Consider the following 72089-nt stretch of genomic DNA (forward strand, 5'->3'; position numbering starts at 1 on the left):
ATCTAATCTAGTTATCTAGCTTTTCTGCATTTAATTCTCCATCATAAATTGGCAAATGAAACTTTACATATAATTTAATCAAAGAAGGTTTCTTCTTTTTCTTATCAGGGCTAGTTTTATGTGAAGAAGATGATGATGATGACGAAGGTGATGATGGAGTATATGGTGGAGAAGGCCTCTATTCTTTTCCTTCGCCTTCTGGATGAGAAACTAGAAGAGGTTCCTTTGCTCCTTTATCTGGTTGAGATGCTGAAGTGCTTTCACCTTGGCCTTTCTTAAATTCTCGATACATCTCTTCCACCATGGCCTAAAGTGCCTTAAAACCTTCCATACATTGAAATTCTGCTCCCAAGGGAGTTTCTTCTCCCATTTTCCTCCAAGGATAGACTCTTCCAATTTCTGGATTGGCCTCAACAAGTTCTCCTTTTCCCAGTTGGAGATTTGACCTAGTTAGCATTCAAAAAAAAATCCAGCACAAGCTTGTCTAACCTTAAAAAACCAAAAACCAAAAGCTCTGATACCACTTGATCTGTAAATGAGATCTTAGACTAATATTAAGGTATTACAGACTCGTGCAGGATTTGCCTATATTACTTAGTGCAACGGATAAAAAATATTGTGAATAATATAGACAATGAGCAATTAGAGAAACATAACATACACACACATAACACATCAAATAATCAAGGACTTCACCCTAAACTCTTGGGCTATGTCTCCTAGTCTAGCTTTCAGTGGTGACCTCTCTATTATGTCCTCAAGAACATAGTTTTTACAAATGTGAGCTCAAATTGAGTCTCAACACAACAGCAACAAACAACAGGGTTTTTCTTGAATCCCTCAAGTCTTTCTGAGTACACAGACTCTCCCTCTCACTCTTTGTCTCTGTTTTCTCTTTGTCTCAGCACTGCTTGCCCCTGTCTCTATCATTCAATGGATTTTAAGCCAATCGACGCTTGTTTGTTCATTTTCCCTTTCAGGCACTCTGGCTCCCGGCCTTTGTCCGCTCAAATCTCCTCTGAGCGTTAACCAATCATGGTGTAATGCTTTGGGTATGGTGGGACCATCAGTGCGTTGAAATCCCAAAAATATTGTTTCTTTGTTTACATAGAGAAATACATAGAAATGCTAAAAAATTCATCAAAACGTCCTTTATCGGTCTTGAAATGTTATCAAATCCTCCTTATAATCCTATCGGGTCTACCTTTGATCGCTATCACAAGTCGCAAGTGCCCATGAGCCATGGCTTCTTTTGTATTTGGGTTTATAATGGAAAACCCCAAATACATAGAAAAACCCGACAAATGCATTATATGGGAACTCTAATAATATATAGCTACATTTATAAACCCCATTGGCTATGGCTTTATCACATGTCACATGTCCTCCCCGACCTTCGATCGTTGATTTCTTCAATTGGCCTTATTGGCTATCAGTGCATCGCTATCGCATGGTCACAAGTTGCATGTTGTTTCGACCCCTCTCCTTTGTATTTCTGCGATGCGATATTGCGATGTGATATATCGCAATCATATATTGCATGGTCTTCGAGCTGTTGGTAAGTCCTCCCTTGTGTTTTAGAGATGCGATATTGTGAGTGAATTTGGACTGTTGATTTGCACACTTGATTGATGGTCCTCGTTCACTCGCGCTGATTGCTGTCACGATTTTCATATGGTTGCCTCCGATAGACTCCGCCTGCTACCTCCGATTGCGATATGCCGATTAGATCTGGACCGTTGATTGGCCAAATCAGACGACTCCTGTGCATTGTTGTTTTAGCCTCCGATAGGCTCTGTTTTCACCATTTTTGCGTGTTTTTCCTGTCTGATAGTTTTTTTTGCGATTCTTGAAGGTTTATCCTTAGCAATAGTTCTTAAGTATTGAAGACTTAGAGGGTTTTTAGGATCCATTTTGGATCAAAAAAATACAAGGATGTCGAAAGGAATAGCCTATGGTTCATACACATGCATTGTACAAATTTATTCCCATATTAAAGTAGTGACTGGAAGGTTAGCCAATTTGGACCAATTATTGTTGTTGTCGTTGTTAATGTTATTATAGGTCTTCTTTTGAAAATAGTTTTTTCTATTTAATAAAAGAACCACATGTAATTATCTGGTGGACTTTTTTTATAGGTTATGCTTTTAATATTAAATATACCTAACACTTTAGCACATATAATTACATACACTATTTCATTATAAAATAAGAAGGAATGCTATAAGGAATTATAGGAATTTGGTCAAACAATTGAGAGTGATGCATAACTCTAAGTTTGAGTTGGGTCCAAAAGTTTAGAGATCATTGATAATATGAAGCAAGATAGAAATATATTATTAGTGAGTATATTTATAGGATGGATTATATCAAATTATAAACAATTGGAATCCAAGGTATGTCATGACCAAGAAAAATGTCATCTTTAGCTTTGTTTAGAGTTTTTGTTCTTGAAACTAATATAATACTAATCAAACATACCTCACGTCATCATGTGATTTCCTATTCCAAGCTAGGTAAATTTAATTTAGTTATACCATGCGAAAGATACCAAGATGTGGCGTAGAAAATATATTTATATCCATATGAAAATCACAAATACACTATTGAGACCAAATACCATGACAAAGCACTTGTGGAGAATTCATCTAAATGTTTTCTTCTAAATAATCTAGTGATATACACAAATTTCACGATAATTAAAGGCTAAGAAAATAGCTGAGTGAAGTATTGGAATTATTAAGATGGTTTTTTCATTCATTATTATTAGAGAGATCATACAAATAATTTATTAAATGCATTGATATACTATACAATGTTTTCATTTATTTTCTTTCTTTGTAAGCATAGTGAAATATGAGCCACAAGGGGATATCTAGTATTATGTGCTATTTTAGAAATATAAATTATTATATGAAATGCATAACTTACAATATGTTGTTTCTTTCATAAAACATTAACTAGAAAATCACTTATGAGTATGGATAACCATCCACATGTCTCTCATTTACCAATTACAAATATATCATTTAAAAACCAAATTATTGGACAGTGGATTAAAGAAAATAGAAATACCGGATGCATCCCTACCATTAAATCTTTCAACGCTAATCATATTTCATGAACAACAATGTTTGTAGGCATCATGAGTCAAAATATATCACTGTGGGGACTCCATGAATATATCTCAAGGAAAAATTTTATTTTGGGCAAATATTGGGATTTATGTATGGTGTGTAATATTCAAATGTTATTATGTATGATTTTGGGTAGTTTTATTTTATGGTATTGTTCTTAAGGAGGGAACTTCTAGGCTTTGTTTAAACATGCCATTTCTTCTTTTATTACTTTTGTATAAAATGTCATATACTTGTTGTAACGTGATTATGTTTGCTTTCTAGGCCCACATATGTTGCATTCATTATTTTATGCAAAAACAAACAATCACATGTCATATTTCACAACTTCAACTAATTTCTATGATTATAAAATATCTTCTTGTAAACTAGTTTGCCAATGCATATAATTCTACACATAACGTGTCACTCACGTCAATTATCAAAGTCACAATGTAATGGTAACTCTTACTATCATAAAGGTTAATTGAGTATAAGGTAAGTATACATATGTGTTGGACCTCGTCCTTTAGTCAATCTATATGAAAACCTATTATCAAATTCTTTGTGGTTTTCCTTTTCCCATATGTGTGTGTGCGCGGACACACATACATGCACCATATTTCTTCCAAATGTGTGCGTACGTGTGTATCTTAAAAACAATATGATCCTTGGTTGGGTTGAAAAAGATGTTGTATGCAATAATGATCTTTCTAATGGTGGCATGTTGTCACAAGAATTGAATAAAACCAATATAGCATGGGTGGCCCATAGAATAGTTTTTGTCCCCCACAAGTAGTTTCCACGCTCAACGTGTCCCCATGATATTTGAACCACTAACATGATTGTGACTAAAACCCACACAAACCAACCAAAGTACACCTCATGGATTTTTCTCTCCAAATAATAATAATGGAGCACTCTCCAACCGAGTATGGTAGAGATATTTTAATGTAATTTTTAAATTTTGACTAATTCAAATTAGTTAAAAATAAATAAATTAGATTACATTAACTTAAATTAAATTAAATTAAAAGATTGATGTAATGCAATATGAATATTTTATCTCGTCAAAATAATATAAAAGAAATAATAAAAATAACAATAACAAAATAAAAATACCCTATAAAAATAAAATACTAATCAAAAAATTCCCCGTGGTATTGACCCATGGTATTGACTCGTTATGCGTGTGGAATATGGCCTATTTAAAAGAAAAATTAAACCAACCTAGATCCATCTTAAGTTCGGATCTACCAAGCCTTGATAGGGATCAAATCTCGCAAATATTTTTTTATAGTGAAATTTTTTTTTGATCCATCTCGATTCTTAGTAGATCTAGAATTAATATGGATTTAGGCTAGTAGATCTAGAGTTATGGGTCTAGACTACTTATAATTTTAACTGTAAGATCTTAATCTTAACTCCAGACACGATCCTTTTTGGTGCATTCTGATTTAAGATGTGTCTATATTGGTTTAAGGGAAGATTGTTTTTCTTAAGATGTTAGGTCCCTATACTACTAGTGTAACCCCTTATTGTTATTAATGCAACCCCCTTATTATATTGTTGTGCCCATATAGTCCCCATGTTGTTATTATTGTACCCCATAGAAGCCCACTATTGTTATTGTTGTGCCCTACAATATTACTATTATGTAGGCTCGCATTGTATTGGGACCACTTAGACTCCTATATATAGAAAGCAGGTCATGTCATTTGTATCATCCAAGAATTATTCATTTGTGTAATATAAAAGAGGTTGCCCCATCGAAGAGGCTTATTTTGAAGGCATTGATCTCTATTTTCTATCTTTTTGTGAGCTGGTTTCATAACATTTGGTATCAGAGCTTTGGATTCTAGGGTTTCGCTGCTCCAAATAGGTCATCGTGGCATTTTCTCTATAGCTTTTTCGCTACGAAGTTTCAGAAGCTAAAAAAAATCCGTTGAGACGAAATCAGCATAAACCTCAGGTCCTAATTTCAAACCTTGTATCGCTACATTTTAGGAGATTTAATCTGAGGAAGTTAGGGTTTTTGTAGACTCCTGAATTACATTCTAAACAGGTCACCTTTGGAAAATCATCATAATTTTCCTTCTAAGCATCAGATTGAAGTTTCGTAAAAAGTTACAGAAAGAGGATGGCCTATGGTTTTCTGTTTATTAGTTTGAGGTCCAAAGGTCAAAACAATGACATCTGGCACTTTGTACAAGTTCTCTCTCCTGAAAAGGTATATAATAAGGTCATCTTGGGAGATTGTGCATAACTCTTTCTTCGAGAATCCAATTTTGATCAAACTGGTGGCATTTGAAAGAGGACACAAAAGGCTACTGCAAATCGCAATTTCAAAACTTGGAGATCTGAAATTACAGAGTTACAGTTATTTCAAGGTTGAGCTCCTAAAATCAAGAAAAGGCAATATGAGGAAGTTTGATGGAAAGGATCCGGTAAATTGGATACTACAGACGGAGCAATATTTTGATCTACATGAGATACAACTGTTATAAAAGGTACATATTGCATCTTTATATTTAGAACCAAATCATTTTGTATGGTATAGAGGGCTTTGTTCTCATAAACCACTTGTCACCTGGTCAATTCTCATGCAGGAAATGATAGCACATTATGAGGATACAAAGAGCAAAACCTTCTTTAGCCAATTGATAAATCTCAAACAAAAGGGTTCAATGGCAGAGCACATTGAGGACTTCCAAAAGTTGAATATAAGGGTAAATAATATTCCAGAGAAGCAAAGGATTGATGTCTTCATACGGGCTTTAAATGATAACATTCAACATGAGGTTCATCTTTGGGAACTTGATTCATTGGAGAAGGCATTCAGGTTGGCAAGAAAAATTGAAAGAGGAATTATCGAAACAAGGAATCCCACCACTCACAACTATAAATATGGAAGTGTTTTTCTCCTAAGCTTCCACAACCTACAACGTTTACACCACAACAATTGGGAGAAGAAAGAGAAAAAGGGCTTTGTTACATTTGTGATAGAAAATACATTAAAGGTCATAAGTGTGCTGAGAAGAAATTATTTTACATAGAATGTGAAGAGGCAGAAGAAAAGGATCAAGAAACATCAAAAGAAGAGGATATACACCAGGAACCAACCCCAGAGAAAGAAGAAATGAATCCGACCATATCTTGTAAAGCATTGGCAAGAATTACCACTCAAAGTCTCAAGATAAAATGACATATCCATAAGAAAAAGGTTCAAGAAGTGAAAGATCACATTGAGAAAGAAGAAATGAATCCAACCATATCTTGTAATGCATTGGCCAGAATTACCACTCCTCAAACTATCAAGATAGAAGGACATATCAAGAAGAAAAAGTAATAGTGTTGATTGATTTAGGCATTACCCATAATTTTATTCATTGTAAGATAGCCAAGAAATTGAATTGCTTCATATATCTAGCACCAGAGTGTCAAGTGATGGTTGCAAGTGGAGGAACCATAAATTGCTCTAGAAAGTGCCATAATATCAAGCTTTCCATGGGAGAATATGTATTGAATAGCCCAATGCTTTACATTCTAATGGCCGATGCTGATGTTGTACTAGGATTCCAATGGCTACAATCCTTGGGTACAATAGCTTTTAATTTTCAAGAAATTTTCATGAAATTTTCTTTAGAAGGAAAGGAAGTTGAATTAAGGGGTATCACAGGGAAACCAAGAAAGATAATTAGCTCTAATGGACTGACAAAGCTTCTAAAGAAAGAAAAATGAGGCGTAATTGCACAATTATGTTTGGTAGAGGTTTCCACATCGAAATAATATATTTCTCTAGATCTCCAAAAAGTCTTGGACAATCACTCCAAGGTACTTGAGACTCCCAGAGGCCTCCCACCTATTCGTGATCATGATCAGTCTATTTTTTTCATTCCAGGAAGTGTTCCTCCAAACACCAGGACTTATAGATATCCATATGCCCAATAGAGTGAAATTGAACGTATGGTTGCCGAAATTCTAGAGCTTGGTATAATTATCCAACCAAATTTGATAAATGAAGCAAGGGATGAATGGAAGAATGAAAAAGTAGGGTGAGAACTCATTCAAAAGTTACAGAAGATCCCAGTTCAAACAATATTTCTAGAACTTGGAAAGGAAGGAAATATCATATTGGAACCTGAAGTAGTCATAGAACCGAGAAATCGAGAGCTACAAAATCGATCAATTTTAGAGTATCTCATCAAGTGGAAGAACTTACCCGCTGAAGATTCCACATGGAAGGGTGATAATTTTATACAGAAGCATCTAGAACTACTCAAGCATTGAGGACAACACTTTTTCAAGGAGAGGGGCATGTTAGGTCCCTATACTACTAGTGTAACCCCTTATTGTTATTAGTGCAAACCCCTTATTATATTGTTGTGCCCATATAGTCCCCATGGTGTTATTATTGTACCCCATAGAAGCCCACAATTGTTATTGCTGTGCCCCTACAATATTATTGTTATGTAGGCTCTGATTGTATTGGGACCACTTAGGCTCCTATATATAGAAACAAGGTCATGTCATTTGTATCATCCAAGAATTATTCATTTGTGTAATGTGAAGGAACCTGCCCCCTTTAAGAGGCTTATTTTGAAGGCATTGATCTCTTTTTTCTATCTTTTTGTGAGCTAGTTTCATAACATAAGAAGGCTTGGAAGAGATTCTTTGACATTCTACAATTTGCGGAGGAAAGATAAAAGAAGCAAGAGATTATCATAAAAGTTTAACTACATAGAAGTTATATTCTTTGATATATTTTGGCAAATAAAGATTATCATTTCTTTATGGTACTATAGTCTTAGGTAATCCACAAGTTAATATCATATTAGGTGAGATAATTGGTAAAATAATATTTTCTATTTTAAAAATATTTCTATAATATAAGTTTTTCTAAATTTAGATTAATATTGAATAACAAGTTGTATTATTAAATTTTCTTCCCCTCGTGTCTTTTAATATTTAATTGATATATTTCATTAATTTTTTTTAATGTCAAAATCGCAAGATAGATAGTTATACACGGTTATTACCATAGTTATAAGACGAAAAATCATATAACACAGGTTTGTTTAAACCTACATTTTAAACCATTGGATTTGGACTAGTTTGGATGTATAAAAGTTATTTCTTTGATATGTTTTAGTATATAATGATTATCCTTTTTAATGGAATTATAGTCTTATCATGCTGTTTATTTTTTTCCCACATATATTATATATTTTCAATATTTAATAATAAAATTTCTTAATTTTACGCTTTCAGTGTTTGCCCTTTCGGAGGATACCTTCTGTGATATTTATAGTATTTTTCGTTTCCATGATTTGCTTTCGTGAATGTTCTCATTGCAAGCAAGAATAAGGAAAAGAGGAAGCAGAAATGGAAAGAGAGGAAGGCCAATACTGTAAAAAAGGCCGAACCTTCATGCACTCATTGCAAGGAGGATGGACACGATGATGAACATTGTTGGTCTTTGCATCCAGAGCTGAAACCCAAGAAGTTCGATGGCAAGAAGAAGAAGATTGTTGCTACTATAGAAAAATATTTAGGGTCAGACTCAGGTGATGAAACAACAGTTGCAGCCACAGGTATAAAAGGTAAAAATTCTTAATCATCTACTAGTAATTTTGCACAAACTATTGATAATGAAGAAAATGAGAGAAGAAGACATGAGATTTTTCATATTAGAGTTATTTCCAAGCATCAAAAGATTGATACTTTGTTTGATAGTGGCTCACAAGTAAATTTAATTTCTGAAGCAATTGTAAAGAAATTGGGACTGCTAACCACATCTCACAAGAAGCCATATCCATTAGGTTGGGTACGTGATAAAGCAAAACTACAAGTGACTAGACAATGTAAACTTAGGTTTTCTTTTGGGTCAGCATTTGTGGATGAGGTTGAGCTAGATATTATTCCCTTCGATATATGTGGAATTTTTTTAGGAATTCCTTACTTGTTTGATAGAAAACCCATATTCTATAGAGCTGAAAATAAGTATCAACTAATATGGAATCGAATATATTGTAAGAGCTCATAAACTCAAGAATAATTATACTCTCACAAACTCAAGGAAGATGAAAAGAATTGTAAATTCATGCAAGGAATTTTTACTGATGGTTGTAAAGGAAAAGAAACCTGATAAGACCAATGTATTTGAAGGTTGTGATGCTAAACAACAAGCTAATTTAGAAAGAGTTGTTTCAGAATATGATATCTTATTTCAAGAACCTAAAGGTCTGCCACCAAAAAGGGAAATTGTACATGATATTAATTTGCAGCAAGATGCTCCATTGCCTAACATCGGAATGTACAGGTTATCCGCTTTAGAGAATGAAAAAATCAAGAAGCAGGTACATGAGTTGCTCGAGAAGGGGTTCATAAGACCAAGCACATCACCATGTGGATCTTAATCGTGTTGGTGAGAAAGAAGAATGGTTCATGGAGGATGTACATTGATTACCAAGCACTGAATAAAATAACGATCAAGAATCATTATCCCCTTCCTCGCATAGATGATCTATTGGATCAGCTGAAAGAGGCTGTTTACTTTTCCAAGTTGGACCTACGTAGTGGTTACCATCAGGTCAGAGTAGCAGAGCAAGATGCATGGAAGACTCCTTTCAAAACAAAGCAAGGGCTATATGAATGGCTAGTTTGCCTTTTGGCTGAACTAATGCTCCTGTCACTTTCATGAGAGTAATGAATAATGTACTCGGGGATTTTATTAATGATTTTGTAATTGTATATTTTGATGAAATTCTTGTATTTAGTAAAACATGGGAAGAACATTTGAAGCATGTGAAGCAGACTCTAGATGTTTTGAAATATGAAAATCTCTATGTTAAATTATCAAAATGTGAATTTGGTAAAACAACTTTGAATTATTTGGGTCATATTGTAGGGGGTGGTGAACTGAAGATAGATTTCTCTAAGGTTGTAGTCATTCTAAAATGGCCTAAACCCAAGTCTACTATTGAAGTTAGAAGCTTCCTAGGGGCAGCACAATATTGGAGAAAGTTTATTGCTAACTATCCCTTAATTGCAGCTCCTTTACATGCATTGACAGGATTGAACAAGGTGTTTCAGTGGGGAGGCAAATAGCAGAAAGCCTTCGACACTTTGAAAGAAAAGTTTAGTACAACACCAGTACTAGCATTTCCAAATGTTCAACAACCATTTGGGATCGAAACAGATGCCAGTGATTATGCCATGGGAGCAGTGTTGACGCAACATGGTAAACCCATATGCTACCATTCTGAGACTTTTAATTCTACAGTAGTTAATTATCCTACATATGATAAAGAAATGTATGCATTAGTCCAGAGTGTGAGAAAGTGGAAACATTACTTAATGGGCAAAGATACAGTTATACATACTGATCATCAACCACTTCAATATTTACACTCACAAACTAAATTGCAGCAATCAAGACACTATAGGTGAATGGGTTTCCTACAACAATTTCATTTAGTCATCGGATATAAAAAGGGCATACAGTAAAGTTGCATATATGTTGTCCAGACCAATTATAAATGCATCTACTATACTTAAGCATAACTCAGTAATGCATGAAAGCTACATTGAACAATATGCTCAAGATATAGACTTTAAAGATGTATATGCAGCTTTAAGTAATGTCAAAAAGGTAGAAGAAGTGGATTACTATATTAAGGACAAACTCTTGTATCATTTGGGAAAGCTATGAATTCCACAAACAAAGAGAATTAATATAATTAGGGAAGCACATGCTTCTGATATCAGATCATTTTGGTGTAAGCAAGACAATTATACAACCACAAAGATATTGCTATTGGCCAAGAATGCATGAAACAATTTCTATATAAGGGGTGTACCATGTGTGCTAAAAGTAAGCCCAGTGATAGAAAACTAGGCTTGTACACTCCACTATCGGTACATTCTCGTCCTTGGAAAGTGTTTCCATGGACTTTGTTGGAAGATTGCCAAAATATAGAAAAGGTCATGACTATTTGTATGTTATTGTGGATAGGTTCAGTAAAATGTGTATTTTAATACCTTGTAATAAGCAGATTACAGCTGAACAAACAATGAAATTGTTCTTTCAATATGTTTGGGTGCATTTTGGGTTACTCACTTCCATAGTATCTGATCGAGACTCCCAATTTGTTGGGAAGTTTTGGTCAAGTCTGTGGGAATTAATGGACAGCAGACTGAAGAAAAGAATAGCCTTTCATCCATAGACAGATGGCCAAACAGAGGTAGTCAACTGCATAGTGATCCAGCTGCTCAGGGGTTACTCCAGCAAGCATCCCAAGCTTTGGGATGAACATTTATGTTATGTGCAACATGCTTACAACTGTGCTAAACATTCTTCTACACAAAGATATCCTTTTGAGACTTATTTTGGTTTTATACCAAGGTCTCCCTTGGATTTTGTCTTTGAAAAAGACATAGCAGTTGCTGGACATGGTGATGTGGATAAAGCAACTAGATTCATTGATCAGATCCAAGAGATTCACCAGGCAGTGCAGGAATAGCTAGAAACGAGCCAAGCCAAATACAAGGCAAGGCATGATAAACACCGGGTGGAGCACAACTTCTAAGTTGGCGATCAAGTCTGGCTGTATATTAGCAAGGACAGAATGCAAGGTGAAGGAAAGAAGCTGAAACCAATAAGGTATGGGCCTTTCAAGGAACTTGAGAAAATTGGTGAGAATGATATCCGCCTTGATCTACCAGCATGCATGCACATGTACTTAGTAGTAAATGTAGAAACTTTAAGACCGTTTGAACCTTCATTAATTGAAGATCCTAAAGAGAAAAGTCAATTGCCTTCCATTGATGATTTGTTACCTGAATACCTCAATGAGCTGCAGGAAGATACAGTTCTGGACAGGAAGGTGAGGACAACACGTAGAGGAGATGTTGAGTACCTAAGGATTGGACTCAAAGGTTCAAAACCCAACAGTGCAAAATGGATAGAGATTAGGAAAGTGAGGCAACAATATCCTCACTTGATTGATGCTTGAAATCCAAATTTTGGTGGTCCAGAAGCCTTTTTCAGTTGGAAGGCGTGAAAATGGATCCAAGAATGCCTCTAAGTCTTCATAAAACTGTTAAAAATCACGCCAAAGCCAAAAATCCTTTAAAAGGAATGAAAACATCATAAGAGGAACACCCTTAGCCGGGCAGAAAAAAACTATCGGATAGCCCAAAACCCGTGAAATTGTGAAAAAAATAGATTAATTGCAAGCGGAATAGGTGATGCATAGTAGTCGTCCAACCTGGGTGATCAACGGTCTAGATCGGATCAGGAAATCACAATCGGTGGAGAATATTGGCGGGGATCGGTGCTTTATATATATAAATGGTGCCGATGCGATGTTACAAACCCAAAATGGTTTATCAACAATATTAAACAATATTTCAAGTCTGAAATGTGGGGACTTACAACGTTTTAGTGTAATTTCGTATTAAACGAAATACACAGAGGCAGAGCCCTTATGATATGCAATGTCTGATCTATGAATGGACCCAATAGAGAAATGAAACATATTTAAGGACATTTGAAGTCCAATATATGAGTTTTTAGCGGATTTCTTCGTTTCAATTGTATTTCCTTGTGTTTTAACAGAGCGCGGCTGTCTTAAGAATTTCAGAGACCTTTGTACTCTAGCGTTATGGATAGGTGGCCACCTCCCCTCCATATGTTAAACAATGATTGAAAAATGTTGGCAGGGGGATTCTAAGCGTTTAGAGGTCGGGAAGACTGAGAGCCAAGGATGTGAAACAAACAGGCAATGTGGTTGGCTTTAAAAGCCACAGACATAGAGCATAATGGGGGAGAGCAGTATTTAGGCAAATGCCGAGACAGAGTTAGGACAGAGAGCATTACGGGAGTCTGTGTACTCATAGGGAACTTGAGAGGTTCAAGTAAACTCTTATTGTTGTATTTTTTTGTGTGTGACGCTCAAATTCAGCTCACTATTGTAAGCAAAACTCTTCCTAAAGACATAATTGAGAGGCCACCACTGAAGGCTGGACTAGGAGATGTAGCCCAGGAGTATTGGGTGAACTCCTTATTAAATTTGTTGTGTCATGTATTACCTATTATGTTTGTTTACTGCTTCATAGTATGTGCATTTAGAAATATTATCGATCCATTGCATATAATGACATAGACTAATCCATGCACATAAGTCTGTAATACCTTATTAATTGTCTTAGATCTCATTTACAAATCATTAGGTTTCTCTACAATCTATGATTGATCATTAATTTGAGTGGGAGAAAATTTAGAAATCGCTGCAGAAAATCCATCTATGAATTTTCCTCTTTCAAGATATTCTTGTTTATTAGCTTGTTGTTTGTTACTTGTGGAAACCATTGCTTGCTAGTTGTTACTAATTGATTTTGCAGCTTGTTGATCTTTTGTTTTACCAGGAGTATCTTGATTTGAAGTAGTTGAATTTCTTTTATTAATATTTGATTGATTGATAGCATAATTTTTAAGATTCACATTATTTGTTTCATTGAAATTTACTTCTTGCTGAAATTGTTGATTGGAAGCATTTGCATTCTTTATTTGTGAAGGATCAACACTGTCATTTTGATCCAATGACTCTTCAACCAATGTCATATCTTTTGTTTCCATACAATTGTTAGAAATACAAGAGAAACCAAATTTTTAAACCATCCTATTAGTTGAAATTGAGGAGGAAAATATTTGGATGGAAATTGTAAAAAAAACAAATTGAAATCAAATTAGAAAATTGTCCAAAGTCTCACCTTCCAATCTACACAATGCTTGTAACTGATCACAAAAATTTTCACAATTAAATTCTTGAAAAGCATGAAGGAATTTTTTTGAAAATTCATCCCATCTATGTGTAGAGGTAGTTGATAAATATGATAGCCACCAGCTTTAAACTTTACCTATCAAAGTAAGAGTGGATATTCTACAAGTGACATGTTTGTCAATATCAAAATTATTTCTATTTAGAATAAATTGAAGCATATGATCAAAGGTAAAAGTATTACTGTTGAACATAGCTTTAGACATAATATTGACTATGATTATTAGAGTGGTGGTTGGTGGAAGTATGGTAAAACAACTCCAAGGAGTTTGTTTGGAAGGAGCCATTATAAATATTTCAAAAAAGCTTAAAATGATAGTTTATTGTATGCTCTCCTTCTAGCACCAAAAATGTTGATGTCCGAAAATGACCTAATCAACATTTGGGAAGACCACCTGGTCAAAGCCCCAACTAAGCTCTTATCTGTTTTATTTGGTGGTTCTGACTGGTTCTATTGGGTCTAGTTACTCCATCACTCTCCTCACTGACTTGTGATTTTACTAATTAACTATCAACAAGGAGATGGATATTGTAATTACTCTCTTGATGCTAGCTGGAAAGAAAGCAATCCTCAATTTGATGAGGGATCAATGTAGCCACACCTTAGGTTTATACTATATGAGGAGACTTATAAGATGCTTTTTCAAATAAAATGAAAATTAATCAAGATTGCAACAAGGAAAAGGAAATCTAATTTAACATATCTCTATTGGAACAAGATAAAGATCTTTCCAAAATGAATAGCAAACTAACTTATAAGAAATGGATATTTTAACATGTTGTTTTAATGATGAATACATGAATGTAAAAGAAGTTATAACAACTAATATAGTAAGCACCTTGTTGGAAACCAGGACAATACTGAGAGGATGAGTGAATCATTATTGTAGAATTTTTTCAATTTGCAAACCTTCTTTTACCTTGTGAAAAAATATTGGGATGCCATTAAATACTCTAATAATTAATTTAAATATGCATAAGAGGAATCGATATCAACAATCTCAATGGAACACACAAAGAACAAGTGAACTCTCAAAAATTCTTTTCAATTACTTCATAAGGAAATCTACGACATGTTGTTACAATTATCTGGTGACAACGAGCAGGTAGTTACAACTCCCTCATTTATCAGCTACAACTGAAAGGAGATACAACCCAAAATATTTACCAACACCCACTAGAAGGAGAAACAACCCCTAATCTATAAGCTAAAACTTGCTAGACACACAATGGTTCATATTTCATTGATTTTAACACTAGATGCATGAATGCCTTCTTTGTATTCTAAAAATAAGTATACTTCAATCACCACTCAAAAATTACCTACAAGAGCCTCAAATAACAATACCTTATCGCACTAGAAGCTTTGTCTCAAAAACATTATCTATATTCTACTTGATCATGCCTTCTTTTAAATTTTTCCATTTGCTAATTTTGGCTTCTTGAATTTCTTGAATTTCTACATGGAACATTATTTTTTCCTTTGTCTTGTTCAATTTTGTATTCTAAGAATATTTTTCATGTTACCTTTAGTTCCTCTACGAGTACCAACATTTTCTATGAGTTTTTCTGCTAATTTTAGTCAATTCTAGATGTTTGAAGATTTAGCTGAGGTTTACTAAAGTTGGCGACCTTCTAAATTTGGCTAAACTGCAAAAACGCCACTTAACAGGAATTCTTGCTAAAACTTTTGCTTAACACATAGTACTACCTAGAACAACTTCCAAAAATAGCTTATGACTCATCAAATTTGTTATCCGGATCACATTGCCAAATCATCCTTCCATGCAAGGCATTTGGTTATGACCCAAAGCCTTTTTAACATGTTGCAATTGCTAAACACAATTCACTCCCAAATACAAACTTCGGAGGCCTATTTTATTTTATTAAACAAAACTACCAAATTTCACTGAATTGGCCCTTAGCTCCTTTTGGTTTGGTGTTGAAGGCTTTCCTTCATGTGACCTAGTCCCATGACCGTCGCCTAAGTACTTAGGTGCTAAGCTCTTCAGGGTCTTGTTAGGGGCTTTATTTCCCTTTATTATTTATTTGCACCCTTGGTCTCATTTCCACGCGAAATGACCAAACACTAACCTTAATGTGCTAATCCCCTTCTTCCTGACTCTTTTGGAAATTCCAATTATAAAACAGTTAAGAGATCCCGACCTTCCAGAGTTTTTCCCTTTCGGGTCTTCTTCCCACTCTCCTATGCTAATTCAGTATTGGATTATGTGATTTTGGGATTCTTAGGTTCTCAGTTTACTATTCCTCTCCCTTTTTCAAATATATTATGGGATTCTCGGGCTCTGGGGTTCCGGGGTTCCATGATTCTTCTCATCTTTTGTCCTTTCTATTCCCAACTTTGATTGCCTCTATCTTTTAATCCATGAGGCCATTTGTAGACTTCTATATATCGTTGGAATCTATTTCAAAGAACTTTCTAGATGATTGGGTATGTTGTGTCCTTTGATTCATTTGCCACCTAAAGGATGGCTTCAATCTCTCTTCTATTCTTTAGCATCTTGACACTTATTTTTATGCTTGGAACTTATTCCATTGAAACATCTCTCTGACAATTTTGTTACTTGTTGTCACTTGTTGACATCAATGAATACCATGTTTCCAAATCATAAACAAATCCTTTATGTATTTCTCCCCCCTAAGATGCACTTCTCTTGTCCTTAATGGTTTCTATTGTTGTGGTACTATTTTCGATATCTATTTTGTGATTGACCTATTGTGATTATCATATATCACACCCTTTTGATATATAAGTTGTTGTTAGTTGGACCTCTTTTGAATCCACACTTGGGCATGTAGTTGTCTAGCTTGGAATACCAAGCTGTAGGGGCTTGCTTGAGACCATACAAATCCTTCTAAGTATGAAAAATTAATATGGTTTCTCTGTTAGGTGACAACCTTCTGGCTGCTCTATGTAGACCTCCTCCTGTAGCTCTCAATTGAGAAAAGCATATTTGACATCCATTTGGTATATTTTAAATTCCTTAAAGTAGGAAAATGCCAAAAACATTCTTATTTCTTCTAACCTTGTAACAATAGCAAAAGTTTCATCAAAATCTAAGCCTTCTGTTTTAACATAGCCTTTGTACACCAACCTAACCTTATTTCTTACCACTTCCCCACGATCATTTAATTTATTCCTGAAAACCCACTTTGTGCCAATGAAATTCTTGTTAGCAAGTCTTGGAACAAGTTCCCAAGTTTGATTTTATTCTATTTGATTAAATTTTTTATTCATTTCCCTTAACCGATGTTGATCATGATTGGATTGAACAACATATTTTGGTTCCTCCATGGGCCACAAGGCAACACATGCCTATGTGAGGAAATCTAGTAGCTTCCTTCTTATCGGCACTCTAGAATTTAATTCACTAATGGTTTGATCCGTTGGGTGATGTTTTTGTACACACCTTGGGGGATCTTTAGCTTTAGGACTAGAGGGTTATTCATCACACTTTTTTGTAGAAGCCTCACTGTGTTATTCAATATTGATTAGTTCATCAATGTTGGTTTTTGTTGGTTGTTCAACACATTCATCCACCTTGAAATCAATATACTCAATGATCCTCTTGGTATTTTTAATATGGAATTTATATCATTTTCTTTTGTGTGAATATCCTACAAAAATACCTTCACTTGCTCTTGCATCAAACTTTCCATGTTTCTCATCATTTTTCTTGATGTAGCATATGCTACCAAAAACATTGAAGTGTTTGAGTGTTGTAGGTCATCCATGCCACAACCCATAAGGAGTTTTCTCATTGTTTGGTCTAAAATGAGATCCTTTAAGGATAACCACTATTGTATGGATAACTTCTACCCAAAAACTCTGTTGAACATTCCTTTTAGTCATCATTTCTCTAGCTAACTACTACACTGATATGTTTTCTCTTTCTGCAATACCATTTCGCTGGAGATTCTCTACTATGGTAAACTTCCTTTTGATGCCATTCCTTTTACATAATTCATAAAATTCTTTTGAAGTCAACTCACCTCCATTTACTAACCTTATGGTTTTGATTTTGTAATTAGTTTCATTCTCATCAATAGCTTTGACATATTTAAATTTCTCAAAGGCTTCAGATTTCTCTTTGAGGAAGGAAACCCACATCATCCTACTGAAAAAATCAATTATTAGCATAAAGTATAACTTACCTATGGATTACTTTGTTTTGGATGGTCAACACAAATCCATGTGTACTAGCTACAATGGTTTTGATGATGATTTATCCTTTGCTTTGAATGGAACATGAGCTTGTTTTCCTAGTTGGAAAAATTTGTAGATAATATTCTTTGGTTTCGAAATCTTGGGGAAATATTTAGTAACATTCTTATTTCGCAACTTGACTAACTAATCAAAGTTTAGATGTCCAAGACTTGTGTGCCACAACCAACTCTCATCTTTCTTTGATAAGAAACAACTTTATGTCTTCTCTATGAGCACATAAACATTATTGCATGTTCTCACAGCCTCAACAATGATCTCACATGTGCTTGTGAACTTGATTTAACAAATTTTGGATATGAAAATTACATCATACCTTGATGACACATATAAGATACACTAAGCAGGTTATGCTTCAACCCATTAACATATCAAACATTTTTTGCCTTACCTTTTCCATCTGATAGACTAACTATTGCTTTTAAAATTATCTTACTTGAAGAAATGTTGCCAAAATTCACATTACATTTGCAAACTAGTTTCCAAGTTAGTAACTTTCTTCTATCTCCTGCATGTGCTTGAAACATCCATCGTCCACATACCAATGGCTCCCACCATTCTGAGCATACAAACCAATATTACATTTCTATGATTTCTCCTTTTCTTTTCATACCTTGGGTATTTCTTCAATTTGTTTAATTATTGGATCTATATTATTTTCTTTAAGCCTACAATTGATTGTTATATGCCCAAAATTTTGGCATTTAATATATTTCACCTGATATTTCAGGGGAGGAAAATAATTATTGTACCTGGGTCTGTTGAAGCCTTCTTCTAGATATGATTTATTTGTAAGAGATATTAACTTTGCAATTTTCTAGTTTGTGGCCATAGTTGTTTCATGTGAAACAATTCCCTTGGAAGACATCGTTGTTCGTGGAAGGTTACCTTACACACTTAGCTGAATTCTAGGTAGATCGATTTGCATGGACAACATGCTCCTTTTGTTTTTGTTGATGATGCTTCTTGGGTTGTACATTTTCCTCTCGTTCATGCATGGGCCCTTCTTTAAGTCAGGAAACAAAGGTAATTTTCCCTTTCCTCTTGAGTTATAATATTGCATTGGACTTAGCTACAAATCCTAGACCAGTTCGATTTGAGGATACTCGATGTGATTCCAATATCTCATTTAAATATTTAGTCCATTTTCCAAATTTTTGCTTGAAACTCAGCTTTGTTTTAGCATTCTCTAGTTCCCTTCTCAACAATTCTATTTCACATGAACATCAAAATATTTTATTTATGCCAAAGAGTGTGAGTGAAATATTTTTACATCTCCTTTCGAGTGAGTACCATTAGAGTGGGATAACTAATGTTTTAGCAGTGTTTGATAGATAATTCCTTTCAGTGGACAAAAGAAAACTCTCTAGATATAGTGTCTTGATATAGAAACAACATAAACAAAAGAACTTATGCCTTCCTTAGATAAATTATAACATGGAGGAAATACATACTTGGAATCCAACGCAAGTTCTCCTCTTCTCCTTTCTTGTGTGTTTCAGCGCCAAATCTAAATGCTATAAATGAACCTGCAAAACAACTAAAACAAGCAAAAGCACTAGAACATACAAATAACATGTACTAACATCTCTAAACAATTATTCAAGAAGGAATTGTAATGCATATGCAAAAATGAGACATAAGTATAGGGAAAAAAACACTTGTGTATTAATGAATGTAGTAGAAATTACAACCCTTTACATATCTTGATCTGGTAGACGTCTCCCAACTATCTTGTCCTTCCTTTATCATAAAGAAAACCTTCAATCAAAACTCAAGTGCATGGATGTATAATGGATCCTTAGGCACAAAGCAATAGCATGAGGGCATAACTTAGAGTCTCCAAAAACCAACCCAAAATTCATGGGAGGTAGTAAATTTATAGGGTAAATGAGGTGGTTTAGGATTTACCAATCTAGGACCTAGATCCAGATATGAGGGAGGATAATCTCTAGGGACAAGAGATAAAACCTCAAGTATAGGAGTTCAAGATCTTGATCTAATAATAAATAGTTAAAACTACTCAAGAAGCTTATGGAAAGAGAGTATTCAAATTATTTTTAATTTTTACCGAATTCTAGAGGCCATCACACTTGCAGCAAAGGAAATATGTATTGGTCAATGTAGTTGTTGTGTGTACAAGCTACAATAATGTAGGTTGTACACACAACAACTGCACTATTGCTAAAAGGGAAAGTGTGATGGGCTGAAAAATTAAGGTTTTGAGTTGTTTAACCCAGAATTCTCGGAATTTTTGGAGAGAGGATGTTCTAGGCTTTGCAGAGGATGGAAGTAAAGTGTTAAAGGATGATGATTGATCTAGTTTCCAAGCCATTTGATTCGATGTGACAAAATCACCTATAATATATTACCCCCTAAGTACAAAGTCAGAAGTGGTGGTTGAGGACGAAAGAGATTTACCTTGTGACAAGTCTGGATCAAGAATAAATTGGATGAGATCATCATATGTTACAATACATTATCATAATGATATCATTGTTGAGGTAGGCATACTCATACTCAACATAGAATCCAAATTACATGTACATGTATATTAATCATAATTACATCCACAAATGACATATGGTGGACCCATTCTTGGATAGTTTTATGAATGATCATAGCTATCATACTTTGTAATCTTGTATGAGTCCTTAAATCATAGGCCTGATGGATGAAACTAGATCTAGGGTCTTCTGCCTCGTCACTCGATAGTACAAATCTAATAATGTGAATAAATGTGTTGGAGTTGAACATGGTAGACACCATTTGAATACCGAAAAATTATGTAATCCGTTAACAAATGCAAGAGGAACCACCGATAATGATAATGGTTATCAAGGTACTATATTACAATATATGTCGTTCCAATAAATGAGTTGAAGTTGAACACCACACAAAATCTTCTGGTATAACGTCAATGATGAGAACCTATCACCGAAAGCGAGGAAACTTGCCATTGAGGTATGAGAGCTCCAAGGAACTAAAGGGATTTTCTAGGTCAACTTCCTAAATAATGTGCTGACGTTGACAGGAAGCGACCCGCCTCAGGATGGCCTTGATGAATCCCCCATCAATGACATGAAACAAGTATCAAGATTTGAGAAACAATGTGATGTTACAGAGCTGGTTTAGGAGAGGTAGACATGAAGTAAGGCTTAAGGATATTGTAGCATATGTATACTGAGGGTGGAATTTCTCTTGAACATATTGGCGATATTGATATGGATTTGGCAGCATTGCACTACAAAGAAAAGACCTTCTAGCAGAGGTTTTTGCGGAATCCCCCATAAAAATAGGTTAGAATTCTGTTTGTAGCAGAGGTCACTAGAGGAGGTGGGAGGGTGGATGTTTTAGTGGATTTATTTTGAACGATGTGTCTACAATATACAAATTCACCAGTGCTTTACTATGCATACAAGCACCGGTGTTGAATATGACATGGTGCACTGTGGAAAAAATATTTAAAAAAAATTAAAAAAAAAAACACATTTTGGTAAATAACACCATGCACTGGTGCTTGAATAATTGATGGCATCTATTCCCTTCATGTCAATTTTAAAAATAATGAGTGTTCAATTCAATTGAAATACCATTTGTGTGCCTTTAATGTTTAAAATTCCAAGATAAGAACCATGATCCATATTCACCATTAAAATCCTATAACAATTACAACTAGTTCTTCAGTCATTGGTAAAAGATATAACTTATTCCCTCCACCTAGTACCACAATATTTTCCATACCCAAACTAAGTGAGAGAAGAAGAGAATCAACAATTTATGTCTATAAGCATTCAACATGAAATATTATCATCAAACTAGTAGTTTTCATGTGAAGAAGAATATCCACGTTAAATAGTCATTACAACATTATGAAACTATCTTCACATTAGCATGGTTCAATATGATATAAATGTTTGTTAATATGAATGATTGTACTAGTGCATAAATACTATTTATTTTTTAGCAAACCTTCATTTCAAAATTTTGAAAAACCTTACAACATACTATTCATTTCCTTTGGAAAATATGTTTGACATATAAAAGAGAACACCAAGTTGATACTTTGATCATACTAATAATGAATAAAATAGGAAGAAGATAAAACCATTAATATCCATTTAAATAAGACAAGATGGTCCTAAAAATATAAGGACATCGAAAGGAATAGGCTATGGTTATAACACATGCATTGTACAAATTTATTCCCAGGTTAAAGTAGTGACTAGAAGGTCAACCAATTTGGACCAATTATTTTTGTCGTTCTTGTTAATGTTATTATAGGCCTCCTTTTGAAAAATAGTTTTTTTTATTTAATAAAAGAACCACGTGTAATTGTATCATGGATTTTGAATTGTGAGTTGCAATGTAGACAATGAGCGCTGATTGAAGAACTAGATGAATTTTGGAGGCGTCTGAGGGTATGGCAATTTAGGGTTTCTACAGAACCTGCAATGGAAGACCTGAGTAGACTTCTACAATACTGTCATACCACCAGCATTACGAAAGGTAGCACACGACAAGAAGCAGAGCGTGCAACATGAATACCCCCCAGGGGGAGGACATTGTGCCTCCCCCCAACGCAAATGATTCTCCTTAAAGGAATGAGGAAGGAACGAGTTCAGCAGATCAAAATGGAGACAGAGAGAAGAAAGATCCACAAGATGCCAAGGTGAATGACAGAGAGAACCCCTAGGTCACCTCAAACACCTGCAGACCGGTCACTGCCGAACGCCAAAAAATAAAGCTCCCAAGTCATCAGATCAAATCTCAGATCTAGTACATGAGAGATCATGCATTGATAGGCAAATTCATAGGTATGTGGCCAACAGAGAAAGCACTGCATGGCTGGATAGCAGTGAAGTGGAAGCCGAAAGGACACATAATGCTGCAGCTAGGACCCAAAGGGTTCTTCACGGCCATCTTTAACTACTTGGAGGACCGAAACAGAGTACTAGATGGCGGCCCCTATTTTTTCAACACAGCTGGCCTATATTTGAGGGGATGGGTGGAGCGCTTCAATCCAGACAAAGAAGATCTCAGCTGGGCACGAGTTTGGATCCGTCTCTACTCACTCCCATTGGAATACTGGGACGAAGAGACATTACACACCATAGGAAATGGTCTCGGTGAATTTGTCAAAATGGCAGAGGAAACAAAGCTCCGAAGATATACCTCCTTCACCCGCATTTGTGTTTATATGCACCTTAGCAAGGCACTTCCGGATGCGGTAAGTATTTTTCATGACGATGTTGAATGGATTCAGTCAATTGATTATGAACATGTGCCGTTCAGATGCAGGAGATGCCATGAACTGGGTCACCTATTTTGGGATTTTCCTCTAAACCAGAAACCCTCGAATACCAATGCCTCTAAGGAGCCGAATCTGACTGGCTTCACTAAAGTTGCCAATCGTAGGGAAAACCACAAGAATCTTGCTACAATCCCTAAGAAGCCTCAAGCTAGTTCATCAAAACCCTCTATGAGCAACAGTTTTGAAGTGCTAGCCCGATAAGAAATACACAACCCTGAGCCCCTTGTCCCATCTGAGAAGGATCCCATGATGAACAAACAACCTGCACATTCTGATCCCAAAAAAATCCCAAATGAACCATTACCCACAGATCCTTCCTCCATGGCTATGGGCACAGTCCCAACCTGGTACTCGCAAGGAATGGAGGTAGACAACTCGCAGCTTGACCTTTCCAGGGCAACAGAAACAACAGAAGACATAAGTGACACACAGCATATGGAAGAAGAACCAGAAAGCATAGAAATTGGAGATTTGGACATTCTTGGCCTAGAGTAGGCATGCAAAACAAAAAATTATGATAAAATCCCAGAGCGACAGTTGGAGAATCTGGAAGTAATTCTCTCCAGAGCTCAAAGGAAAAAATCCCTAGGTATTCAAACTGGAGGTCTGTGGGATGGGAAAAGAATAATCAAATATAACAAAAAGAGAGGGAGGAAAATGGATCTTCAACACACCATCCACATAGGGGAAATGCTAGTGGAGTCAGGCAGGTACTCCAAGCTCACACTGTATTACAACTCTCTCTCCAACCTTCCATCATGAAGCTAATCTCATGGAACATCAGGGGCTCAATAGCCCTAGGAATGCAGACTGATTAAGAACATGATAAAGCAAGAGAAACCCAAAGTTTTCTTTATGTAGGAAACTAAATGCAGCTCCATCTCTCTAGATCGAATTGTTGCAAAAGTTTGGCCAGGTAGTTTAGCAGCAGCAGTAGATGCTTCTGGCGCCTCAGGAGGCTTGGAAATCATCTGGGATGCACACTCCATCAAGCTCAACAACATTCATGCAAACAAGCATTTCCTTCAAGCTACTTTCCACATTATAGGCACCAGTATACATGGTCACATAACCAATGTATATTTTCCCCAGGAAGCTATGCATAAGGTAGAACTTCTGAATACCCTTTCCTCAATCAACACTAATAGGTCTCATCCACTCTGGATCACTGGGGGCGACTTCAACATGATAACCAAAATGGAAGAAAAGCGAGGAGGAAGGAATAAGCTGGACAAGGAAAGTAACAATCTAAAAGATTACATTCAAAGCAATTGGCTTATTGACATGCCATTCAACAATGGCCTTTTTACCTGGAATAACAAAAGAGCTGGTTCGCACCAAATTGCGTCTCGCCTGGACAGATTCCTAATCTCTGACAATGCAATCCACTTAGGGGGAGACCTTTCAGCTTCAATCCTGCCGCTGATAGGCTCAGACCATTGGCCAATTTCTCTCCAATGGTCTCGACCAGGCAATGCTACCCGCAGGTTGTTTCGCTTCGAGGATTTTTGGATGACACATCCAGATTTTGTTAATCTGGTAAATTCGGAATGGATCAACTTCCCTTCGCCAAATGGTACAAGCATGTTCAAATTTCAACAAAAGCTTAAATACCTCAAGAGTAAAATAAAACAATGGAACCATTCTTCGTTTGGTAACATTTTCCAGGCTCAGACTGCTCTAGATCAAGATATGAAATAGTTGCAGCAACGGATCATCACAGAGGGAAGATCAGAGGAACTTTCAGAACAGGAAAAGTCTCTTGAAACTCAGATCTCAGAGAGGGCCAAACAAGAAGAAACACTCTGGAGGAAAAAATCAAGAATCAGGTGGCTAAAGGAAGGGGAAAAAAATACAATTTTTTTTCACCATTCCACTATTCAACGCCGAATGAATAACAATATTACTCACATCCAAAATGAGCAAGGGGTAAAAGTGGAAAAACATGAAGAAATCGAGATTGAACTTCTCAACTACTTTAAGCAAGCTCATCAAGAACCACAGGTGGACAGAATGCAAGCTATAGGAAAAATCACAGAGAACATCCCCAAACTTGTCACAGAAGAGCACAACCAGCTCTTACTCAGACCGGTCGACTTATAGGAAGTGGAAAATGCAATTCATCAACTGAAAGAAGGCAAGGTGCTGGGGCCAGATGGATTTACCTCCAACTTTTTCCATAATTTCTGGGAGCTAATTAAATTGGAAGTCTGGCAGATTGTAGAGGAATCAAGAACCATGAGGTGGATGCTTCCAGCTATGAATGCCACATTCATAGCCCTTATCCCAAAGGAAGCTCATTCTAACACCCCTGACAAATTTCGGCCCATTGCCCTGTGCAATGTTATCTACAAGATAGTTTCCAAAATCATAGCTTCAAGACTCAAATCGCTGCTACCACTTCTCATTTCACCGGAGCAGTCAGGATATGTAGAAGGCAGGTAGATTACGGATGACATAATCCTCACTCACGAAATCATCCACTCCCTGAAGCACTCCAAGAAATCAGGTATGCTACTTAAAATCGACCTCTCAAAATCCTTTGATAGTTTAAGTTGGATGTATATTCAAAAGACCCTATCTGCCTTTGGTTTCTCCCCAACTTGGATTCGTTGGGTCATGAGTCTCATCTCTTCCTCTTTTTTCTCAATTTTGATCAATGGTATCCCCTCATGTCCTTTCTAGCCTTCCTGGGGTATTCAACAGGGGGACCATCTTTCCCCCTTCCTCTTTGTGTTAATGGCAGAAGGTCTTGGCCGCAGTATTAAAGCCACTATGTCTTCTCAGAAACTAAGAGGTCTGTCATTTCCTGACACTCCAGCCTTCACTCATTAGCAATTTGTGGACGATAATATGCTTTTTGGTCACCCTTCAGTCCAGGAAGCTCGACAATTCAATTCACTATTGACAAACTTTTTGGAGGCCTCTGGCGCAAAGATAAACAAGGCCAAATCTCAAATCTTCTTTTTTCATACCCCTGCTGTCACCCAAGCTTCTATAGCTTGTATTCTTGGATTCTCAATTGTTGTTCTCCCTTCCAAGTATCTTGGCGCTCCTATGACTGACTCAGCGCTGAAACACTCCTCTTGGAGAATGCTATTAGAAAAATTGGAGGCTAGATTATCTTGCTGGACTCATAGGGCTCTCAATATGGTTGGTCGCCTTGTCTTAATCAAGGCGGTTCTGCAATCCATGCCGCTCTATCTCTTCTTGATCCTAGCAGCACCCAAATGGGTACTCAAAGAGATCAATTGCCTACATAGATCCTTCCAGTGGGGCAACTCAGATCAAAAATGCAAATGGACCCTCGTCAAATGGGACACAGTTTGCCTACCAAAGCTTGCTGGTGGAATGGGTCTGCGTGATCCTTATCATAGCAATATGGTTATGGGCGCCCGCATCTGGTGGAAATGGCTTACTATGCCATCCACCCCTTGGGCATCCCTATGGACTGCAAAGTATGCCAACAGTCGACCCACCGAAGAATTAATCTGAATTTCAGAAGTCAACCCAGGTTCTCTAATCTGGAATGCAGCCAAGCAACACAAGCTCTTAATTCAGCAGCATAGCTTCTGGGAAGTGAAGGATGGCAATACAGCAAGGTTCTGGGACGACTCTTGGCAGCAGCAACCCAAACTAAAGGACTTGATCTTACCTCATCAAATCCCGGAACAGGAAATGCAAACCTATAATACTGTCAAGCACTTTTGGCTTCCTTCCACATTGCAAGGGCACAGGCAATGGTGTAGCACGGACCACATAATAAGACAGGGAACGGACTCAACTCAACAGATTCTCAGTACTGAATTAGCAAAGAGAAGAATACAATACTCAGAGGAAAAAGATATTCTTAGATGGGGCTATGAAGAAAAAGGATCCTTCACAACTAGGGAGGCCTATCACATCATCATGAAGGAACACATTATCAAGGACCCTCTCTGGAATAAAACATGGGACCCCAAGATTTGGCCGAAAGTCTCGACCTTTCTTTGGTTTTTATGTCACAATAAAATCCTTACTTGGGACAACCTCAAGAAGAGGATCTTTCAAGGCCCCTCCATCTGTCCCAACTGCAAGAAAGAAGAGGAAACCACTCAGCATCTTATGAACTCTTGTCCATTAGCGCACAAGCTCCGAGAAAAGGTCAGCTTTAGATGCCAAAAGGATGGAAGAACACAAGGAGATATAGTTTCCATTGTTTGCAACTGGGCAAGGAACCCATTCAAAAGCAAGCTGTTAAACTCCTTATGGAAGCTTATATCGGGTTTTCTCATGTGGACACTTTGGAAGGAGAGAAACCGGTGAATCTTCAAGGACCAATCTATGCCCTTGGAATCTCTATGGAATATAGTATGTCAAAATATCAGGGAAACAATACTTCTTCAAACATGGTCTAAGGAAGACTTTCCCTCTCTCCCGTTGGAACGAACCATCTAGATAAATTAGAATCTGCAATGGAACCAAGAAATGATAATAAACGAAAAAAATCAAGCAAGAAGCAGGACACCAGATAAGTGGATTCCTCCTCCCTGTCACATGTTCCAGCTAAACTTTGATGGAGCCTCGAAAGGAAATCCAGGAAAGTCTGGATTTGGAGGAATATTCAGAGATCATAAGGGAACTCCTATTCTAACCTACTTAGGCTCAACTGGATGGGACACCAACAACTTGGTAGAGTTAGAAGGGTTATGGCAGGGACTCATTATAGCCCAAAAACAGGGTATATTCCCGCTTGTTATAGAGGGAGATTCGCAAATTCTCATAAATATGGTCACCAAAATGCTGCAGGGAACAACCTCAAGTAAGGTGAGAAATGGCTGGAGAATGGAGAGTCGACTAAAACTTATCAAAATCTGGCTCTCCTCCCACAAAGCGATCAATCTCAAGCACATACACCGGGAGGGAAACAAAGTAGTTGACCTATTGGCAAATATAGGAGTGGAAAGCAGAAGAGATCTCCATACAGGTATACTTTCTACTCTAGCCACTGAACAATAGATGCGGGATTATCAGGAATTGGTAAAGAATGAAATGACTCAGGAGGAAGAAGCACACCTGAAGGCAGGTGATCTCCAAGAACATTAATGGCCACCCAGCGGACCGTCAGCAATCGCAGAAAGGGGAGACCAAAGGGCAAGACCTTTACATATAGAAATATGTGATTGCAATCAGATCGCATTGCAATTTCGCATCGGTGGAAACTAAGGGGTGGAACATCTACATATAGCAATTTGCAATTGCGATCGGATCGCATCACAATATCACATCGGCGGAAACTAAGAGGCAGAGCTTTTTCATATAGAAATATGCGATTGCGATCAGATCGCATCGCAATATCGCATCGGCAGAAACCAAGGGGCAGAGCCTTTACTTATGGCAATGTACGATTGCGATCGGATCACATCGCAATATCGCATCGGTGGAAATCAAGGGGCAGAGCCTTTTCAGATAGCAATATGCGACTGCGATCAGATCGCATCGGCGAAAACTAAGGGGCAGAGCCTTTACTTATAGCAATATGCGATTGCGATCAGATTGCATCGCAATATCACATCGGCAGAAACCAAGGGGTGAAGCATTTACATATAGCAATATGCGATTGCGATCTGATCGCATCGCAATATCACATCGGCGGAATCCAAGGGGCGAAGCCTTTACGCTTCATATGTGCGAAGCAATAATGCGGACATGATGGTATTCTAAATATTATTTGATAATAATTTTTCTTGTTGTTTGTATGATTAACCAGCGGGTTTGTCGTTTTGTTGTCGCTTCTGGTGGTGCTGTGTTGAATCTTTTTTGGGGTTTTGCTTCAAAACATGGATCCGAGTCCTATGTATGGGTTTCCTTTGATAACAGTCCCGGGATATTTGATTGGTCTTTTCGCCATGACAAACTGGTTTCCCCAATATGGGGCAGTTTAGACCTTCTTGATGAACTCTAGCAACAGTGGTTGAGGCGGGGCCTCAATGTAATTATATTTTTGTTTTTATTAATAGAATTAGCCTTACATAGAAAAAAAATAAAATTATATCATGGATTTTTTATTTTATTTTTATAGGTTATGTATTTAATGTTGAATATACCTAACTCCTTAGCACATATAATTACATACACTATTTCATTATAAAATAAGAAAGAATGCTGTAAGGAATTATAGGAGTTTTGTCAAACAATTGAGAGTGATGCATAACTCTAAGTTTGAGTTGGGTCCAAAAGTTTAGAGATCAGCGATAATATGAAGCAAGATAGAAAATTATTATTTATGAGTATATTTATAGGATGGATTATATCAAATCATAGACAATTGGAATCCAAGGTATCTTATGACTAATAAAAATGTCATCTTTAGCTTTTTTTGGAGTTTTTGTTCTTAAAAATAAATATAATACTAATCAAGTGTACCTCACGTCATCATGTGATTTCCTATTCCAAATTAGGTAAATTTCATTTAGTTAGACCATGCGAAGGATACCAAGATGTGGCGTGGAAAATATATTTATATCCATATGAAAATCACAAATACACCATTGAGACCAAATGCACTTGTGGATAATTCATCTAAATGTTTTCTTCCAAATAGTTTAGTGATATACACAAATTTATGATAATTAAAGGCTAAGAAAATATCTAAGTGAATTATTTGGATTTATTAAGATGGTTTTTAGTTCATTATTATTAGATAGATCATACAAATAATTTTTTAAGTGCATTCGTATACTATACAATGTTTTCATTTATTTTCTTTCTTTGTAAGCATAGTGAAATATGAGCTACAAGGGGATATCTACTATTATGTTTTATTTTATAAATATAAATTATTATATGAAATGCATAACTTACAATCTTTTCCTCTTTCATAAAAAATTAACTAGCATATCGACATCAATAACCGATGGTGAACACTTACGAGTATGGATAACCATGCAGATGTCTCTCATTTACGAATCACAAATATATCATCTAGCAACAAAATTATTAGATGGTGAATTAGAGAAAATAGAAATATTGGATGCATCCTTACCATTCAATCTTTCACCCCTAATCGTATTTCATGAATAAGAACGTGTGTAGGCATCATGAGTCAAAATATATGACTCTGGGGACCCCATGCATAAATATATCTTAAGGAAAAAGTTTATTTTTCCAAATGTTGGGATTTATGTATTGTGTGTAATATTCAAATGTTATTTCGTATGATTTTGGGTAGTTTTATTTTATGGTCTTTTTCTTAAGGAGGGACCTTCTAGGGTCTGTTTAAACATACCATTTCTTATTTTATTACTTTTGTATAAAATGTGATATACTTGTTGTAACATGATTATGTTTCTTTCTAGGCCTACATATGTTGAGTGCAATATTTTATGCAAAAACAAACAATCACATATGCCATATTTGGCATCTTCAATTAAATTTTATGATTATAAAATATCTTCTTGTAAACTAGTTTGCCAATGCATATAATGCTACACATAACATGTCTTTCATGTCAATTAGGAAAGTCACAAAGTTATGGTAACTCTTACTATCATAATGGTTAATTGAGTATAAGGTAAGTATACATATGTGTTGGACCTTATCCTTTAATCAATCTATATGTAAAGCTATTGTCAAATTCTTTTTGGTTTTCCTTTTCCCATATGTGTGCGTGTGTGTGCACGCACACATACACATGCACCATATCTATTCCAAATGTGTGTATGTGTGTGTATCTTCAAAGTAATATGATTCTTGGTTGGGTTGAAGAAGAATGTTGTATGAAATAATAATCTTTCTAATGGTGGCATGTTGTCACAAGGATTGTGTAAAAGCCAATAGAGCATGGGTGGCCCATAGAGTAGTTTTTGTCTCCCACAAGTAGTTTCCACTCTTAGCCCCTCCACATGATATTTGAATCACTAACATGATTGTGACTAAACCCCAAAAAAACCAACCAGAGTACACATCATGGATTTTTCTCCACCCCACCACCTGGATTGCCTGCTACCCCCACACACACATCTATGTGTGTATGTGTGTGCATTATTTGCACCCCTATATACCTATGTGTGCGTGTGTGTGTTTGAGAGAGAGAGAGAGAGAGAGACAAAGAAAGTTATAATGAAAGTGTTGTGTAAAATTTAGAACATAATTTCGCTACATGGATTAAAGAAATTTTACTAAATCCATTATTCTTATAGACCTCGTTATTATTAGATTACCTTCAATCATTTGACATTGTAAATACAAGAGTCACTTTTTTTCTTAAAAATTACTAACAATAACAACAAAATAATGTATTGATTTGACCTACACAATTGCTCTAGGAAAACATAAGATGTGCAAGATCATGTTAACATATGTTGATAAGAGATTTATTTTGGCATCTAGTTTTGGAGAATAATTGTTATAAATACTATACTACTTAAAAGGTAGTGTTTGGGTAACATTATCTATAAATAAATTGTTTTACATATAATAGAAATATTTTCATAATATATTTTTATAAATACGAAAAAGAAACCATAAATTACGAAATAAAACATATAAATCAAATAAAACACAATCATATCTACAATATACATCAAGTTATCATATAAAAGATCACTTCACATGGCTTCATTGTTGGCCCAAATAAAACAAATAATGAGAATAATTTATGATGTAAATATTTTATTGATTTAATGAAACACTAGTAACTTTTCATCAAAATTGCCCCCAACCCTTCCAATGGTTAAGAGCATATATTTCTTCATGTGCTTGTTTATAGAGTAATCTCCTTTCAAATTAATATTCACTCTCGTTATTTGTATAAAATATCACGCTAATTAGGAAGACAAAATAAATATTTTGCATAAATATTTCATTTATCTAATGAAATAAAATTTATGGAAGACCATTTTATTTTATATTGATAAATATGTATAAGGTTAGGTTTTATCACTTTCCTAGTAAAATTATTTTACCAAAAATAACAATATAATAATAAACAAATATTAATATAGCATATCAATTAAATTGTAGGTAAATATTGATACATATCAACCAATGATAGGAGTTAAAATACTTACATCATGATAAATCTTATATTTCCTATATTAAAAAAAACAATACATAAAAACCAACTAAACTACAAATTTGTTTTAAATTATTATTAATATTTCCTATATTCAAAAAAAATAAATAAAAACCAACTAAACTACAAATTTGTTTTAAATTATTATTAATAATAATTACTAGAGGAATTAATATCCATTAAACATACATACATTTAAAAAATATGTTACAAGAAACTTAGTTATGATATTCTAAGATTATTAACTTATGAATATGATTTATTACAATATAATAGGTCAACACCATCATTTATCAATAACACATGCCCAAATATATATATATATATATATATAATAACTATTTTAAAATAACTCTCTACTTTATATGCCCACTATTTTTTAAAGAATTTCAATATTTCTTAATATTTCAATCTTTACCATTCACATATTAGTTATTAGTAATTAAATTAAAATGATAAAACATTATTAAAAAATAAGCATGCATATAGATATAAATTATAAATGTTTTTTAATAAATTAAAAAAAGAGAAAGAAAAAAGAACATTTATTTAATATAGATTTTATAAAGTATGAAAGTTAATATATAGACATCTCATTTATTAAACCTATGACCATCGAAACCTTTCCTCACAAGGTTTTTTCTTATTTAAGGACAAATCAAAACATAAAAACTTAAAATAAATAAATAAATGAATGCATTAGTTAATTAAGATAGACGTTTGTCTTATCCTTCAAATATTAAGTAGAAAATTTGAGATTTTCTATTTTTTTTAATGAAATATTTTTAATTTTTTAATTTTTACTATTAAAATTAAATTATTACTATTGTATTTAATATTAAATATTTATTTAGTTATTTATATTTATATAAATAAATTTAGTAAAGGAAAAAATAATCAAATCTATAAACATTGAATAAATAAATAAATAACAATAAAGATTTATGACATGGCTATATGAAAAAATGGTGAATTTAAGAAATAAAAAGGAAAGTTTGGGATTTTCAGGAGGTGATGAGGTGTTCTTTATAAGTGAAAAATAAAATGGTAAGGGCAAAAGGAGAAAGGGACAACTCCGAAAATTATTCGATAAATGAGTAGAAACATTCTACATTGAAAATAGTGGAGAATAATATAAGGAAAACAATAGTGAAAATTACAAAAAGGGACTCTAAATTGTTGGTGTCTTTCTTTTATCAAGACATGAATGTATTTATGTAACTCGTGGGCTTTTTTGAGCCTAGTATGTCAATTTTTACTGTCAAAAAAATAAAAAAAAGTTAAAAAAAAAGAGGTGCACATATATCAATAATTAAAATTATAAACATAAAATAAAATTAATAATTATGAGACTCTAAATTGTTGGTGTTTCTATATTTTATTAAGACATGAATGTATTTATGCAATTCATGGGTCCTCTTGAGCCTAGTATGACAACTTTTACTGTCAACATAAACATTTTGACTTGGTAAACAATAAAATAAAATAAAAAGAGGCGCACATATATCAATAATTAAAATTATAAACATAAAATAAAATTAATAATTATGCGGAGAGCCCTTCTGCAACATAATGTAATTTCTTATAAATAAAAAATAAATTCAATAAAAATATTAATGTTATGTGAACTAAACATCGTAACTCAGTGTATATAATAATAATAATAATAATAATAATAATGACAGATGGTATTGATCCATCATATTCATGTGGAATATATCTTATTTAAAGGGGGAAATTAAACCATGTTAGATTCATTTTAACTTTGGATACACCAAGCCTGAGAGGGATAAAATCTCTTGAGATGCATAGCTATTTTAGAGTGAAAAGAGATTTCATCCCTCTTGGCTCTTGGCCCTTGGTTGCGCCCAGAGGCACTCAAACAGAGTATGGTAGAGATAGTTTAATGTAATGTTTAAATTTTGACTAATTCAAATTAGATAAAAATAACTAAATTAAATTAAATTAAATAAAAAAAGATTAATGTAATGCAGTGTGAATATTTTAACTCATCAAAATAATATAAAAGAAATAATAAAAATAACAATAAAAAAATGAAAATACCTTATAAAAATCAAATAATAATAAAAAAATGCCTGGTGGTATTGACCCATGGTATTGACTCATTGTATGCATATGGAATATGGCCTATTTAAAAGGAAAATTAAACCAACCTAGATCCATCTTAACTTGGGATCTACCAAACCTTGAGAGGGATCAAATCTCTTGATATGCAAATATTTTTTTAGAGCGAAAAAGAGTTTTTGAGCCCTCTCAATTCTTGGTTGACTTTGGAATTAATATGGATTTAGGCTAGTAGATATAGAGTTATGAGCCTAGACTAGTTATAATTTTAACTGTAAAACTATAAAATTATATTAGATTGTAAACTCATCGACTCATCGTGCTTTACAAACTCATAGTATTTCACAGTCTGTAGTACTTGTCCATGGTATTTTTTTTATGATGAATCCTATAAAAAGGCTTCAGGAAATCAAATATGGAAAGCAAGAGTACAAAGTTAGATCCATCTTAATCTTAACTCCAAACATTCATTTTTGGTGCATTCCGATTTAAGATGTATCTATGTTTTTGAAACAAATATAATACTAATCAAATATACCTCACTTCATCATGTGATTTCCTATTCTAAGTTAGGTAAATTTCATTTATTTATACCATGCAAAGATACTAAGGTGTGGCCTAGAAAATATATTTATATCCATATGAAAATCACAAATACACTATTGAGACCAAATTCCATGACAAACCACTTCTAGAGACTTCATCTAAATGTATTTTTTCCAAATAGTCTAGCGATATACATGAATTTCATGATAATTAAAGGCTAAGAAAATATCTGAGTGAAGTATTTGGATTTATTAAGATGGTCTTTTCGTTCACTATTATTAGAGAGATCATACAAATACTTTATTAAGTACATTTGTAGACTATACAATGTCTGCATTTATTTTCTTTCTTTGTAAGCATAGTGAAATATGAGCCATAATGGGATATCTAGTATTATGTTTATTTTAGAAATATCAATTATTATATGAAATGCATAACTTATAATCTTTTGTTTCTTTCATAAAACATTAACTAGCACATCCACATCAATAACCAATGGTGAACACTCATAAGTATGGATAACCATCAAAATGCCTCTCATTTACCAACTACAAATATGTCATCTAAAAAAAGTATATTGGATAGTGGATTAGAGAAGACAAAAATATTGGATACATCCCTACCATTCAATCTTTCACCCCTAATCGTATTTCATGAACAAGAATGTTTGTAGGCATCGTGAGTAAAAAGATATGATTGTGGGGACTCCATGCATAAATATATTTCAAGGAAAAAGTTTATTTCGCCAAATATTGGGATTTATGTATGGTGTGTAATATTCAAATGTAATTTTGTATGATTTTGGGTAGTTTTATTTTATGGTATTTTTCTTGAGGGATCTTCTAGGGTTTGTTTAAACATGTTATTTATTCTCTTATTAGTTTTGTATAAAATGTCATATACTTGTTGTAACATGATTATGTTTGCTTTCTATGGCCACATATGTTGCATGCATTATTTTATGCAAAAACAAACAATCACATATGCCATGTTTGGCATCTTCAATCAACTTCTATGATTGTAAAATATATTCTTGTAAATTGGTTTGCCAATGCATATAATTCTAAGAATAACATGTTGTTCATGTCAATTAGGAAAGTCACAAAGTAATGGTAAGTCTTACTATAATAATGGTTAATTGAGCATAATGTAAGTATACATATGTGTTGGACCTTCTCCTTTAATCAATATATATGTAAATTTATTGTCAAATTCTTTGTGTTTTTCCTTTTCCCATGTGTGTGTGTGTGTGTGGGCCTTCAAAGTAATATGATCCTTGGTTGGGTTTAACAAGAATTTTGTATGCAAGAATGATCTTTCTAATGTGGCATGTTTTCACAAGATTTGTGTAAAAATCAATAGAGCACGGGTGGCCGATAGAGTAGTTTTTGTCCTCCACAAGCAGTTTCCACTCTTAGTCCCTCCCAATGTAATGGCAGAAGCATCCTCAAACATGTAATTTTATTAATCATAAAAAAACAATTACATATTGATTTTGCAAGAGTTTACACCTGAACAACCAAACACTCTTTCAATGAGCTATTTATAAGCTCAATGTCCTAACTACCTCTAATTATTGCTCACTTATGCAATAACAAGTGTCCACTTACAATAAAAGCTATTCAAACAATCTTACTAACTATTCTCCTAAAATAGAGCCTAAGATAAGACACATTTGTAGAGTCATATCTTTTACAACAATATACTAATTCTAAATGTATCCATTAAATAATTATATATTCTAGATTAATAATTATTAATTTGATATCTTAAATTAATAATTATTTTATTCTAACTTAATAACCTATGATAATATTTATTTTTGGATCATTTAACATTCCCCCATATGATCCAAAGATACATTACAACAGATACCAAGTTCATCCCTGAACTTAGTAAATTTTATGCTGCCAAGAGGTTTCGTGAGAATGTCGGAGATCTGATCTTCTGAAGGACAATAAATTGGCTTGACGACCTCTTTGGCAATGAGATATTTGATATGATGATACTTGGTGTCCACTTGCTTTGTCTTTGAATGAAAACTGGGTTCTTAGCAAGTTTGATAGCCGACTCGCTGTCAATGAATAATGATGTAGCTTCTACCTGAGAAATGCCCAAGTCCTACAAAATTCTTTGCAACCAAACAACTTCACATGTTGCTTCCCATGTCGAAATGTACTCTGTTTCTGCTGAAGAAGTGGCCACTGTAGCTTGTTTCTTACAACTCTAAGATACTACTGCTGACCCCATATTCATTAAATAACCTGATGCTGATGCTCGATCATCAATACTTCCAGCAAAGTCGGCATTTGAATATCCTCCAAGTACAAATTTTTTAGTCTTTATGTAAAGACGACCAAAATATTTTGTTCCTTAGATATATCAAAGAAATCTTTTGGTTACATTCCAATGGTTTTCTCATGGTTCCTGCATAAAATGCAAAAGAATACTGACTACATAATATAGATTAGGATGAGCGTTTGTTAAATAAATCAAGCTGCCAATCAACTATCTATAAGTAGTGTTGTACACCTTGCCCCCCTTCAAATTTTGAAAGTTTCAAGTTCTGCTCCATGGGGGTAAGAATGGGCTTGCAATCCTGCATTCCAAATCGCTGAAGAACCTTTGCGGCATATTTACTCTGAGAAATGAAAATATGATGTGGATGTTGGAAGACTTCAACTTCAAGATAGTAGTGAAGTAACTCCAAATCTATCATCTTAAAACCTGCATGTAACTCCTTTTTCACCTAGGCAATATGATCATCATTATTTCTAGTAATGATCAAATCATCTATATACATAATAAGAATCACTAGATATTTGCCCTGTTGTCACACATACAAAGTATCATCAGATTCACTTCGGTGCAAACCAACTTTCCTAAGGTATTCATCCATTTTTGCATACCTAGCTCAGGGAGCTTGTTTTAACCCATATAAAGCCTTGATCAATTTGCAAACTTTATGTTCTTGCCCTTAAATTTCAAAACCTGGTAGTTGTGTCATATACACTTCTTCTTGTAAATCCTCGTTGAGAAAAGTACTTTTCACATCCATTTGATGAACTCTCCATCCTTTCTGAGTGGCCAATGCAAGTCTTAATCGAATGGTGTTCCATTTAGCTGTAGGAGCAAAAGTTTCCTCATAATCAATGCCTTCCTTCTACACAAAACCTTTAGTGACAAGTCTTGCTTTATACTTTTCAAGTTTGCCCTTTTGGTTGTACTTAATTTAGTAAACCCATTTGCATCCTATGGGTTTAACATTTTGAGGACAATCAACAAGTTTCCAAGTGTTGTTATCAATTAATGCTCAATATTCTTCAATCATAGCCTGTTGTCATTCTTTATGTTTTACTTCTTCTTTGTATGTGGAAGGTTCATTAAAATCATTTGCTATCAAGGAAAAATTTCCTTCACTTCTGTGTGACTTTCTTGTGCCTGTTTTATTCTGCTCATTAGGCTTTACATCTTTCAAAAGTTAAACTACCCATTTTGGTAGTTGATGCTCACTTGTTTGAGATTCTGAAAAGTCACCATCATTGTAAAGAGGATTAATATAAACTGATGTTCGTCGATTAGTTGGAGATTCTGGAGGTGGAGAATCACTATCTGAAGAACTACTGCTACTTGGAGATGCGGATGAACTGCTAGAAGATCCAGATGGTGTTGTTGAAGTAGATGGACATGGATGAATCATCTTCAGATGAAGGAAAATCAAGTTCATACAAATTTGGTGAATTTGGTTGACTTTTTGTATTTCCTTTTCTTTGACTACCTTTAGTTTCTAACTTTTGAAGAAGACTTTCAATTTCTTCAACACTCTTAGGTCAAAAGACGATACCCTTTCAACTCATGAGAATAGCCAATCATTGTTCATTTCAAACTTCTTGAGTCAAGCTTAGTTCGCTTTTCTTTCGGAACCAAGGTATAACATACTAATCCAAAAACTATAAGATGTTTAACTCGAGGTTTGAAATCAAACCAAGCTTCAAGGTGTGATTCTGGCTAAAGAAGTAGTTGGAGATCTGTTTCTTAAATAGGCAGCTGTATGAATTGCTTCTGCCCAATATGTTGGACTTAACCTTTTGAAAGTTAACATAGATCTTGCCATTCCTAACAAGGTGCGATTCATTCTTTCTACTACTCCATTTTGCTGTGGAGTGTAAACATTGGTAAGATGTCGTTTTATGCCATTGTCACTGCAATAAGTTTTGAATTCATTTGAAGTGAATTCTCCCCCATTATCTGTCTTGAGATTACCTAAATTTTCTTGGACTTCATTTTCAACAAGTTAGCGAAAAATTTTAAACTTGTCAAATGCTTCTGACTTTTTCTTTAAGAAATAAACCCAAGTCATTCTACTGAAATCATCAATGAATAGTAAGAAATATTTGCAACCACCGAATGAAGTTTGTAGTGGTCCACACACATCACTGTGAACTAGTTGCAACAACCTGTTTGTGCGCCATGAACTTGTTGGAAAGCTTTCTCGCCTTTGTTTTCCATAAATGCAAGCTTCACATTTTGCATTTTCCTTTTTGAAAGTGGGAAGTCCTTTAACCATCCCTTGTTTCTGCAGTTGAGAAAGGCTATTAGAATTTAAATGTCCATATCTTACATGCCATAATATTATAGGTGAAATTCCTGTAGTCACTGCCCCTATAAAACCAGAATGCCTTGGAATAACTGTCCCTTTCATCCTTAACAATTTTCCATCTTCATAACCTGTCATCATAGTTTTTAAGCTTTGTTTGATTGAATTAATCTTAACTAGGCCATCTTCCATAATTACCTGATGTCCTGCTTGTCGAATCATAACTAAAGGTAGCAAATTTTTCTTAAAGGTTGGTACATACGATACATTTGAAATCATTTTTTCTCTAATGTCAGGAAGAAAAATTTTAACTGTTCCTTTTCCACAAGGAGTATGTTTTGTATTATCTGCAAGAAAAATGAAATTAAGTTGCCAATCTTGAAAATTTAAAAAAAAATCACGTCGACAAGTCATGTGCTGAGTTGCCCTTGAATCTAAGATCCAGGCATCTTCATAATCACTTCTAAGGCGGGATGAAATTTGTGATGCCGAAAAAGAAGTAAAAACATATTCTGAGTTATCATCATCTTGATCATTTGCAAATTGTGCTGAGTGCTGATGAAACTTGGGAATTTTATTAAGAGAAGTTCGACAATCTTCAGCATAATGTCCAACTTTGTTACATCTTCGACACACAATTTGACTTAAGTATCTTCCTCTTCCTGGAGATTGTCCTCTGCCTTTGCGTTGAATTCTGTTTTGAGGTTGTCCTCTACCTTGATTATTATTTCCTCTTTCTTGAAAATAGCCTCTTCTTTGATTGTTTCCCCTGCCTTGAAAATTAATACTTCCTAAACTGTTTCCACTGTTAAAGTTTTTTCCTTTACTTTCGCTTCAATGTCAACTTTGTACATTATCTGCTGCTTGATTCTTATTGAAATTCCCTCTGTCTTTGCTTCGAGAACTGTCAATTGATGACTTACTAGTGCCGGCCTCCGTGAAAAAGACATCTTCACCAACTTTATTTTTCTTCCCAAAGGTTTTATCATGTTGGGTCAACATTTCGTAGAGCTCATCAATCTTTAGTTTCTCTAACTTATCAGTTAATTATAGAGTCTCCAAAAAATGTGTGTAGGAAGAAGGAAGTCCAACAATTAAAATTGCGACCATAAAGCTATCATCTACAGCTGGAAAACCAACATTAATGGTTTCTTGCCTAATATTCTTAAGTCTTGAGATATATTCAAGAACATCACCTCCTTCAGTCAATTTTTGTTGCAAGAATTTTATTTGTAGATCAACTTTCATTGATTCAGGCTAAGTATCAAAGAATTCTTTAAAAGTTCTCAAAGTATACCACACATCTATAGCATTTGCTATATGGACATACATTTCATCATTGATAGAAGATTTAATGAGAGCTAATGCTTTGGCATTCTTAATTTCCCATTTCGCTAGTGCAGCTGCATCTGTGGGTTTATTTGGCTTAATATCACCATCACATATACCCTGCCACAATTCATTATAAATGAGAGTGATTTCGATGAGGCGTTGCCATGTTTTATAAGATTTTGTACCTTCAAGTTTGTCAGAATCAGAAAACAAATTAATCAACTTTGACATTGTAGTGTTGGAGCTTCGCACTAAGAATCAGGCTCAGAAAAAAATATCAAGATGGGCAACACAACATGCAACACACTACGCAAAATACGATCTATCGGGGCTTGGCCTTGACCCTCATATAGTCATTGAAACAGGAGAAATATGATTGAGTTTTGCACTTGGCTCTAGTAAATTTCTCAAATATTTACAAGGTAACTTTCAAAATTTGACTTTTACAATGATGCTCTTGCAAAACCTAGCAAAAATAAATAAATTTGTTGCCCCCCTTCAAAATAAAATTACTTTGATTATAATGTCACACTTATCGCTCCATATATAAAAAAAATTACAAATAAAATCACCTTATTACTCCACAAATTTACAAAATTTACTATCCCAAATATTCACCAATAACCCCTCACACATTATTTCTCCAAAATACCCAAAAAAAAATAAAAAAAATCATATTGCCAAAATAATTTTTTTAATTAATATTAAACCCTCCTTTATTATTTTCACTCACGACTTCAAAATCAAAAATAAAATATGTTGCAAACAGGTTTGCGCCCTCACTTCTTTCCAAACATAACCACTATGATTCGCTTGTGGGTGTGGCCTCTCGATTGTTTCTTCTTGTCTTGTTTAGCCACCTTGGGCGTCTACCCGCTATCTTCCCCTGCTTGGGCAAGGGAACCATTAACCTTACTCGTAGCAATTTCAATGGTTGAATACAAGCTCAATTGTAGAGCCTGAAGGCAACAAGACTGCTACACAGAGTGTATACCTTGTTTCTGATTATATATATCATTGTGCTTTGATTGGTAATGCTATTGTAGATTCAACGCAAAGTTATGATGCAGGAGCTATTGGCACGACAAAACACAACTTTTCATCCATGGATAGATTTATACAGATTCTTGGGAAATAATTGGCCCGTGTTCGATTCCCGATTATGTTCACGCGCTTCAGTGTAAGTAAATTTTGCGTACTCAGCCCCAAGGGACATCAGACGGAATTTCTGCAATTGGAGGCATTGCATTGTGAGAAAGGAACATTTACAGGCCGAAACCCACTGAAAAGTAGCAAAGTCTCGTGTTCACTACTGAAACCAATCAACACACCACACAAAACAATAACAAAAAGAAATAGTGGCAAGTGCAACTTTAATGGACTTCATATGATTTTTCTTTCCTGTTATTATAGTAGCAAGGCTCGTGGAAACTCCTTCTTATGATGCATTATTCCAATGGCTGCAATTTTTCAAAATTGATACAAGATAGATTGGTGTGGCAAATGATTCATTTTGATGAAAACCTCAAATGATCTAATTTTTTATTTATAAAAATTTGAAATTAAACTAAAATATAAACTGGACAATTTTCATACCCATCATTCGCTGATCAATTCAATGGAGTTTTCCAAAAACTCGTAGAGCTAGAATCTCCTCCTCACATTAGCTGCAACATTACTAGAGCTCTAATACCACAACAATGGCAGAAGTGTCCCAGACACGTAATTTTATTAAAAAAAATAAAAATAAATAAATAAATAAATAAAAAATAAATAAATAAATAAATAAATAAATAAAAAATTACGTATTGATTTTGCAAGAGTTTAAACCCGAACAACCAAACACTCTTGCAATGAGCTATTTATAAGCTCAATGTCCTAACTACCTCTAGTTATGGATCACATATGCAATAACAAGTGTCCACTTACAATAAAAGCTATTCAAACAATCTTACTAACTATTCTCCTAAAATAGAGCCTAAGATAGAACACATTTGTACAGTCATATCTTTTACAAAAATATACTAATTCTAAATGTCTCCATTAAATAATTAAATATTCTAGATTAATAATTATTAATTTAATATCTTAAATTAATAATTATTTTATTCTAACTTAATAACCTATGATAATATTTATTTTTGGATCATCTAACACCATGATATTTGAACCACTAACATGATTGTGACTAAACCTCACACAAACCAACTAGAGTACACCTCATGGATTTGTCTCCACCCCACCAACTTTATTGCCCCTACCCTCACACACATCTATATTTGTGTGCATGTGTGTGCGTGTGTACATTATTTGTAACACTATATACCTGTGTGTGTGTGTGTGCGTGTGTACATTATTTGTAGCACTATATACCTGTGTGTGTGTTAGAGAGAGAGAGAGAGAGAGAGAGAGAGAGAGAGAGTTATAATGGAAGTGTTGTGTAAAATTTATAACATAATTTTGCCACATGGATTAAAGAAATTTGACTAAATCTAGTATTCTTGTAGAACTCCTTATTATTAGATTACCTTCAATCATTTGACATTGTAAATACAAGGGTCACCTTTTTTCTTAAAAAATACTAACAATAACAACAAAATAATGTATTGATTTGACCTACACTATTCATCTAGTAAACCATAAGATGTGCAAGATCATGTTAACATATTTTGATAAGAGATTTATTTTTGCATCTAGTTTTGGAGAATAATTGTTATAAATACTATACTACTTAAAAGATAGTGTTTGGGTAGCATTATCTATAAATAAATTATTTTACATATAATAGAAACATTTTCATAATATATTTTTATAAATACGAAAAAGTAAATATAAATTACAAAATAAAACATATAAATCACATAAAACATAATTATATTTGCATTATCAGATCAAAGATCACTTCACATCACTTCACTATTCACCCAAATAAAACAAATAATGAGAAAATAATTTATGATGTAAATATTTTATTGATTTAATGAAACACTAGTAACTTTTCATTAAAAATTGCTCCCAAACCGGTCCAATGGTTAAGAGCATATATTTCTTCATGTGCTTGTTGCTAGAATAATCTCCTTTCAAATTAATATTCACTCTCTTTATTTGTATGAAATATCACAGTAATTAGGAAGATAAACTAAATATTTTTCGTAAATATTTCATTTATCTAATGAAATAAAATTTATGGAAGGCCACTCTATTTTATATTGATAAATATGTATAAGGTCAGGTTTTATCACTTTTCTAATAAAATTATTTTAATAAAAATAACAATATAATAAGAAACAAATATTAATATAGCATATCAATTAAATCGTAGGTAAATATTGATACATATCAACCAATGGTAGGAGTTAAAATACTACATCATTAGAAATCTTATATTTCCTATATTAAAAAAAAAACAAAAAAGAAAAAAAGCAATACATAAAAACCAACTAAACTTTTAAATTATTATTAATAATAATTACTAAAATAATTAATATCCATTAAACATATATACATTTAAAAAATATGTCACAAGATATTTAGTTATATTATTCTAAGATAATTAACTTATGAATATGATTTATTACAATATAATGGGCCAATACCATGGTTTATCAATAACTCATACCCAAGAATATATATATATATATATATATATATATATATATATATATATATATATATATATATATAACTACTTTTAAAATAACTCTCAACCTTGTGTGCCACTACCTTTTAAACAATTTTGTGAATATTTCTTAATGTTTCAATCTCTATCATTCACATACTAGTTATTAATAATTACATTAAAATTATCAAACATCATTCCAAAATAAACATGCATACATATTTTTTAAAAAATTAAAAAAACAATATATATTTTATAAGTTCCTAAAGTTAATATATGGACATATTATTTATTAAAACTATGACCATCCAAACCTTTCCTCCAAAGGTTTTGGCTTATTTAAAGACAAAGTAAAAAATAAAAATGTCAAATGAATAAACAAATACATTAGTTAATTAAGATAGAAAATTGACTTATCCTTAAAAGATTAAGTGGAAATGTTGAGATTTTCCACTTATTAAGGCACTTGATAAAATACTTTTAACTTTTAGGATTTTATATCTAATTAAGCCATGAGATTAAAATTAAATTATTATTGTTGCATTTAATATTAAATATTTATTTAGTTATATATAACTATATAAATAAATTTAGTGAAGGAAAAAATATTAAAATATATAAACATTGAATAAATAAATAAATAGCAATAAAGAGTTAAGGTTGCTCCGAGCACAGAATACAAATAGGGCTTCTTCGTTATGCAGTAACCTCATGACCTCCGTAGACTCACATTGTCACTTTTTGTCAACGGCTAGCTGCTCTTCGTGATCACCGTTTGTCATCGTTGCTTTTCATTTTTCCACCGAGGCTACTACAGAATGTCGGACATGGAGCTAGAGGAAGTGGATTACTCTGCTGACCCTAACCCCTATGTCTCTATCTGGCGAAGCCCTAACCCTACGCTGAATTTCTCGAATGCTGATCATCAGGAACTATCTGCTCCGCTCCTTTCCATTCCCCCCCGCCGTAACTCTCCTCGGACCATCTTCTTCCGGTCTCCCCTTCGCCTCCCTCTACATTGATTCCCCAGATCTCAACTATCCTTTGCTCTCACCGGGAACTCTACACCTGTTAACTCCTTGCTCGTCATCCTCCCCTCCTTTAGAGCCATCGCCTTCAAGGGATTTGTCTCATCCGCCTCCTTTCGTGCTTCCCTCCTTGGCTGGCTTCATCTCGACGCCTAGACACAACCTGCCTGAGCCATCCGCTCCTTCCACCTCTGCAGCGGTGACAAAACCCTCTTCCATCCCCTCTGGCTGCTTCAAAACCCCAGTCATAAAAGTTAGGCACTCAGCTCAGCACTCCCAATAGGAGCACCAGGGCTCTCCAGACCCCTTGCAGGATCATTTGACTACGCCACGATCGGGTAAGAGGAAAATCAAGTGCGTGAAGGCCATTAGCAAGGACCTGACCCTCAAATTTGGGGAAGGGTTAAACATGGGGGAATTTGTCGACACGGTTGGCAAGGTACTCATTGGTAGGGTTGGGGGTCATGCCTATTCTGCTGAGAGGCTCAGACTCTGGGTCAAGGAGATATGGGGAAATATCTTCAAGGATCTCCCTGAGGTGCAAACATTGGTTCGAGGATGGTTTGCACTCCACTTTCTGCAGGAGGATTATACCAACTGGGCTCTTTCCAGATATTGGCACATTGAAATGGCACCGGTCATGCTAAAGCATTGGAGCCCACTTTTCAATCCAGAGAGGGAATAGATAGGTGCAGGACCATTATGGGTTAGGCTGCATGGTCTCCCCTTACAATACTGGTCTGAAGACATTTTCATTCACATAGGCAATGCACTCGGCACCTACCTGGACTACGATAGATCATATATCAAATCTGGCAACTGGTCTCCGGTGCGCATTCTGGTCCATCTGGACACCAGAGAAGGATTAGAGGAAAAAATCACACTGCGATGGAAAAATTTCACCAGGATTCAAATCCTAGACTACGAAGGAGTCCCATTCAAATGCCATAGATGCCACAAGGTTGGGCACCTCTACAAGGAATGCCCCCTGGTTCATAAGGACACAAACCCTACAAAGGAAGCAGAGTGTGCTGCAGCTAGGGCATTAGCATCTGTACCTGGGCACACTCCTCCTATTAACACACCACTGCCAAAGAATGGAGTTGTGACTCATCTACCTACTTCGAGCACTCCCCGCCCTCCCTCCCCGCCAATGACTAGATCAAGGGCTGTTGTCGAGGCTGCTCAAACCTCAGGTACTCCTCTTCTTCCTATCTCTGTTTTTGAATCTACTCTTACATGCTCTACACTTCATATGCATTCTGCATCTACATATTTTTTATATTTCACTCCTCTCTCCATCCCTTGCCCCCTTGTCTCACACCTTCCAGTTAACTCGACTACCCTTCCCTCCTTCCCTCCCTCAGAACAATCCTCTTCTGTTGCGTCTTCATCGATCCATGGACACCCGCACTCTTAAAACTCTCGTTCCCACTTTGCACACCCTCGTGTGTGCATTGATACCTCCGGGCTTGGCCTGTTATCCCCCTCCTACACTACAAAATCCACCAGAGGGCGCAAATTCCATTTGTTGAAGGCCATCCTACTAGCCGGGGTAGAAGTGGCATTAGGAAAAAAATCATCTCTTGATCGGGTAATTAGAGCTCAGACTACCCTCCCAAAGTCTGCCCCATGAAGTGTCGCTCTTTTAACTGACAAGGTTTGGCTAGCTCTCCCAAAAATCTAGCCCTCAAATGACTATTTGAATTTGACCCTGTAGACTATCTTTCTACAAGAAACCCTACCGTTGGCTGACCATATTTCTCATGTGCTTCAATCACTGAAAATGGGATGGACCTTCCTATCACTTGATGTCATGGGTTGATCGGGTGGGTTGGCCCTTGGGTTTAACCCCCGCACTATTCACCTCAAGGCCTCATGGGGTGGTGCAAGATTCATCGACATGGATATTTTTTCCTTGGACTTGGGCATGGATCTCAGGATTTTCAATATATATGGTCCCTCTCACAACAGAGAGTTTTTATGGAACCATTTGCTAAATCTCTCCATTATCAACTTTGATAATATCATATTGGGTGGTGACCTGAACTTCTCCATTGGATTTGGGGAATCGTGGGGGAACAATGCTCAGGTGGATCCTTTATCGGATATAATGGAGCAGCTCCTAGAACAACATCATTTGACGAACATTTCGATGGTTAAGCGACAACCCACTTGGCGCAATCGCAAAATTGGGGAGGTTTCCCTGGCGAGGTGCCTGGGTTTCTTCCTCATCACGGATACCCTACTGCATAGACTATCTCTTTACAAAAAATGGGTTGGCTTTGGAGGAATTTCGGAACACTCCCCTATATTCATGGAGATCTCTGGCCCTACTCAGAAGTGAAGGCCACCTTTTAAATTCCACTCTACTTGGCTATCAAACCCCTCATATATTCAATTGGTCACTGGATTTTGGTTATGTTGCCCACCAACCTCGGAGAGAACCATGGCAGAGGGATTTTGTGCCAATCTCATAGAGGTTAAGAGTATCCATTTTATGGGCCAAGAAAAAAAGAGACCGGGATGAACAAACCCCCAACACTATCAAACAATCTTTTGCTAATTTGTTGGATGAATAGGGTCAAGGATTTACATCAGTGGAGGAAAGGTTCCACTTCACTGAGTTGGAAGAGCATCGATCAAAGATACTGAGGGAGAGGGAAGAAACTTAGCGCCTCCAGATTCGGGTTGTATGGTTACAAGCAGGCGATGATAATACAAAGTTCTTCCAAAACTTTGCTAAGGGAAGAAAATCCAGCAACACTATTTGGAACATGCCCATGGAGGATGGGGGATTGACAACCTCCTATAATCAGTTGTCTCATCTTGAAAACTATCCGAGGCCCCTACTGGTGCCTCTCTCGCTGAAATTATTTGGATTGCAGGACACTTCCTTAGGTTTTTCGACTTGGATGAGGTTGAGGAACTCATCTCCCCTGTCTCTATGGGGGAAATGGAAATCACTTTAAAATGGTTTAAAAAAGATAAGAGTCCAGGGCCTGATGGCTAGACGATCGAGTTCTATCTCGCCTTTCATGAGACCATTGGACAAGACTTACTCAAGGTGGTAGAAGAATGCAGGTCATCTGGGCATATGTATGAGGCCATCAACTCCACATTCATTGCACTTATTCCCAAATCTAACTCCCCCTCTTCTTTCAATGACTTCCGGCCTATATCGCTCTGTAACTACCTCTACAAGATCATAGCCAACTGCCTCAAGCCCATCCTATCCTGTCAAATATACCAGAGCAATTTTCTTTCCTCCATAATAGACAAATCCATGAGGTTATTGGCTCTGCGTAGGAAGCCCTTCATTCTCTGAAAACTAAAAATTTAAAAGGGGTCATCCTCAAGATTGATCTTGCTAAATCTTTCATCTGAGTCAGTTGGCCCGTCATCGATTAGATCATGCGTTGTATCACCTCGATCTCCTTCAATGTACTCATTAATGGCTCAACATCTCATTTCTTTCATGCTGAGCATGGTCTTCAGCAAGGATGGTCGCTTTCACCCCTCCTCTTTCTGATCATCATGGAAGGTCTCAACAGACTCATTCCATCTGCCAAGTAGGATGAGCAACTTCAGGGAGTCAAAATATATGATTAGTTCTTCCTCACTCATCTGCTCTTGGTAGATGATGTGATCATTTCCTTAATGGAATTATAAGGGACACCTCTACCTTCTATGATTTACTCACCCTTTTCGCGAGGGCCATAGGTATGGAAGCAAACCACTCAAAATATACCATTACTATAGGATTACCTTCTAGGATTTACTTATCTGCCTTTGCACATGAACTTGCTGCCAAGATGGGATGGATCATGCTCACATCGAAAAATCTTTGGACTGAAGTCACTTATCATAAATATATATGGCCTCATCAGCTTATGGATTGGATCCGCTTACCCTCCTGGTTGCGGACTGGGATATCCATTGTTTGGCGAGCAATTATACACACCTTGCCTACTATCAAAAATGGGTTAGCATGGCGAATCAATGATTGTACAATGGTGCGCATAGATTTGGACCCCTAGACGAGAGGGGGGAATATGTTTCGATTACCTCCTGACCTTATTCTATTTCTCAATCATAGGAATATCAAAGTAATTGCACATGTGGCTGATCTGGAGAACAACGCCATTTTCAAGCAAGCTTGGTCATCAGCGGTGCAATTAGGTATCCTCGAACAATGGCAGCTAGAATGGGAAAGTTATGTCAATGCCTTGACTGAATCCCATGTTCGTATAAAATAAGGTATAGACGAGCTCGTCTAGACACCGGCTAACCATGACATATACTCCCCGAAAGTCAGTTATCCCATCATCCACTCCGTGCATAGACCACTAGTACTTTTGGACTGGTGGGGAAAGCTTTGGAAGCTCAAAGTGCCACTGAGAATGAAGCTATTCATGTGGAATGTCATCTGGAACAAGACACCAACTGGAAACAACCTTATGCGCCGATCTTTTCACAGCCCGAACTGGTGTGTGCTTTGTAAATAGGCAGAGGAAACCAACAACCATTTGTTCCTATCTTGCTCGATCACTGCACAAATTTGGATTCAAGTCCTTGATATGCTTTCCAAAACTATCAAATGCCATGGTCAATCTGTATCTAAAGCTTGGGATATCTAGAGAGCTGCAAGCGACGATACAAAAACGCATTGTCTACCTCTCCTCGTTTGCTGGTCAATCTGGCTGTCAAGGAATGAGATTATTTTCAGGGGAAAAGAGGCTAGATGGCCACACATCACAGCTAAAATCATCACTGCTTATCATGAATTACTAGACGAGGATCACACCCAAGCAAACCATGTAGTATCTCTTGAACATATTGATTTTTCTATACCATGGGCTTATTTCGATGGCACAGCACAAGCACAAGGATGTGGAGGGGGAATTTTACTCCACCTATTTGAATTCCACCATTTCAAAATACAAATTGGGTTAGGAGTGGGAACCAACAACTTTGCTGAACTGATCTCCCTAAGACATCTTTTGCATTTTGCACTGGCTCATTCATGCAATCATTTACATATATTTGGTGATTCTAAAATCATTATCAATTGGTTCAATAACACAAATGCATGCCATGTGCATTCTCTCAGGAACATATTGGATGAAATTCAAATTTTAAAATCACATTTTAATTCTGTTACATGTCAACATATTTACAGGGAACGTAACCTGGCTACTGACAAATTATCCAAGGAGGTTATGGCACATCCCAGAGGCCTGTGGTTGATAATGGAAGAGATTGGAGATGAACAATATCAATACTATCACTGACCCTACATTGATAGGGCATATCCAAGGGCTGACAGGCCCTAAGTTTTTCTTTTTTTTTATCAGCAGTTTATAGCACAACTACTTGACGATGTTATGTATATATTTACTTTTCTGTTTAGAGACTTATTAGTATACCCTGCATGGTAATATATGTTCATAACTATTACTATTTTGAAATGGCTTCAGTCATATGATTTTTGATTACTATTGGAAGGCTACGACCACTAGACTACATATGCCACTGGCATCTACTAGATGTAATTTTTCAAATTAATGGAAAGTTACCCATTTTCCTTGGGAAAAAATAAAAATAAATAATAATAATAATAATAATAATAATAATAATAATAATAAAGAGTTATAATGTGACTATGTGGAAAAATAGTGAATTTAAGAAATAAAAAAGGAAATTTGGGTTTTTCACGAGGTGATGAGGTGTTCTTTATAAGGGGAAAATTAAAATGGTAAGGGGAAAAGGAAAAGGGGACCACTGGGAAAATTATTAGATAAACAAGTGGAAACATTCTAAAGAGACTCTAAATTGTTGGGTTTTTTCTCATTTGTCAAGACATGAATGTATTTATGCAACTCATGGGTCCTCTTGAGATGACAACTATGTTGTATGGTCAACATAACCGTTTTGACTTGGTCAAAAATAAAATAAGATAAAATAAATTAAAAAGAGGTGCACACATATCAATAATTAAAATTATAAAAATAAAATAAAATTAATAATTATGCCTAGAGGTGTTTTGCAACCTGTATGGTAGAGATGTTGTAACATAATGTAATATCCTATAAATAAAAATTAAATTCAATAAAAATATTTTTTTTTAATTAATACTACCTAAGTACCCATGGCAAATTTGAACCAGCGACCTATCCCAAGGAGTGCCTTAACAACACACCCATTCACCATCAATCCAAAGTCCCATGGGCAAATTCTATAAAAATATTAATGTTATATGAACTAAACATTGTAACTGAGTGTGTGCATCTCTCTCTCTCTCTCTCTCTCTCTCTCTCTCTCTCTCTCTCTCTCTCTATATATATATATATATATATATATATATAATGACTACAGATGGTATTGACCTATAGTATTCATGTGGAATATATCCTTTCTAAAAGGGGAAATTAAAGCATCTTAGATTCATTTTAACTTTGAATCCACCAAGCCCGAGAGGGATCAAATCTCTTGAGGTGCATACATCTTTTAGAGTGAAAAGAGATTTGAACCCTCTTGGCCCTTGGTTGTGCCGAGAGGCACTCTCCAACTCATTATGGTAGAGATATTTTACTGTAATGTTTAAAATTTTGACTAATTCAAATTAGATAAAAATAGATAAATTAAATTAAATTAAATTAAAATATTAATGTAATGCAATGTGAATATTTTGGCCTATTTAAAGGAAAAATTAAACTAGCCTAGATCCATCTTAACTTCAGATCTACGATGCCTTGAAAGGGATCAAATCTCTTGACATGCAAATATTTTTTAGAGTGAAAAAGAGTTTTGATCCCTCTCGATTCTTGGTAGATCTGGAATTATTATGGATTTAGGCTAGTAGATCTAGAGTTATGGACGTAGACTAGTTATAATTTTAACTGTAAAACAATAAAGTTATATTAGATTGTAAAATTATCGTGGTTTACAAGCTCATAGTATTGCATAGTGTGTAGTACTTGTTAATGGTATTTTGGATGATGAATCATATAAAAAGGCTTGAGAAATCCAATATGGAAAGCAAGAGCACAAGGCTAGATCCATCTTCATCTTAACTCCATACATGATCTTTCTTGGCCATTCCGATTCAAGACGTATCTATATTGGTTTAAGGGAAGAATGTTTCTCTTAAGAAGGCTCCAAAGAGATTCTTTGGCATTCTGCAATTTGTAGAGGAAAGAAAAAAGAAGCAAGAGATTATCATAAAAGTTTAACTACATAGAAATTATATTCTTTGATATATTTTAGTAAATAAAGATTATCATTTTCTTAATAGTACTATAATCTTAAGTAATCCAGAAATTAATATCATATTAGGTGAGATAATTGGTGAAATAATATTTTCTATTTAAATAGTGTTTCTATAATATAAAGTTTTCTAAATTTAAACTAATATTAAATAACAAGTTATATTATTTAATTTTCTTCCCCTCATGTCATGCTTTGCTTTGTTAATTTGTTTTAATTTCTAAATCATAAAATACATAGTTATTACCGATAGTTATAAGATGCAAATCATAAAACAAAGGTTTGTTTAAACCTACATTTTAAACAGTTGGATTTGGATAGGTTTGGATGTATAACAGTTATTTCTTTGATATGTTTTTAGTATATAATGATTATCCTTTTTAATGGAATTAATAATAAAATTTATTAATTTTAAGGTTGGCCTTTCACGCTTTCAGTGTTCGCCCTTTGGGAGGATACGTGGTTTTCTTTTGGTTAAATCTGAGGGGCAGGCGAGCTTCCGTATGCTTCCGTAACGATTTGTCCCCAAATCATTATATTACAGTTTAAATTATTATATTACAGTTTAAATTATTATATTACAGTTTAATTGGTCAACACTCATTTTTCCTTCTCGCGGTACTAATCACTCCCCGTATGTTTGTTGGTATTTTCATCATATTCTCTTTTCAATCACTAAATATGGCTAATGTTTTGGTGCCATGTTTGTATAAGATGCATTCTAATTCTTTGTCCACATTTAGGAGCAACAATGATAGAAATAGAAAGTAATGAAAATAGTAACAAACATATGGAAAGTGATTATTACAGCGAGGGAAAAATGATTGAAGATTTTAAAAGAACTGAGAAGGAGGTAGACCAGTTAAATATACAAATCCACAATGAAAATGTCTAAGAAATTGAAGGCAATGATGGCTATTGGAATTCTTTAGATGTGCATCCTCCTCCTAACTTGCAAGACTGATAGGCGATGCTGATAAGCTATGGTTACTTCAAAGCCTAACAACCAAAATATGAATTCAATGTTTATGTGATAGGACTCTTTATAGTATATTAATAATATAAGGTTATTTTCTAAATTACTGATTTTTTTAATTAAATGATCAAATTATGAGTTTAGTTCAAAGTTATAATTAAAATATTAGTTTAATGTTGAAGCAAGAGCATCATTCTTAGGTATCTTATTTTGGTAAAGGTCATGAAATCTTCTAAAGAGAGGAAATTTTCTAGCAGAAAATGGTTTAAAAAGTAAGAAATTGTGATGTATAAACAAACATGTATTACTATATACAATGAAAATACAAACAATTACTGCATAGTAGCTAATAACTTCCACTTTAAATATAGCTAAATTAAAGTAAAAATGTTGAATTCAAGTTTGTGTTAATTCAATCAATTTAAATTTTACTGTTTGGTAAATTAACATATTTTATTAGTTGTAATTTTAAATTATGGTTGTGAAGAATCCAATCAACCAAACAGTTAAATAAATTACTTACCTCCATGCTAGCAAAACAACCATATTAAAAAATAGTCGAAATCGAATGGCCATACCATTTTTTCTATACTTTTAAACATGCCATTTCTTCTTTTATTACTTTTGTATAAAATGTAGTATATTTGTTGTAACATGATTATGTTTGCTTTCTACGCCCACATATGTTGCATGCATTATTTTACAAAAAAAAAACAATCACATATGTCATATGTGGCATCTTCAATTAACTTCTATGATTATAAAACATCTTCTTGTAAATTGTTTTGCGAATGAATATAATTATACACATAACATGTCGTTCATGTCAATTAGGAAAGTCACAAAATAAGATGAAACGAATCCGATCCAAATGAAGATTCTGAGACCTTCTAAGTTCAGTTTGTGATTCAACAAATACAGAACCTGCAAATTCATTTACTTTTTATTTCTTGTTTGTTGAGAAACTGAAGGGATATGTTAACTTTGAAACTTTGTATAAATACTTATCTCTTCCATAAGAGTGGAGAGGTCGTGATCATACACAGGGGGCTATGTAATAATTTGATTTGTCATTTCGCACCATTGTAGAGCACAAAGAGATTTACTATAGAGATTGTAGAGAAGTTATGGCTCTGTTATAAAGGGACTTTGAATGATTGCAGGCAATTTTATTAAGACTCAAAGCTACTCTCGGAATTGTAGTAATAAAATTTTGACACGGTTTTAATTAATTCTTATTCTTATGTACTACTATAGGAATGCAGGATTATTGTCTCACTATTAAAGTTTCATTTCTGGTTTTGATCTTTATTCTAAACAATATTATGTTTCTTTGATATTATGCATTATTATTGTGCCATTGATTGGTGACTGATAACTATTTATTATTCATTTTCAGGCTTTTTTTGTTTTCACTTGTATTAGTTAATGTGGCCTACTTCGTTTAACTAATACAAAATCATATGATGAATTATATCAGTTCTTTCCCCCTCTTTTCGGTAACCTTTTCATAGATTAGGAGAGGGATATACCATTCTAGTTCGAGATAGGATTTGTAACAATAGCCTTGCATTAGAAGTAACGAAATAAAATAGCCTTGCGATAATGAAACAAAATTCAACAATTTTGTAACAATAGCCTCGCATTAGAAGTAACGAAATAAAACAAGTTGACAGGAAATTGGGTACTTGAGAGAATCGGTATGTGAAAATCCTAACCCTTTTTCTTCCAATAACCCCTGTATCGTAAGGTGTGGACTCACCTATAATAGGAAAAACAACCACATTAGGAGAATAAATGAATATAAAAGGAGAAAATTCAAACAAATTTTGAGAGAGAATGAAAGGGTTTTGGTTATACAAATTTACGTAAGAATAAATTATCCATTGGCTAGGATTTCTAGCGCTGTCATAAAACCATTTTTGTTAGTGAGAAGGGTTAAAGGTATATTAACTATATTACACACTACTAGGTCTGATGACCAAGAAGAAAAGGGAGGGTTTAAATTACAAAGAGATATTCTACTTCATAGTTGAAACAAATGAAAACCTCGGCTTCGAGAAGAAGTGAATGAGAATTCCCAACTTAGACCTTATTGATGCAAGAGGGGAAACTAGTGAATAAAAATAACTTTTTAAAAATAAAATATACTTAAACACCCTCGAATACACAACACAAATACCATACATATAACTTTGAGGGGAAATAAAAGGAAATACTAGTGAAGTTAATTGAGGAACCCTTATTAGGTGGGTGAACTGAAGCCATATCCTAAAATGTCTTGCAAACACTTTCCATTGCGCACAACCTACCAAATTATCATGATCCCAATTTCACTCACAAAATGACGTAACATCCATCTCTATTTAATTATTCCACTATGCTTGACCCCACTCTAAATATTTTGTATCCAACCATACACCAATTGTAATAGCCTAAGAATGCCCCATCCCAAATACAAACTTCACCTAGGAGGTAATCTGGCCTCATGCCTATAATTCTCCAAACATACCCCACTACAATTTTCCAATAATAAACTATTCCTTCAATAGAAATTTAATCCATTCTAAATGTGATCCTTTTCAAATAATATACCAATATTGGTTGGTCGGATGCCCAAATATTTGAATACATCCACTAGTTGAATGGGTATCTCACTCCTCCACAACTAGATATATCTTCCAGTTACAAATGTATATGGGCTTGGATAAATGTACTAGTCAAATAGGTATGTAGCTCCTCCACCCTTGGATATAACATCAAATTTAGGAAATACTTAAACTTATAATGTTTCTAAGATTCAAGGGATTTTACAAAGTTTCACCTTAATAGTGGGAGTTACCTAGAATGCCCATTTACATAGTTGAAACCTTTAACATTCTATTCATTATATTTGTTCATTATACATTCCATAAATCTATCCATGTTTGCAATTTTCCATTACAATTGTATCATTCAAGATCATGAGGATTTTCCAAAACAATTACTATCAAATTTTCTAATTTATTACGCATTACACCAATCATAACCCTTTGTTAAGAAGACAGTCAAATTCCTTAAACAAACAGACAACCATAATATTCATAGTATATTAGACAATGGAACACACAATCTACAATAGTCTAGATAAATATATCAAGAAACCATTCATAGCTATGAGTATAGATCTACCTGTCATGATCATATCAATAGACACAAAGCCCTCTAAGTGCTTCATAAACATGAAAACACCCACATACAACATTTCATTAGGGGTGTCCCATAACATGCTTCCTTTAGGAGGCTCATGGGAATGTAACATTATACAAATGCATACATCTACAAGATGGTTTTATTGATGATACATAAAAAAAAGATCTACTGACCCCTAATTAACATAAAATACATGGACAACCTTCACAACTTATTAATGAACTTACAATCTTACACAAGCCAAAGAATCATCAAATTCCTAAACATATGAAAAAATTGAAATCCAATCAACTAAAGAACATCAAAAATATATGCATTGGACTACTTCCTCCTGTCAAGAGGGGGATTATAGCCTCTAATAAGGAAATGAACTATGATATTTGAGATGGGTTGGATTATAGAAATCACATACCAAAATAGGTTATTTGAAGTATATTAAGTGACCTTGCATATTCATGTAACTCTATAAATCATGAGGATATCAGCAACCACTTAGATCCATAACTTTACCATGACCAAGAAGACATATAAAGTGTAGAAATCACTACATTCAAACATAAATCTCAAGAATACATCTATATGTAGATTTATTTTATATACACAATACATGCATTGAATTCTTGATAAGATTACCCACCATCACGATTATGGCATTGAGATTCCCAAGCTTATAAGAATGCAAGAAAGAATGAAATAGGTGAAACCATAGTTAGAGCTATGTGATTGTCATATCACCAATTAGGAACATGCCCACAACTTGCACTTAACTAATAAAGTTGTAACCACATACTGAAAATGTCTCATAATTACCATAGATATACAAGTTAGTCTATCAATCTTATTTATAATAATAAATAAGGTGTTCACACATATATGACACGGGGTGAATCATGAGTCATAAACATGATGAGGCATATTGTAGCCTATAGACTAGTATGCATAACCCAAGAATGTTTATTTGAATAGACTGAAATGGTTGGAAACTAAATTAAGGACTTCTAGTCTCTACTCAACCATAGGCCATCAACAATGTAACCTTTCTTGTAGCAAGCCACCCTATATCTAGATCCAGGGTTTGAAGAAAATGCTTGCATAGTGAAGGGTTTAACATCGAAGGGTTGAACATGATCTTGAGAAATGGAGTCGCTTCGTTTAGTTATTCTCCAACTCAATAGCTAGCAATTTGTGGCCCTTTCATTCACTGAATTTCACATCGGCCACATAGGCTTAGATAAACAAATCAATGGATATAAATAAAAATACATCAATAATCAGTGGAGTTGTAAAGAGTGGGCCATCAAGTTAATGGAAAAGTATAAAAATATTGGGAAATATGACCCAACCTAGGTTGATTGCTCCCAATTTCATAACATCTCACACCACTTCATCTCATTTCTATTATGATCTCCTGACTATTAGAGCCCGACTTGTCTGTTGGAGATCAGATGCACAACAGATTAAATAAAAGATACTCAGCAAACAAATCAAGCACAAGAGACACAGCTTTTAACGTGGTTCACCCAACCAATCTGGGCTACATCCACCAAACATAGGCATCGACAATTCTTATTAATCAAACAGGAGATTACAAAATTAAATTCTCACAAACTCTCACACCCTCATACCAAACAATCCGTATGGATACCTGTTATATAGCAAAGAGAATCTAACTGCCTCATAAATCCTCTCAACTCAAATTTAGGATGCTTTAACTCCCTCCCAACAAAATGGAGCTAATCTAGGAACTGATTCCTATTGTTGTCATCTACTGATATTTTGCGTATCTTATGCAAAACAGAAAATCTCAACAATCTCCACCTTGACAATAATTAGCCGGATGCCCTGTTATTATTATTTTATCTTTTCTGCAAGCCAAGAGAAGCCAAACACCAGCGTAGCTTCTCTAACAAAACTGGTTTTGTGAACATGTCTGCACAATTCTCCTCTGTATGCACCTTTTCAAGAGAGACTCCCCTTTCAGTGATAACCTGTCTTACAAAATGGTACTTAATTGGAATATGCTTTGATTTACTATGATAGGCCGGATTCTTAGCCAAATGTATTGCACTTTAACTATCACAAAGTAACCTGATGTTGTCCTGTAACCTACCAAACTCACCAAGCAAACCTTTCAACCAAACTGCCTCTTTGTAAGCATGCGAAGCAGCAATGTATTCGGCTTCAGTAGTGGATAAAGCGACAATGTTATGTAGCTTTGACATCCAACTTATAGCTCCACCTGCAAGAGTAAAGACATACCCTGAAGTTGATCTTCTCTTATCCAAATCACCTGCAAAATCGGAATCAACATATCCGCAAACAAATTCACTACTCTTATTGTAAGTGATACAATAAGTACTTGTGCCTCTCAAGTACCGAAGCACCCATTTCACTACTGACCAGTGTTCTTTACCCGGATTTGCCATGTACTTGCTGAGAACCCCAACTGCATGTGAAATATCTGGTTGCATACACACCATCACATACATTAAACACCCTACTACATTAGCATATGGAATTCGAGACATATAATCCTTTTCTTCATCTGAATTAGGACATAAACTCGAAGAAAGCTTGAAATGGGAAGCGAGAGGGACTGACACAGGCTTCACGTTATTCATACCAAACCTCAAAAGTATTTTCTCAATATACTTTTGTTGTGATAGCCATAGCTTACCATTGCTCCTGTCTCTGAAAATCTCCATGCCCAAAATCTGTCTTGCTGCTCCTAGATCTTTCATATCAAATGTCCTTGCCATCTGAGCCTTCAACCTATTGATTTTTTCTATGCTTTTGCTTGCTAAAAGCATATCGTCAACATACAATACTAAGATAATGAATATGCCATTTTTCAATTGCTTAAAATAAACACAATGATCATATTCACTTCTAACATATTTCTGACTCAACATGAAAGAATCAAACTTCTTATACCATTGCCAAGGCGACTGCTTCAGGCCATATAAAGACTTCTTGAGCCTGCAGACAAATTTCTCATTGTGATGCTAAACAAACCCTTCCGATTGTTCCATATAAATTTCCTCATCTAAATCACCATGTAGAAATGTAGTCTTAACATCTAATTGCTGCAACTCTAAATCAAGCAAAGCCACTAATGCTAACACAATTCTAATTGAAACAATTTTAACCACTGGCGAAAAAATCTCATGAAAGTCAATACCGGCTTTTTGAGAAAACCCTTTTGCAACCAGTCGCGCTTTGTACTTGTCTTCCGTATCATTCACACCCTGTTTCAGCTTGAAAACCCATTTACACCCCACAGTTTTCCTGCCTTTCGGAAGCTCAACCAGATCCCATGTGTCATTCTTACCTAAGGCCATCATTTCGTCCTTCATGGCTGCTTTCCACTTATCACTCTTCGAACCTTCTATTGCTTCCTGATAGCACAGAGGTTCATCGTCATTAGCAGTAAATGCAACAGAAGTGACATAATCATCATACCTTCTCGGTGGTCGTTTGATTCTTGTTGACCTCCTTATTGATGTTTCTAGCGCTTCCTCGATTGGCGGACTATCATCTGTAGGAACTTCTTGACGATCAGTATCTGAGACCTGTTCATGATCTAGACCTGCACCCTGTTCATGATCTGATTCTGAAACCTGTTCATGGCTAGTATCTGAACTATGGTCATCATGACTATCATTAGAAATGCTATCAAACTGAATGTGCTGAAAGTCAGATACATCATCCTATTTCAATCTACTATCTACATCTAACTGTACAAGAGAGGATTCATTAAACTTTACATCTCTGTTGATGATGATTTTGCGGGTAGTAGGATCCCACAATCTATATCCCTTTGTTCCAACACCATACCCAACAAAGATATACCTTTTAGACTTTGGATCTAATTTAGTTCGCTGATGTTTAGGCACTAGAGCATACACATCACAACCAAACACTCTGAGTTTAGAATAGTCACAAGGGTTTCCTTTCCATACCTCTTGCGGAATCTTGCAGCCTATCGCCGTTGATGAAGATCGGTTTATCACATAACAAGCTGTTGCCATTGCTTCCATCCACAACTCCTTTTGCAACCCGGCATTACTCAGCATACTCCTTGCTCTCTCTAGAAGAGTCCTGTTCATGCGTTCAGCAACTCCATTCTGCTGAGGAGTGTAAACCGTGGTCTTATGTCTCTCGATCCCTGCATCCTTGCAATAGCTGTCAAACTCCTTGGAAGTAAACTAACCACCATTGTCAGTTCTTAAACATTTTATTGTTCTACCAGTGCTGTTTTCTACCAATGCTCTAAACTGCTTGAAAACTGAAAAAACATCAGACTTCCTTTTCAACATGTAGACCCACACTTTCCTAGAAAGGTCATCAATGAATGATACAAAATAAGACGAACCACCATATGAAGTTGTAGGAGCTGGACCCCACACATCTGAATGGATATAATCAAGTATGCCTTTACTAGTATGTTTGCCTGTTTTAAACTTTTGTTTACTTTGTTTTCCAAACAAACAATGCTTACAGAAATCTAACTTTCCAAACTTTAGATTTGGAAGTAACTTGCGATCAGCCAGAATTTTCAACCCTCTTTCACTCATATGCCCCAATCCTTGATGCCATAAGTGAATGGAACTACTATCATGTTCAGACACCGTAGACACATAAGCTGACCCTGTACTTCCTTCTAACTGAAATAGATTTCCTACCTTCTTAGCTTTCATAACTAGTAAAATACCTTTGTAAATTTTCATTACTCCACCTTGAATTACAGTTTTATATCCATTTGAATCAAGTGCTCCTAATGAAATCAAAATTTTCCTTAAATCTGGTACATGCCTCACATCAGTTAATATTTTTGTTGTCCCATCAAACATTTGCAGTTGTATACTCCCAATTCCCACAATATTACATGTTACATCATTACCCATGTAGACAACTCCATCATTAATTGATTTATATTCCTTAAACCATTCTTTATGGATACACATGTGGTTTGATGCACCGGAATCTAACAACCAATGTTGACCATGATTTGACACATTAACTGATAATACTTCATCACTCATACCTGAACCAGATGTCGAACCTGTATCTGTCGTATTTGCCTCCTTCTTTTCTGTCAAAGAATCTGCTTAGAAGTTTGCTGCTGTCGCTTCCAACAGTCCTTCTTTAAATGCCCTGATTTGCCACAAAACCAACACTTTAGCTTACTCTTCTTCCCTTTCGACTTTGAACGTGAGTCGCTCAGCCTCCTCGAGTGTCTTTATTTCGAACGACCTCTAACCATCATAGCTTCTGATGTAGAGGTTTCAGAATGCGACATTCTCCTTGTTTCTTCCGATAATAAGGATGCAACTACATCATCAAACTCAATAGTTTCTGAGGAACTAAGACTTATAGAAGTAACAAAATGATCCCATGATTCGGGCAACGAGCACAATAAAGTAATAGCTTTATCCTCGGATTGAATAGTTACCTCTATACTTTGTAATTGCACAAGAAGAGTATTAAAAGCATTTAAATGATCAGCAATCGATGTACCTTCCTTCATTCGCAAACTGTACAACTGTCGCTTCAGGAGAATCCTATTGGTTAAGGATTTGGTCATGTACAGTTTCTCCAGTTTCATCCACAAACCAGCAACTGTTGTCTCCGACACGATATTAAACAGGACATCATCAGCTAGACACAGTCGAATAGCACTTATCGCTCTTTCATCCATCTCGGCCCACTCATTATCTGTGATGTTGTAAGGCTGTTTGGATTTGCCCAACAATGCCTTTGCCACACCATGTTGGACAAGCAAATCATACATTTTCACCTTCCAGATCTCGAAATTATTTTTGCCATTAAACTTCTCAATTTCAAAACAGGCACTTTGAGTTTTCGCCATTTTGTATCAGCAAAACACAATAATCTCCAAAAAAATCCAACTTTTAAATACCAGCAATAAAAAAAAAAAAACTGCCTATGCCTTATATGACACTGCCTTTGCTGTTTTAAAAGAAAGCTAAGTTACAATACACAGAAAAACTGAGTATCAACGTGCACTGGAACAATGCGCCTTTCTATTTATTTTGAGCTATTGTTTAACCAACAAATTCGTGCTATTGGAAACAACACTCAAGAAGAGTGTATATGTATAACAATACATTAATACTAGAAAATGCAACTGCACTTGCAATTACTACTGCATGTTAGCGCGGGATACCGGATATTAAACCAGTCAATGCAGGCAAAAATAAATAATGTATAGCGCGGGATACTGGATACTAAACCAGTCAATGCAGGAAAAATATATTCCGAGATTAAATTGTGTATCTATGCAGGCACTTGCAGCAAAATTGAAGCCGTTGCCATCAATATTTTCGTGCTATGTGCCTTCTGCACGACATCGGGATTTATTGCGTTGCCCAGATTTGAGCGTTCTCTGCTCCGTCGCACGCCTCCAAAACGCAAACTCCAGCATAGTAAATCACAACAGTCGTTTTACAGTCATGGCATGATTAAAAGAGCGCATTAGTTCATTAATGCAATAGGCAGCGTTTTTTCAATGCGTTCTGGTGGGCAACGTTCACCCTAAATTCATTCTTGAAATCCGCTCTGGTGGGCAGTGTCCATTCAACCATATTGCATTCACAATAAAAAATGGTGGCTCTAATGGTTTGATTAATATGACCTGCGATGAATTTCTTATTGAAATAAATGTATACCTGAACTCGTTATTGCGTTCAACGCACCAGTCACAGCGCCAATAACCAAACCACGCACCTCCAAGCAGTTTGAACAGAAGTGTGTACCATTCAACGCACCTGCAACCTCCACGCGCACTGGCGTTTCACCTCAACACACGCAGCAATCTCAGCAGCTCCTTCAGCACGTAGACTCCAGGATGCCACGCACAGCAATTAGCAACACCAACACTCCAACATTGCTCTGATACCACTTGTTGGAGATCAGATGCACAGCAGATTAAACAAAAAATACTCAGCAAACAAATCAAGCACAAGAGACACAGCTTTTAACGTGGTTCACCCAACCAATCTGGGCTATGTCCACCAAACATAGGCATCGGCAATTCTTATCAATCAAACATGAGATTACAAAATTAAATTCTCACAAACTCTCACACCCTCATACCAAACAATCAGTATGGATACCTGTTATATAGCAAAGAGAATCTAACTACCTCATAAATCCTCTCAACTCAAATTTAGGATGCTTTAACTCCCTCCCAACAAAGTGGAGCTAATCTAGGAACTGATTCCTATTGTTGTCATCTACTGAGATTTTGCCTATCTTATGCAAAACAGAAAATCTCAACATTGCCTCATTGGTTTGTTCTATTCTCTTGATTTTTCAAAGAAGAGAGAGAGAACTAGATGGGAACTTCCTACCCGTTTTTGTAAATTCCTATCCAATCACATATCTTCATCTATTAGGAGGTGGTTCTACTTGTTACGCCACCTCCTCCCTCTTTAGGTGATGGTACTTTTCCACTCCTTCACTTTTGTAACGTTCATTAATGAGATTTTCCAGCTTCAATTGTGACCAAGCCACATTATATAAAACTTTTCAAAGAACTGATCCACTGAGTATTCAAGAAAACTTGCCATTTAACTAGCTGTTATGGGTCATGCTTGTAATAACCCTTGTGAAAATTCCATGTAATGAAAGTTAATAAAGGCGAAATAATAACCATGGATTATGGGACACTTATTCAAAGATGAATGTTGGGCAAGGTATCCTAGTGTGGGTTTTCATTGGTTTATTATGGCTAAGGAAATTGGCAAAGGCTTTGGAAAGACAAAATGGCATTTTTGGCACATTTGTTTATGAAAATAATGGAAATTATGAGAAAAGGAAGGTGAAAGGTCATAGGTTGCATGTGAGGAGGAAAATGAAGGAAAATAATGGAAAAGTGAAGAAATTAGAGGCATCATTAATAAAAAGGCTTCTGAGGATCAGTTGATACCTTTTTTCAGTTCAATTTTAGAGCTCTCTCATTATTCTCTCTCTATCCCTCTCACTCTTGGACACTTAGAGTTTTCTTGGAGCACTTTAGCATTGGATCAAGAAAGGAAAAGAAGGCAAGAAGAAGGAAGGAAGAAGCAAGGAAGAGAAATATCAAACAACTATAGGAGGATTCTTTGCACGTATCGATTTCACGTGTGATTTCCTTGCTATATTTGGCATGCGTGGTATGGCATGTGGTTCTTTGTTGTCATGGCATGGCCTTTTCCAGGTGTGACCGTGTTTTTTGCCTAGCGTTAACATTTCTGGATAGTCATGGAGTGATGGGGTTCTCATGTTTTGGTTGAGCTAGATTGTCGGATGGATTCAAAGTTGAGTGAGGTGGATCTCTAAATAAAAGAACACATGGCCTAGTAACACCTAAAATAGACTATGGGTTGTGGTAAATGCAAATTTTGTGTTGCATCAAGCCTACGAATACTCGACCGATGAATGGTAGGATATACAATAAAGCATAGAAGTGGGTGCTCCCCATTGGGCCTCGTAATACTAGGATGGGATATTTGATAAATCCTAGAGAGTGGAGTCTCAGTTTAGGGCCTAGTGATAAGGTGTGGATTGCGACAAAGCGTGAGAGACTAGGAGACCAAAAAATTCCTTACTGTGTAGGTGGAGAAATTCGGTGGTATCCATGCTTGTTTTGGCCTAGTGATCTGGTGGAGATCATGGTAAAGCTTGTCATTACATGTTCATTATTTTGGCCTAATGATCCAGTGTGGATTGTGGTAAAGCCTTGTTTCTATTGATGAGGGGAAGGTGCTTTACCCTCGGGATCACCTGGTTGGTTCTTTTGGTTTGAGTCCCACATTCATTCTTGGAATGTGGCACAATGATGATTGGTTGAAGATAGGTTTGGCTAAACCAATATATGGTAGGTTCGAATGTGGTAGTCCCATATCGGGTTGGATTTTACATTCACTAATAAGTGGTTCTTTCCTTGGTATTTTATGTGTAAATGTATTGGTTTATATATGGATTCTATGGCTGATGTATCCTCTATATTTCTATTTTTATTATACTAGCTGTAAGCATGTATTATGAGCCAAACTCAAAATTCCAGTTCCTTTAATAGAACTGGTTAAACATGATACTTACAAGTCTTAAATTATTTGGCCACATTATCTCTAAATATGGGATCCGGATTGACCCAATAAGGATTGAAGCTATTTTGCAAATACATCACCCCAGAAACATCAAAGAACTTCAGGCATTTTTAGGAAAAATAAAGTTTTTAAGAAGATTTTTCTCTAACCTAGCTGAACTAATTAGACTGCTAAATAACATGTTGAAAAAATATTCATCTATTAAATGGACTGTAGAAGCTAAAAAATCATTCGAAGATATAAAAATAGCCTTGACTCAAACACCAGTCCTCATAAGTCCAATGTTTGACAGAGAATTTATCATTTTTTCCTTTGCATCAGAACATACCATTACTGCAGTTTTACTACAGAAGAATGATTAGGGATTTGAACAACCAATAGCCTTCTTTAGTAAATCTCTAAGGGATGCACCTTTAAAGTATAACATAATGGAAAAACAGGCTTTTTCTTTGGTAAAAGCTATCAAATATTTTAGAGTCTATATCTTGTACTCTCAACATAGTAGCTTATGTTCCCAATGTTGTAGTCAAAGACATTCTAACACAGAATGGAGTTGATGGCAAAAGGGGAAAGTGGATAGCTACCATATTAGAGTACGACATAGAGATTAAACCTACAAAAGTAATCAAAGGTATGAGGTTGGCCAAACTTATGGCTTAAACAATTTGCTAAGCCTTGGGTATAAATTTTATCGTAGAACTGGATAACAAAGAGGAGATGGCGACTCCACAGATCAGCCAGACCTTCTTAGATTCACCCTGGTATACTGACATAGTATACATTGTACAAAATTTACAAGCTCCTTCAAGGTTGTCCGGAACTAGAAGTAGGTTTTTGAAAATGAAATCTTTGAAATTGTGCATAACTGATAATAATTTATTTTGGAAAAATAAAAAAGGTATTCTGTTAAATTGTTTATTAAAGCAAGAATCTGACAAAGTACTCCAAGAATTTCATGCAGGTGATTGTGGAGGACATTTCTACTAGAAGGCAACGGTTCATAAAATCTTAAGAGCTGGATTTTACTGGCCAACTTTGTTTTCTGATGTAAAAAAATTTGTAGCCTCTGGCCACAAGTGTTAGATATTTGAAGGAAAAAGAAAACTTCTGCCTTTACCTTTGAAACCCATTTCTACTGAAAACCTTTTCAACAGTGGGGTTTAGACTTCATTGGTGAAATTCACCCCCCTTCTTCTGCTCAACATAGGTGGATCTTGACTGCCATAGATTAATTTACAAAGTGGATAGAAGCCATTCCCTCTAGACAAGCCACTGATACTGTCATAATAGGTTTTCTGGAGGCCAATATTCTGTCCATAGTTGGTTGTCCCAACAAAATTATCACAAACAATACTGTAGCCTTTAAATCAAAGAGGATGATTGATTTTTTCCATAAATACCATATAACCCTCGGTCACTCTACAACCTACTATCCCCAAGGAAATGGACTTGTAGAATCCTCCAACAAAAGCTTGATGAACATTATTAAAAAATTGTTGAAAGATAATAAGAAAACATGGAATAAGAAATTAATAAATGCTTTGTGGGAAGACAGGCTGACCACTAAGAAATCTATTGGAACTAGTCCATATCAGCTAGTCTATGGGATGGAAGTAGTTTTCCCTTCATCATTGGGAATTCCAGTAATGAAACTACTCCAGGAATCCCAAGTTAAGCCAAATGATATTAAGAGGAGAATCAATCAGACCATTCATTTGGAGCAAACCAGGGAGGAAGTATACATCAGAGCCCAAGTACTACAACAAAAGCTCAAGAAAGTTTTTGATAAAAGAACCAAGGCAGAAGACTTCTATCTTGGTGATAAAGTTTTGAAGTGGGACTCGAGGAGGGAAGACAAAGGGAAACATGGGAAGTTTGATTTCCTGTGGAAAGGTCCATACATTATATATGCCTTTAGACGTAATAATGCTTACTTTCTCAAAGAATTGGATGGTGTAGAGGTAGAAGGAGGACCAGTAAATGGTCGAATGTTGAAACACTATATTGATCCAAGTTACTAATTTTATTAGTTTCAGTTGTACATACTATATCCTTCTTAAAGTTCAGTTTTGATTGGATGGTAATGTTTTGGAGTTGAATCCTGGAGAGAAGGACCTAAGCTTCAAAAGTGTCACTGTCATAATTATCACTAAAGCAGCAGAATAAAGGGAAAATTGCAGAATAAAATCACATTTTTTCAGAAGGACAATGATCTACAGTTCTTGACTTTCCACCAGGGAAAGCCATCCCCAGGTGGAGCCACTGTTATGTTCCTATACCAATAGGTGTCATAATATATGATTGAATTAGTTTATCTCTGTAATATGTACATACCATTTCTTTCTGCAAATGTTTTCCATATTCAAAAATTCAAAAAAAATAAAAAAATGTAAAGAGGGTCTATCCTAAAAGAAAAATCAAAGGACAAAAAGAATAAAGAAAAGGTCAAAAAAGAAATGAAAGAAAATGAACCCCAAGAAAAAAAGAAAAAGACCATGAAAGTGTGCAAGTCTAGATGCCACTACCATTTACTTCGATGAAAAATAAAAGGTTGTGCACAGCTTGTCACTTATGCCACAATGCATGAATGGTCAAATAGTGTAAACTTGGCTATTTCATGTTTTAAATTTCTATGTCCATAGATAGAGAATAAAATTTGACCAAATTGTTTAATCTTGGCAGATAAGTAGATAGGTAGAGTGAATAAAAGGAGCTCAACAGTTTAATCTGAGCCCTTGGATGTAATAAGGATAAACTTAGATAGGCTTTTTATTGTAAAAGAAAAGAAAAGTTTGATAAGAGTTTGCCAGTTTAAGTGCACCCTAATAAAGAGTAGAAAAAATGGTAGGATGAGTAGGTGGGTAAGTAGTTGCATGGTTGCAGAATTATAATGAATGATTAGCTAAGATCATATCATTTACTTTCATCATCAAGTTGCTAAAATATGAATGATAATGGAGCAGTTAGAAAGTCAAGTGTTTAATTTCCTCATTCATTTTACCCCTTATTTCACTAATTTCCCACAAATAACAATCAAAGTACCTAAAGCCTTAAGTTAAAGGAGCTCAAAGCATTTCTCTGACTTTTGGAGGGACCGAACCCTCGGCCCAATAACTTATAAGGTATAAGTACTAAAACCCCCTTATCAACATTCACCCCCTCCATCATTCATTCATTTTCCCTAAAAACCCCCTTTTCCTGAGGTAAAATCACTATTTGCCTAGGAAAAGTAATTACCCCCATATAAAAACCCACAAATGCACTTAAGCCTAAGTTATGATATTAAAATAAGGAAATGTCAATATATTTCAAAAGAATTTTACTTAGCTCATTTCCATTTCCATTTTCATATTAACGTCTAATTTTATTTATGTATTTAAATCCCAAAAATACACCCCTTTCCCATATATATTATTAAAATTCCATATGTTAATATCCCGCCCCTATGGTTTGAAATATAAACCATAATAAAATAATTAGATGGATTAATTAATCGATCTGCTATTAATTAAGAACCATAACCCTCCACGGTGTCAAAAGGGATTAATTAATCAAATTGTGATTAATTAATAACCGTCCTCTAATCAAATCATCCCCAACGTCATTAAATCTCCCTAATCCATAATTATTATCTCGTGAGGCCCCTCCATTAACTCCCGATTAAATTATTGCCCCGATCACTGTACGATATGACCCCTTCAAATCTAACGGTTGATGTTCATATCGGGAGGACTCTGATGCCGACCTTTACCCGCCCAATGTGAGTGGTTTTACTTTTCACCCCACCGCTACGTGTCACCCAATGAATGGCATCGGGCGAACCTCTCCCAATACTGCCAAGCCCTCAAAAGTGGTGCGATAGATTCCACTTACCAGCCTCGGTAAACGACAAAACGTCACCTCTATTAGTTGGTGCAAACTGTGACTTTTCCATTATACCTGCCAAAATCATTGACTTTGCAAATAAAACCAAAAATACTCATTATCTTTGTTTTACCAAGAAAATAACCTTATGTTCTCCATGCACACATAGAGTATGTTTGAATTGTCAACTTTCTTCCAACCGTCAACCTCTAGAAGCCACTGAACTCCAAATTACCATTGTGAAGCTATGCTCTCCCTGTGAACATTGCACCAGTGACATTAATCCATTCTTACAACCACCACTAGATATTTACCTCGTTTTCAACTGAGAAACCTTGTTTTCATACTGAACCTGAGCTAAATTACTTTAAAAATCAAGTAATTTAGTGCAATTATGTTGTTTAACAATCTTGAGACTCTCTGAGATGAACCAGTTTTCCATAGTTCCCTGAAACCCCCTGCTATCGTCCTTGAATCCACAAGAACCAAGGATGGATGCCCCAGTTTCCTTAAATGTCATGCCAGTTACCACTCTCCATAGAGATTTAGACCACCTTCCCCTGGCTGACAAAGATTTCCAGATAAAAGATCTCACCTTCGACGAAACCCCTTTGAAATTGCATTGCAGACACCGAGATAACTAATTGAACCATGCTAATAAGATAGGCCTCTAGGAATCAAACCTTCCCATGTATCAATTCCCCATTGTTCATGTCTACCCGAAGATTATTCACTACTATCATAAAATCTATGACCCTATCATGAGAGTTGTAATGTCCCCATACCAGAAAGTCATGTTTACTATCACTACTGAATCCATAAATGAAATGTTACAGTTACAACTTGGTCAAGACCTCACCCCCCTTACCATTACTGATTTGCTTGAAAGATTCTCTAAAGTATCTAGTTCTAGAAGTACCCAAATCCTCCAGACTTTCATTGCTGAAGAAATACTCATGCCAAAAGACCCCCATCCTTACATGTCAGTCATCTTTTCTAATATGGGAAAAGATATCACAACAATGATATCATGCATTTTAGTTTTTACCACTAATGAATATGTAGATGAGATTATTTTTGCCTACATGTCTATTTTTACCCCTGGTCAACCTCCTCCAGTCAGGTTTGATTATGCAAAATTCATCGCAAATAAAATGCATGATCAGTTTATGAGATTAGAAAAAGAAAGAGTGTTCAAATATTCATCAGTCCTGTATCATTTGTTTCTCTACTACCAAACTGATAAGTTTCCCTTCTCTGTCCAAAAACTTGATACTAGAGGGAATCCTAGATTTGTCATCTTCTGGACCTCTCTATTCCACATGTCTAGTTCTTCTCACTATCCATGCATAGATTTTATTGACCTGTTTGTATATCCAGTGACTACAATGTTATTAGGAATTCCCCCTCCCAGAATCGGTGCAGACATTAAGAAGGTTCTCTAGTTGTCCAGACAATACAAAGTAGGGGATTGGTACTTGTACCAAAACCATATTGAAATCAGAATTTATGGGTGTGAGCTGCCTCCTTACATATTACCTAGATATCTCCCCATGCGATTATTTTCTCTGGAGTACTACAGACAAATGATCAATTCTGATGAGATTCACTTTTTCAAAACCAAGAAGAAGGCCCAGCTAAGAATAAAGTATCATATAGGCCCATTTATTTGCTGGAATAGAGAAGCAGGAAAGGAGGTAGATGAAACCCTCCAAAGGTTGAGATTAAAACAGAGTTTCATCTGGACCTATGATCCCCACAGCTTCATTTGTAACAGAAGGAAGAAAAATAAGCTATCTCCTTATATCCACCATAGGATCCTAGAAATTGAACAATATGCCAATCAATCTGAATGGGTGGAAGGTACTCTGGTAGATCAAGATAGCACAC

Source organism: Pinus tabuliformis, chromosome 7 (assembly GCF_031772625.1).
Source record: "Pinus tabuliformis cultivar Carrire ecotype Pingquan chromosome 7, CPIR1, whole genome shotgun sequence".
Taxonomy (NCBI): Eukaryota; Viridiplantae; Streptophyta; class Pinopsida; order Pinales; family Pinaceae; genus Pinus; species Pinus tabuliformis.